This window comes from Amblyomma maculatum, chromosome 8, assembly GCF_055883805.1.
Source record: "Amblyomma maculatum isolate TAMU_Amacu chromosome 8, ASM5588380v1, whole genome shotgun sequence".
NCBI lineage: Eukaryota > Metazoa > Arthropoda > Arachnida > Ixodida > Ixodidae > Amblyomma > Amblyomma maculatum.
Genome location: NC_139351.1, coordinates 14,735,247 through 14,807,335, shown reverse-complemented (window position 1 = coordinate 14,807,335; position 72,089 = coordinate 14,735,247). Strand labels below are relative to the sequence as shown.

General features: G+C 45.5%; 2 protein-coding genes and 1 pseudogene across 2 annotated transcripts; 1 reads left to right on the top strand and 2 right to left on the bottom strand.

Moving 5' to 3' along the window:
- The first annotated feature begins 11,875 nt into the window (after positions 1-11,875).
- Positions 11,876-34,116, top strand: LOC146180582 (endothelin-converting enzyme 1-like). The gene is made up of 4 exons (XM_084577778.1): positions 11,876-11,959; positions 12,443-12,768; positions 20,212-20,608; positions 32,413-34,116. The coding sequence occupies exons 1-4, from the start codon at positions 11,876-11,878 to the stop codon at positions 34,114-34,116; spliced, it is 2,511 nt and encodes an 836-aa protein (XP_084433904.1).
- Positions 34,117-41,968: 7,852 nt separating this feature from the next.
- Positions 41,969-66,683, bottom strand: Rrp40 (exosome complex component Rrp40). The gene is made up of 4 exons (XM_084576083.1): positions 66,409-66,683; positions 63,672-63,821; positions 57,389-57,543; positions 41,969-42,827 (listed from the first exon to the last, which is right to left on the bottom strand). Exons 1-4 carry the CDS (start codon positions 66,586-66,588, stop codon positions 42,629-42,631), a joined length of 684 nt encoding a protein of 227 aa, XP_084432209.1. The 5' UTR covers positions 66,589-66,683; the 3' UTR covers positions 41,969-42,628.
- LOC146180581 (uncharacterized) lies at positions 47,937-49,530 on the bottom strand (annotated as a pseudogene).
- Positions 66,684-72,089: the final 5,406 nt, after the last annotated feature.

The window sequence follows — 72,089 nt, the reverse complement described above, 5'->3', positions numbered from 1 at the left end:
CATCCACACTGAGGCAGCTGCTTATAAGCCTCCTTGATAAGCCTCCAATTTTATTATTATTATTATTATTTCCATGTTGTGTTTTATTGATGACACAGGTCACGAACTTCGAGCGCCGTGACACTGTCCTGCAGGAACGTGTGCAAAATCAGCTAAAGCACCGTCCCCAAAACAACAAGCTGCCCCTAGTGGTTGTTGTTGTGGCTGTAGGAAGAAAAGCAAATGCACGGGCCTGCTATTGGCTCAGTAGCTGAGCCACCTCCGCTGCCTCATGCGGACAGAAGAGAAAATAGAGAAGGAAGGAAAGAGAAGAGGGAAAGAAAGACGCGCGCCGCAACAACAGCCGTTGTCCACCACCGAAGCAGTGGCGGGTGCAATGACGGCCTACAACAGATAAAAATTCGGTGGCTGGCTAGCCCCCGCCGCAAGTGGCGTTGACCTACCGTCCCAGCCCCGTAAGGCCACCCTTCAGCACCGTTCTGCCCCTACTGGTGCCCACTGGTAGACGCTATCACGGCGCAGAGCGGGCGCGCCGACGTAGCATTTTCCTTTCTACCGCCGTGGTCTTCAGCGCGACGGCCGGCATCCTTTGATCTCGGCGCCAATGACCGGGTAATATACGAGGATATGCCTTATGCATCTATAGGTGCCGACTCTGCACTGCCCAGGCAACGGCGCTGCAATTTTTCCGCTGCGCGCCCAATAACTGCTGCCGTCAACATCTTGAGCCGCGATAGATTCACGACCGCATTCTAAATTATCAGGTGCATTTGACTGACAACAATACTCGCCTAGCCTAGTTACAGCATTCCACCACGCGTTCTGGCTCATGCCTGCAAGCGACGCTTGTGCCGTGAAAACATACTACGGGAACGCCCATAACGTACTTGCTCATTTAGCTTTTGCGTTAAGGTTGCGTTGCAGGCTTCAGTGGAACGCCCATAACGTACTTGCTCCTTTCGCTTTTGCGTTAAGGTTGCGTTGCAGGCTTCATTACAAACTACCTGACAATTATTTCTCGTAGAAAATGACTTTCCTCGCTTAGAACGCACGTGCGTACTTGCGCCAAACTAACGCGATTGAATTGTTGTTGTTGTTGTCTTACAATGGTACATGCCCACGAGGGGGATTGGTCACACATGAATCCAGTAGAAAGGGAGTTATGCTGTTATATATGAGATTAAAAAACACTAATACATATAAATATGCAATATGATAGAAAAAGGCGCTGCTGATCAGAAAACAAAAAGGTATAATTTCAACTCTATACAGAGAATGAGAGAGAGAGAAAAAAAAACTTTTTGTCAGTGTGGTCTTAAATTGCACTCAGCTGTTCCAGGTGGCCAGCAGTTTAAGTCTGTCAGCGACCTCTTGCGCTCTTGCCGAGGCCCGGGACTGGATGTCCGGGTCCCGGCTGGCGAGAACGGCTTCCCATTGTTCCAGCGAGGGAGATGGTACTAGATCTGCCGCAGGCGAATCCTCCGCGCAGGCCAAGATTATATGGTCTGGCGGCAAGCTCGCCGCACAGTTGGCAGTACGAATATACCATGTCGGGAAAGATTTGGCATACGACCAGGGGTTTGGCTGCGACAGCGTTTGCAGCCTCCGCCATAAGAACCTTCGTTTGAAAACCAGTGCTTGCGACATATACAGAGGACGAGACGAAACAAACAAAGAACCTGAAGAGGAGAAACAGCGGAATCGGCACACTTAGCAGGGAATCCTATCAGAGGCGTTAACAAATTTGCGAACCGCTGAGCGAACTGTCCCGCTGCTGAAGCCCCGCTGAGTAGCGTCAAACGAAATTAAATTTGGAACAGTCAGGGATATAGATAAATGTTTGCAAGGAATTTCAAAGAAGGGTTTTCGGAGGGAGGAGAAACGGCGATAGGACAGGAAAAATGGCCCAACGTCTCAGGTTCATTGCAGTATGGACTCATGGCTGAAGGAGAACAGCCCGATCTATGAAAAAGTTAAGGAGAGGAATCCTACACCTGAAATTTGTCAGACACACTTCGCACTGACAAGAAAGACACTGACCAGGATCCCACTTATACCTCAAATTCCAGAAGTCGTCAAAAGATAAAAAGGCCGAATTATAGGATTTCATCGCAAGACATTGTTGTAATCGCTCCGCCGCCTATAAAGAGAAGTGTGGAATTACTAACAGGATAGGGCCATTCAAGGAAGCTGACGCAAGAAAGTGCGTGGATTCATTCATTGAAATTCCGCTCTGGCCGGGAACCCACACAAGTTTAATTTCACGGATATGAGACGGCGCAAAGAAGATACAGTCGAAGAAGTCAAGGCAGTACAAGCTGAAAAAGCGTCCGTCACTACAATAACGTTGCAGCAATCTAAACAAGTTCTCCGGATGGCCAAAACAATGGCTAAAGGTTTCGCTATAAATATGGGGGTATAATCAGGAAGGCAAAGTGAAAACGTCCAATCAAGTTGAGGAGGAGGAGGAGAAGGACAAAACACCTTTATTTATTAAGTCAGCCTTTATTTATTAAGAAGTTCGTTTGGTTTGGTTTGAGGGGTTTAACGTCCCAAAGCAACTAAGGCTATGAAAGGCGTCCTCCACTACGGAAGTTGAGGAGAAAAAATCCTAACCTCTATTTTTTCCTCACGCTGTGCAGCATCAGTGGTAATGACAGCATTTGAATGAAAATGTTGCAAGTGGTCATTCAAAATGAAAGCCAAGGTAGACACTTGCAAACAATTGGCATGATTAGGATAAATGTCATCATTGACCAAATTAACCTGAGATAGACGAGAAGTGACTTGTTAAAGAGAGCACACATCTATGACAACCCACTCCTCATCGTTGTCTTTGCCATATTTGCGCTCCCAGGGGCGTCACGCGCAGAGAACGAAGAAGCACAGGCGCGTGACTCGCAGCACAGGTCCCTGCGTCCGAAGCCCTTTGCTGCGACTACCAGGACTGCGCTGGAAACGTGTGCTCAACCGTTATTCCGTTCCCGACCGCCTCCTGTTCCCGCAGCCACCTGAGGCCCAAACACAGAACGGCAAGCTCTCCGGCATGGAGAAATCCACAGCGCCCACGACCAAAACCACCAAGCACCATCACTCCAAGGTAAGCCTCGATAGGCCCTGCTGAAGGCGACCGGCTAACGTATACGTCCTTTGTTAAAACAACAGCTCACAATGTTTGTCTGAAAACATTGCAGCGTGGCGCGTAATACATCATTAGGGTTCCAAATCTACGATGAGAGGAACTCGCCCTCACCTCTCCAAGGCTTGGAGCTTTCAGGGTGCAGTACACGAGCTCTTACGCTGGTTAGAAGCAAAACCCTGGGCTGTATGTTTTTTAAAAGACGTACTGCGTGTTACAGGTGTTAATACACTTTTTATTATCCTCAACTACATGGAGGTCAGCATGGCGGTTGTCCAACCAGCCCTAGCCCTAACCCAAGCACATGGAACACAGCACACCAGACACTGCATAAGACACCGCGTCCAATCCAGTCAACGCCCCCGTCCAGTCCTAAAGTCACTGACTTTATCCAGTCTGCCTTCTGGATGCCACCTGGATGTCCACTGCATGCCGCTGGTTACCGACACAACACCTCGGCGGCGCTAGTTACCCCCCCCCCCCAACACTACGTAGTATCCATACGCAAGAATATATGTATCTGATGAGCCAATTATAGAGGGTAGATAAACTATCCAATCTATGCTTCGTGCAGTGCTTATACGCGAAAAGATGACCCAAAGGTGGTTCCTCCGATGGTGAAGTGCACGCGTGACATAAGGCACTCTTACAGAGTACGTACTCTCGAAACGAGGCCTGCTCGTGCTTACTCTCGAACCCAGACATCAGATGTCATATCTGTCCGGGCTGCCGGAACTACACGAAAAGTATTTTATCTATTCACAAGAATTTGACTTCCTAGCCTCTATGTCCCCTCCGCGATAACTCAGTGGCTAGAGCTCTGGATTGACGAGCCCAAGGACGCATGGTTCAATCCTGGCTGCGCAGACCACTATTCGATAGAGTCGACAAGCATGACGCCGGTTTACTGTGCGTTGTCAGTGCACTTTAAAGAACGTCATGTGCTCGAAATTTCCGGATCCCTCCATTACGGCGTCTCTCATAGCTTGAGTCGCCATGGGATTTTAAACCAGATAAAGTAATCTAACCTACCTCTGTGAGAGATTAAACATACCCGCGTCATGCTCCTGCAAACACGAGTTGTCTGCGCATCGCAGCGCAGTCTATGTCTGCGCAAACAACCAGAGGAAACGCGGCTGCAGTGCTGCGCAAATGCAATGTGCGATTTGTACGACGAATGTCGACAGATCTGCCGCTACGTAGCGTTCAGCCTGCATCTCTTCACATCACCCGTTGAAAATAAGTACCTGCGTCAAAAGTCTATTTCTCTGGTGAAGAAAGAATCTCAAGCAAAGTACTAACGCACTAGCAAGTAATGTGCTGAAATGGCGTCAGCCCTGACCGCGTTGCCATCGTAGTATGTATCATTCAGCGAACGGGTTATGAGCAGCGCAGGCACGAATGAAGAATTTTTTCAACACCGACCTAGTGGCGCACTGTCAGCTTTGTTTCTCGGCTACACAAGATAGACCACTGCACGCTACAGCTGTAGTGCTGTTTTGGGGTGCTTATACGTTGGCGGCATTGATCTATGCTGTACGCGCAGGGGAGAGAAGTATACGATCGATAGATGCCAATGTATATGGTCGAATGGTGTGATGCAACATGGTCCTATTGTGCCCAATTGAACCGCATTGCTTGCACTCGTATACCTTCAGTGATTGTATTGTTGAGTATAACGCTTCTTCAAGTCTCCCAAAACAATTTCGCCCCCCGCACTTCCTCGATCTCAATTCATGACCCGCAACAGACGCCAACTGTCTCAGAGGTCTTGGGATAATACGTGACTAAACCACATAGAACACCTGCTGTCTGAACAGGTACTCCTACATTGTCGTACAGCGGCCAGACATGTAGATGAATGGTTTCCAACAATGCTGGCTCCATTGCTCGAGTGAGCATGTATCATTTCGCGAACTTCTACTGTCTTAAAATAAGCTATTTCACTGCGAACTGTCCAGTTTAAAATTGCTGACCGACCTTTCCTCCTTGGTGCACACTGTGTCGTGTCGCCTACCTTGGTCCGTGCTACCAATCAAGCTACGGGAACCAAACCAGTGGCCGTATTGCCAAGAAGGTCCCATTAGTGCAAAACAGGGGAGCTCGGTATAAGACAGACGCTTGCCGGCGTCGCCGTTGCCTATGCCGCATCTCTGTACTGAATATTCGGCAGCTATGCATCACTATGCACTAAATTCATTCCCTTCCGCCTTTGGGAGGCAGCTGCCTATATTTGCTCAGTATCCGAGCGCTTCCGACGATGTGTAAAATGTTCGAACTGGAGATATTATAAAGCTCTGTCGGCCTACGAAAGCCTAAGACGAACATTGTTTGATATCACTTGTAACACCTGCACATTACAGGACTTTTGGAGCACTATATCCCTCGTGACCGATTCAGAATCCAACAACCCCCCCCCCCCCCCCCCCACACACACGCACTCTAGCTCCCCATACTGTACAAACGGTCGCGCCAACCAGTTTTTCTCTAAGTTCGCAATATGGCAGCGCCGCAAGACACGGTTTTTATTTCCGTACCGCACAAGATAAGACAGCACAGCCTTTTTAAAAAGGGTGAGCGTTGAACAAAATCAACAGCTGCTCCTGGTAACCGCAGTCACAAGAACATGAACAGACGAACTAGGCGCTTCTACGCCCTCTTTCCAGTGCTTCTCTTATGTCGTTAAATGTTGTCCCAAGGTAGATATACAATGGTAGCGAAGGTTCCATAGACGCCCATTGGTCCAAAAAATGGCGGCTCATTGGCACCGCCATATTGGGGGGCAACTACGTATGAGTGACGTTGAATGACGTCACGCATACGTATGTTTTTAGCGCGAATTTTAAAGTGGTCTTTTTATAGAACCCGCCTTTTCAAGCCGGTATCTCATGAAGACTGCCTTTCAGTGCGCACCAACCTTTGCCAGTCAAATGTGCTCGAGTTCCTGCTAGTTATGGCCTTGGTAATGTGCAATTCGGAACCCAATGAAAGTTACTGGCAAAGAAGGCAGCATAGAAAGGCAGCAACACTTTCAGACGCTGGCTTACCTTGGCTGGCTAAGAATGCAATCATGCATGATTCGTAGTGGAAACCTTGGTGGAAATACTGGTGCTAGTACTTTTGAGTACAAGGTATGATGCACAAAGCACAGGCTCAAGTGCACAGTTTGCAATACAGTGTACGGCAAGTATGGTTTTCATATTCATGGTTTATTACAGCAACCAAACAAATACAGTGATAAAGCACACCAACAAAAAATACACGTCACAGGCAGCTCAAGCAGTAGTTTCTTTAAGCTGGCTATTCATCTTAATGATCACAGTGCGAATAGAAAAAAGCCCTGCAGTTCCACGAACGCTGCCAGGTAGGAAATTGAAAAGCATAGAAGACAGTGCTAAGACAGCTTCAATTGAGGCAAACATGACATGACATAAGTAGGCGCATCAACACGGGTCGCAGCCTTTTTGACGACAGATATGCAGACTGTTAGAAGTGCTTGGAACAAACCCGCAAGTCTCGCAGCTGCCATGGTGTCTTCTCCAGGCTGACGTTGTGGTAGAACTGCACCCACGCTCGGCACCTGGACGTGATGCAACGTGCACGTTATTCACAATTGCGCCGTAAGGAATACTGCATACTCCAAACGCCAATGCGTCATTATTCCTGTCAATGCTAACTGCAGTACATTATAGTTCCATTATATCTGAACTATGGTAGTAAATGCTCGCCCCAAGCTCTCAGCGCCTAAGAGTGCGGTTTACGTACGCTCGTCCTCATGGCATGCGGATAGCTATACTTTTCTATGGTTAAGATTGACGAGAATGAAGTGCGTTTAATGTTACCCTAACGGTCATGCATATGCAGAATAGCAATAAGAAGACAGGCAGTAACTCCTGCTGAGTGAATTCAGTGAAAGCACCCTCAAGGCCGCGCATATACGCGTGGCTGAATTTTGATACTACCAGTTACGAGGGTCAAATTGCCTTCGCGGTGTTGGAAAACTAAACAGTGTTGTGCTCAGACTTGTCAGGCAGCAAAATTGGTTTTAAATTGGCCTTCCGGTCAGTGGCATGCGCGTGGTTGCTCCTGAGAGCCCGGTATCAAGTTAACGCTGGTGATAGCCGGCTGCATGAAACTCACCATAAATCAGACAAATGGTGGGCCTCTTTCGCACAGCTCAGCACTTAAAGTGTGTGCCCTGTAGTGTAGTACATAAATATATCCGAAAAAATGAAGCCACGTGCGCACGAACTGGTTACAGAAACAGAAGCGAACAGCCCAACGAAAGCATTTGGAGCATACCTAGAGCAGATGCCTTGTAGCAGACGACACTGACAAGAGCTCACCTGTGAAAGTCCAGCCTTGAGTCCAGCGGGAAGCGGTGTAGCTTGACACCGACGGCACTGTCCATGCTGTCGCAATGTGCCACGGCGCATCGTTTCTTCGCACGCCGCAAGCTCATCTTGAAATAAAGCGCTAAGCGCTTCAAAAGAACAGCGCGAAGCGTGCAAAGACGGAAAAAGACTTCGCACTGGCCGCACGTCGAAGGAAACGACAAAAACCGAGAAAACTGCCGCAGCGGTGCGGCGGGGTGCAAATTTTACAAAACGGTGACAGAGACGCGACGCGCAAGGACGACGAAAACTTCGCAAAAGGGGCATTTCGAGACTGGCGATAAGAAACCGCTTCGTGAGCTCCCGCGGCCACTGTGGCTGGGTGCCGAAACAAGGCCTGCAAAGTCAAGCTGCAAATGCACCGCACACTCATCAACAGGGGGCGTAACAAGAATGTGCAAAAAATTTAAAATGCGGAGTAATGTTTTGCTAAAATAGTTTACCTATTTTATAAAACGTGGCATTAAAATATTTATTTCTTTATGTTGTTTTATAGCGTTTTTATTTGTGCTTTTGAATTTCATTATCTAAGTGTTTTGGCCCCCCCAAAGTGGCTGTGCTGCTGTAGCGCTAGACCGTTTTTGGGCCCAGCCTTCGCTACCATTGTATATATACCTTGGTTGTCCTCTTATCCCTCTCCCTGTCCCTTTTGTTCCACGCGCCGCCATGGCAAATCGGCTGCGGCGTTATGCTTCTTAGTGGCTAGGCCTAAACCAATGTGCAAAGGGATCCCATGGACCAAATTATCTTTTCTACGTCTGGTGTTTCTACGAACGAAGCGCGTTTTGACCGTAACTTTCTTCGCTCTTTTTCTTTCTTCTCTATTTTTTCTTCTGCCCGCACGAGGCAGCGGAGGTGACTCAGCTACAGAGCCAGTAGCAGGCCCGTGTATTTTCTTTTCTTTCTTGCTGCAGTCGCAACAACTTTCTCATTACATCTAAATGTATAGGTAACGTGTAAACGAAATGACAAGAAAGACTTTACAGGACTTTGTAACCTGCAGTCATGCGGTCTATGCAGTTGTGCTACGTCATACACAATTTCTTCGCACCTTGATACAAGCAAAATGGCCTGTCATTACCAACTATGCCCGTTATACTTAGTGGCACGGGCAGAGGCATATTATTTTTATTACTTTTGGGCAGCCTCACCATAGCATACGTCATTACCAACTATTTGGTAATTTTTTAGGCGTATGTACATGGCAGCACAACATATACATGGTCGTCCACATTTGGGTGAAAACTCGGAGAGGTGCTGGCTCTCTTCGAAGGACCATTTCGTCGTACACGACCGCACATTATCTAGTTTACTAGGAATAAATTTCGAAGCGTTAGACTACATCCGCCTAACGTCTGTTCCTCTTTTGAACTCCTTATTTCAAGGAGTTTTGGAAAGTGCTCGCTATAATGCCCTGTAAAAGCACTGCAGCTAATAGGTCTTAGTGTAAGAAATGATAGCCATGATCTTGTTTGCGAGAGTTACACTATAAATGACATTTTCTTCGCGGTTTCAAGAAAATTACGACCAGTTTACGTTTCCTTGTTACAGAAAAAGAAGCGGCAAGAAGTGGTAAGTGTTGGCACATATCGTATAAAGCGATGGTGCTGCGATGTTATTTGCGCCGCGCCACGCTTTCACTGTTTGCGAGGGTCCTACGGCCAGCCGAGCGGATATGAGACACGAAAAGAAGACCCTGCAATGATAACAAAAACAAAATATAATAATTAGCCTAGCATATGGGTATAGCAATCGCCCTGGCAGGAGACATACGTTCCATTTCTTTTTTTTTTTTTTTTTTTTCACTTGTTCACTGAATAAACCACTCCCGGCTCGTCTTACCAAATTAGATACGAGGCGATGATTAACGGCGAGAGTACTCGGGAACAGTAATGTGAACCACGTTCGCCGAATCGGGAGGCAGCTTGCGTGACTGGTGCGAGACAAGATGGCATTTGCTTTGCACAAGAACGGTCAGAGTAGCAGGATAAAGGCAGACTTCGTCGCTCTCGCCTACACCGTGACTAAAGTGAAAACCGCTTTCGTACCTCTCCTACGTCCCGTCCCCGGCCATCCGACTTTAATGCTGAAAAATTTCTTGCTCCATGTTTCGTGTGACCAGAAAGCGTGGCCATGAAGCGTAACCAAAAAATAAAAAAATAATAAAACGTCCTTTCCACTTGTCAAAGCAAAAAAAAAAAAAAAAAAAAATTGGAGGCACTTACAGCTCTCTTCAGTGCGATAAGGCGAAGGCTTTTTCTGCGATTCTGTGCACTCATTTTCTGATTTTTCACTCATCTGTTTCTTTCTGTCTCATTTTTCGCACTTTAATTTTTTCCTCTCTTTTTACTCCTTCTACTTTTTACAAGGCCTGAGATTGAAGCTTTCCAACGTTTTTGCACAATTTTGACTTATTTTGCGCAATTTCGACTTTCATGGCTGTTTTGACGTCTGCGCACTATATCGGCGTCCATGGCTATTTTGACGTCTAATTGAATTTTTTCGCTCTTAATTATTTAACTGTTCCATATCAACGCAATTTTGTACATAGAAACATGTTCTCACCCTCTACCTCAAGCAAACCTTTCTTTTACCCATAAGTCACGTCATTCTTCGACAGGGACGTTGTGACACCCCGCGGACGGACACTCTGCGCACACCCATCAGCATATAAAGGCTTTCGCTTTAAAATGTCACCGCCAGGTGTCGAACCCCCATCCCTCTGATCCTCAGCCAAACGCATTAACCAGGCCGGGCCTTTCTTTTTTTTTTTTTTCTTTTTTTTTGGGGGGGGGGGGAGAGGGGGGGGGCAGGCTCGTGTGAACGATTTCGTAATTCTCCTTCTCTATACATAAGGACGCCGGAGGGCACTGAGGCAAAGGCCAGGAGCGGTAGTAAGGGAAAAAAAATGATCAACGATATCAAAGAGCTGTCCGAGCATAGGGTTTGAACACCAAAATGAGTTTCGAAATCTGAGCATGCAAAAGTAAAAAAAAAAAGAAAAAGAACTCAAACAATGAATCTCCCGCTACAATGTTGCGTGACTATACAGGGTGTCCAAGCTAAGTTTAGCCAAGGGTTAAAAAATGAAACGTTGGATATAGGCCAGAGAAACCACCTGTATACAGCTACCAGCCATCTGGTGCACCACAGGCAATGTTTTTGTTTCGCAATTAACTAATTAGTAATTAAGATATTTTTCTAATTTTCGAACTATTTCCTTTACACAACAAATGTGATTTGTAGAGTTTATTTATTTCTGATAAAGAAATCCCACCGTGTATCAGTAAGATGTGTTGTCGGCCTAGTTGGTGCAGTACTTCAGACATCTTATAGTAGCGCGAACAAAAACACACACCTGTACCCTGTCCTGTGTGTGTTTTTGTTCGCGCTACTATAAGATGTCTGAACCACTGTGTATCGTTTTTCCAAGCTTTAAAGAAAGCCCGCGAAATAAAAAAAAATTTCACGTGACTGCGCATTCGTGCGCCACGATTGTGCTGCTCTCAACCTGGCTTTCAGAGAACGAAATCAGCTGCAGCACTGGCTCCACGAACCCGTTGAGCGGCAGGCCGATATGTCTGCGGTGGTTCTTCGTCCACTTCACGCAGTCGAAGTGCGTGACGATGCAAGTCGCAACAAGCTCACCGCGCCGGCTGCAACTAGCGCCAACATATCAGCCTGCCGCTGGGCTGGGCTGTCGAGTCACAGCCGCAGCCGATTTCGTTCACTCGAGTCACGATTGAAAGCACCACAATCCTGACGCACGAATGCGCCAGTCACGTGATATTTTTTGCATTTCGCGGGCTTTCTTTAGGGCTTGGATAAACGATACACGTGAGGCTTTCTTTATCGGAAATAGATGGAATTGGGGTTTTAGAAGATGCTCGCCAACTCTGCAAATCACATCTGTTGTCTAAGGGCAATAGTAAGTAAATTAGAAAAATTATCTTAATTACTAATTGGATAATTGCAAAACAAAAAAATTGCCTATGGTGCGTCAGTGACTGGCAGGTGTGCACAGACGGTTTCTCTGGCCTATCTCAAATGTTTCATTTTTTAACCCTTGGCTAAACAGTTAGCTTGGACACCCTGTATATAGCGAAGCTGACGCAATACAGTATAACAGTCACGTGCGACTGTCGCCCGAAAGAAGCAAAATGCGTTATAAACGGAGAAGTCGGAGAAACAACATGCAGCAATGTAATCGGCAGCAGTAAGACAAATGCCTTCGCATTACAGCAGCCACAGGGGTATTGAAGAACTCTGCTACAGCTAAGCAGACTGAAGTGCGCCCCTGAGGACGTTCAGTCGTCAGTGGTGAGGTCATCTAGGATTCGGAATGTCAGACGCCAGACCGGTCACTTGCACAGGTGCAGAAATGTTCCCTCTGGACGCGTCTGAGGTACAGCCGCTCGCGCAGATGGTAAGGAGCCACGGCTTGCCTTACAGCTGCATTTTATGCTGTGTACGCCCATGACATGCTCCGCCCGTCACAGACAAAAACTAGATTAAATATATTTTCCGCTCATTATACAGGTTCAAAATGCAGCGCTGACGACTGCGTAGCTGCCGCACTCTTCAAGGCGTACGAAAGCATTATACAAGCAAAGCACGTGTTTGCAGCAAGCAGTCCCCTTAATTCAGTGAAGTCAGAGTTTCACCAGCCTCGTCGTTCGGCATTCGGGGATAAAGCGCCGTGAGCGAGCATCCCAGAAAGTGCCAGCGAAAGATAGCACCTCAGGAATATATTCGTCATCTCTAAGGTGGCCTAGTGATTTCAGCATTCTCGTATTCGGAGCGTCCATTTAAACCTCACATATCGTACCGAAAGACTTCTAATATTTCGTGCTCACTTTGACTTTCAAATGTTGACAGACTAAAAACCTCGAGCTACCATTTCATTCAGCTCAAACGCAGGCGTTCCACCAAGATCTTCCCTCTACCACTACCCGTCACGGCTGGAAAGTCCGGAGGTGTAAGTGGCGGCGGTCATGGCGCCTTCGATGACGGCGCTGTCCCCAGCAGTGTCGCCGAAGAAATTGGCTCTCCCTACACGCCAGCATCACCCACGCCGGTGATGGGCACCCAGCCTACACAAGTGAAACCGCCACCACACCACTCCGGAAAGTACCGCTACAGGCAGTCCTTGATCACTGCGCTGGAACCCGATGCCGAATCGTATAAGGTCACCGACGCGCAAGCCACATACTCCAGGGCCAACACGCAGTCGAGGTACGCTCGAAGTACCGATGTTGTCGACAAACTTGCTAAGAGCCCTGAACCTTACCTTGCGCCCCTTACAACACGTCCAAGGCATCATCATGCACAATCTGTAACTCCGTATCAAGCCAAAGTCAATGCATTTAAGTATTCTTTTCTCCCTCGTACTGTTGAAGAATGGAACAAGCTGCCTTCCGATGTAATAATATCCATTGAATCTATTGATAAATCGCTGGCGTTTTAACCATAGTCGTGTTTTATATTGGTGTACACTTTCTTGTTAGTGTTGAACATGTCTCATTGTAATTTGCTTGTCACTTGTGTTTAGTATGTTACTTTTGATGAATTCATATTTCACTGCATTGTATTCTTTTCGCCCCTCCTGCTAGGGCCCAGTTAGGGCCTGCAGTATTTGGTAAATAAAAAATAATGTATTTTGCCGCAGTAGCGTCGATAACTGATTCGCAGGAAGGGAAATTGGCGCAGTATCTGTCACACTTCTTCCTGTGGACTCCTAAACCGTGCTGTAAGAGAAGGGAGAAAGTGGGAGTGAAAGTGGAAAGAGAGAAAGCGCAGAGAAAGTGGAATTTCGACCACCTGGGAATCTTTACCGTGCGCTGACATCGCCTGAACCGCGCTTTAAGACCACCTGGGGATCTTTAACGTGTGCTGACATCGCACAGATACTCACCACCGCTTCTGTGATGGACGACGGCTGTTGCGACGAGCGTCTTCTTCTCCATCTTATTTTAAGGAGAAAGTCTTTTTGCCTCATCGTAGTTGTTGTTGTGGCTGTAGGAAGAAGGAAAAAATGCACGGGCCTGCTACTGGCTCTGTAGCTGAGCCACCTCCGCTGCCTAGTGCGGACAGAAGAGAGAAAATAGAGAAGAAAGGAAAAAGAAGAGGGAGAGAAAGAGCGCGCCGCAACAACAGCCGTCTTCCCCCACCGAAACAGTGGCGGGTGCAATGACGGCCTAGAACAGAAAATTCAGTGGCTGGCTAGCCCCCGCCGCAAGCGGCGTTGACCAATTGACCCAGCCACACAGGGCCAGGAACTGGCGCCCTTCACCACCTCCTCCCAAGAGAGACCCCCAGGCTTCCGCCTTTCATTACATTAGTCGCCAAAGGGTCCTCGAATTTTTCTTTCTTCTCTATTTTCCTCTTTGTCCGTACGAGGCAGCGGAGGTGGCTCAGCTACAGAGCCAGTAGCAGCCCCTTGCATTTTATTTTCCTACAGTCGCAACAACATCGCACAGTACGCGTGGTCTTTCTCTCCATCTTCTTTTTTCTTCTCTATTTTCTCTTCTGCCTGCACGAGGCAGCGGAGGTGGCTCAGCTACAGAGCCAGTAGCAGGCTCGTGCACTTTATTTTCCTACAGTCGCAACAACATCGCACAGTACGCGTGGTCTTTCTCTCCATCTTCTTTTTTCTTTCTTCTCTATTTTCTCTTCTGCCTGCACGAGGCAGCGGAGGTGGCTCAGCTACAGAGCCAGTAGCAGGCTCGTGCACTTTATTTTCCTACAGTCGCAACAACATCGCACAGTACGCGTGGTCTTTCTCTCCATCTTCTTTTTTCTTTCTTCTCTATTTTCTCTTCTGCCTGCACGAGGCAGCGGAGGTGGCTCAGCTACAGAGCCAGTAGCAGCCCCTTGCATTTTATTTTCCTACAGTCGCAACAACATCGCACAGTACGCGTGGTCTTTCTCTCCATCTTCTTTTTTCTTTCTTCTCTATTTTCTCTTCTGCCTGCACGAGGCAGCGGAGGTGGCTCAGCTACAGAGCCAGTAGCAGGCTCGTGCACTTTATTTTCCTACAGTCGCAACAACATCGCACAGTACGCGTGGTCTTTCTCTCCATCTTCTTTTTTCTTTCTTCTCTATTTTCTCTTCTGCCTGCACGAGGCAGCGGAGGTGGCTCAGCTACAGAGCCAGTAGCAGGCTCGTGCACTTTATTTTCCTACAGTCGCAACAACATCGCACAGTACGCGTGGTCTTTCTCTCCATTTTCTTTTTTCTTTCTTCTCTATTTTCTCTTCTGCCTGCACGAGGCAGCGGAGGTGGCTCAGCTACAGAGCCAGTAGCAGGCTCGTGCACTTTATTTTCCTACAGTCGCAACAACATCGCACAGTACGCGTGGTCTTTCTCTCCATCTTCTTTTTTCTTTCTCTATTTTCTCTTCTGCCTGCACGAGGCAGCGGAGGTGGCTCAGCTACAGAGCCAGTAGCAGGCTCGTGCACTTTATTTTCCTACAGTCGCAACAACATCGCACAGTACGCGTGGTCTATCTCTCCATCTTCTTTTTTCTTTCTTCTCTATTTTCTCTTCTGCCTGCACGAGGCAGCGGAGGTGGCTCAGCTACAGAGCCAGTAGCAGCCCCTTGCATTTTATTTTCCTACAGTCGCAACAACATCGCACAGTACGCGTGGTCTTTCTCTCCATCTTCTTTTTTCTTTCTTCTCTATTTTCTCTTCTGCCTGCACGAGGCAGCGGAGGTGGCTCAGCTACAGAGCCAGTAGCAGGCTCGTGCACTTTATTTTCCTACAGTCGCAACAACATCGCACAGTACGCGTGGTCTTTCTCTCCATCTTCTTTTTTCTTTCTTCTCTATTTTCTCTTCTGCCTGCACGAGGCAGCGGAGGTGGCTCAGCTACAGAGCCAGTAGCAGGCTCGTGCACTTTATTTTCCTACAGTCGCAACAACATCGCACAGTACGCGTGGTCTTTCTCTCCATCTTCTTTTTTCTTTCTTCTCTATTTTCTCTTCTGCCTGCACGAGGCAGCGGAGGTGGCTCAGCTACAGAGCCAGTAGCAGCCCCTTGCATTTTATTTTCCTACAGTCGCAACAACATCGCACAGTACGCGTGGTCTTTCTCTCCATCTTCTTTTTTCTTTCTTCTCTATTTTCTCTTCTGCCTGCACGAGGCAGCGGAGGTGGCTCAGCTACAGAGCCAGTAGCAGGCTCGTGCACTTTATTTTCCTACAGTCGCAACAACATCGCACAGTACGCGTGGTCTTTCTCTCCATCTTCTTTTTTCTTTCTTCTCTATTTTCTCTTCTGCCTGCACGAGGCAGCGGAGGTGGCTCAGCTACAGAGCCAGTAGCAGCCCCTTGCATTTTATTTTCCTACAGTCGCAACAACTTCGCACAGTACGCGTGGTCTTTCTCTCCATCTTCTTTTTTCTTTCTTCTCTATTTTCTCTTCTGCCTGCACGAGGCAGCGGAGGTGGCTCAGCTACAGAGCCAGTAGCAGGCTCGTGCACTTTATTTTCCTACAGTCGCAACAACATCGCACAGTACGCGTGGTCTTTCTCTCCATCCTCTTTTTTCTTTCTTCTCTATTTTCTCTTCTGCCTGCACGAGGCAGCGGAGGTGGCTCAGCTACAGAGCCAGAAGCAGCCCCTTGCATTTTATTTTCCTACAGTCGCAACAACATCGCACAGTACGCGTGGTCTTTCTCTCCATCTTCTTTTTTCTTTCTTCTCTATCTTCTCTTCTGCCTGCACGAGGCAGCGGAGGTGGCTCAGCTACAGAGCCAGTAGCAGGCTCGTGCACTTTATTTTCCTACAGTCGCAACAACATCGCACAGTACGCGTGGTCTTTCTCTCCATCTTCTTTTTTCTTTCTTCTCTATTTTCTCTTCTGCCTGCACGAGGCAGCGGAGGTGGCTCAGCTACAGAGCCAGTAGCAGGCTCGTGCACTTTATTTTCCTACAGTCGCAACAACATCGCACAGTACGCGTGGTCTTTCTCTCCATCTTCTTTTTTCTTTCTTCTCTATCTTCTCTTCTGCCTGCACGAGGCAGCGGAGGTGGCTCAGCTACAGAGCCAGTAGCAGGCTCGTGCACTTTATTTTCCTACAGTCGCAACAACATCGCACAGTACGCGTGGTCTTTCTCTCCATCTTCTTTTTTCTTTCTTCTCTATTTTCTCTTCTGCCTGCACGAGGCAGCGGAGGTGGCTCAGCTACAGAGCCAGTAGCAGGCTCGTGCACTTTATTTTCCTACAGTCGCAACAACATCGCACAGTACGCGTGGTCTTTCTCTCCATCCTCTTTTTTCTTTCTTCTCTATTTTCTCTTCTGCCTGCACGAGGCAGCGGAGGTGGCTCAGCTACAGAGCCAGAAGCAGCCCCTTGCATTTTATTTTCCTACAGTCGCAACAACATCGCACAGTACGCGTGGTCTTTCTCTCCATCTTCTTTTTTCTTTCTTCTCTATCTTCTCTTCTGCCTGCACGAGGCAGCGGAGGTGGCTCAGCTACAGAGCCAGTAGCAGGCTCGTGCACTTTATTTTCCTACAGTCGCAACAACATCGCACAGTACGCGTGGTCTTTCTCTCCATCTTCTTTTTTCTTTCTTCTCTATTTTCTCTTCTGCCTGCACGAGGCAGCGGAGGTGGCTCAGCTACAGAGCCAGTAGCAGGCTCGTGCACTTTATTTTCCTACAGTCGCAACAACATCGCACAGTACGCGTGGTCTTTCTCTCCATCTTCTTTTTTCTTTCTTCTCTATCTTCTCTTCTGCCTGCACGAGGCAGCGGAGGTGGCTCAGCTACAGAGCCAGTAGCAGGCTCGTGCACTTTATTTTCCTACAGTCGCAACAACATCGCACAGTACGCGTGGTCTTTCTCTCCATCTTCTTTTTTCTTTCTTCTCTATTTTCTCTTCTGCCTGCACGAGGCAGCGGAGGTGGCTCAGCTACAGAGCCAGTAGCAGGCTCGTGCACTTTATTTTCCTACAGTCGCAACAACATCGCACAGTACGCGTGGTCTTTCTCTCCATCTTCTTTTTTCTTTCTTCTCTATTTTCTCTTCTGCCTGCACGAGGCAGCGGAGGTGGCTCAGCTACAGAGCCAGTAGCGGGCCTGTGCATTTTCTTTTCCTTCTTCCTACAGACACAACAACACGCGGACGCCTCTTCATTTCGCCTCCATCAAAACGCAACCGCTGCCGGTCGCGATCGAACCCGGGTACTCGGGGTACTCAGTAGTCGGGCGTATTGCCACTGCACCACCACGGCGGGGCGCGATAGCGTTGAAGTCACCGTTTTCCGGGAAATCCGGCGTCGTCGTTGTCAGTGCTAATAATGACAATTGGTTCACGGGAATGGTAAGGCGCAGCATCCGCCACACATTTCTGTGGGCACCTGAACCACGCCGTAAGGGAAAGAAGGAAGGTGGGAGTGAAGTGGGCGTTCTGAGCGGAAAACCACGAGCCTCAAGGTCTGCCTTCCAGTCGAAAAAAACAGTTGGTTCCAACTGGAAAATTTCCATTTGGTACCATTTGAGTTTTCCAATTGTGTTTTGCCCCCAGTTGGACCAGTTGACACCAACTAGAATTTGGACAAAATGGAATCAATAAGCCTTAGGCAAATGGACTAGATACAGGTTATAAAAAAATATGCCTCCTCTGCAAAAAAAAAAAAAAAAGCAACCGTTCGTGCCACCTTACATTTTCTGCATTGTTCAGTTGAAGTGGAAGCTGTGGTGTACATGGGAGGTGCTAGCTGATGTTTTACAACCGAAGTGATATGAAACTTCTGAAATACGTAAAGCACTAAAACAAACCAGCATAAGTCACAGATACACTGCGCCCGCCGGGGTGGCGCAGTGGTTACGGCGCTCGACTACTGTTCCCAAGGAAGCGGGATCGAATCCCGGCCTCGGCGGCTGCGTTTCGATGGAGGCGAAACGGAGTGGCGTCCGTGTGCTGTGCGATGTCAGTGCACGTTAAAGAACCCCAGGTGGTCGAAATTTCCGGAGTCCTCCACTACGGCGTCTCTCATAGCCTGAGTCGCTTTGGGACGTTCAACCCCACAAACCAACGAACAGATACACTGCATATACATGCAGGCACATGCGGAAACATGCTTCCTACACAAGTAGTATACTTTTGTTGTTGTTTTGCGCTGCCTCGTGCAGACAGAAGAGAAAATAGAGAAAAAAAAGAAAAAGAGGGAGAGAAAGACGCGCGCCGCAACAACGGCCGTCGTCCACCACCGAAGCGATGGCGGGTGCAATGACGGCCTACATAAAACTTCGGTGGCAGGCTAGCTCCCGCCGCAAGCGGCGGTGACCTACCTGCCCCAGCCCCATCAGTGGAGAACTTTCGCCTAGTAGTATACTTTTGATTTTGATTCTACATATATACTCGAGTTATTAGACCTTAATGGTGGGGTCAGTGGCACTTGCCCATTAAGCGTGGATATCTAATTTATTTCTATCGCGGCGGATGGCGTGAGTGCGAGTACAGTTCCTCGGGTCAGGCTATTGATATCTTCTATTACAAAATCAACTTGTTCTAGGCTGTCTTTATAATGAGCATATATGTTGCGCAGTAATGCACAGCCAGAAATGTCCAAATGCAATGTTTAAAAACTCAACTGGAACCAGTTGGAATCATATTCCATTTAAGTCCATTTGAAACCAGATGGAAAACCAATCGATAGAAAGGCCAGCTGGTCTGAGAAGTTGGAATGGCAATTCCAACTGGAATCAAATGGGAACCAGTTGCACACCATTTAAATCCAATTGGAACCTGTTGGAACAACAACTGTTTTTTTTTTTTTTCGACGGGGTTGCCTCTGCGAAAATGGTCATTAACTCGGCTTCATTCATTCACAGACGTAATATATATCGTTTTATCCACCGTGGATGCATATTCCAAATCGTTATCCGCGTCTGTGTCAGAGCCGAGACCAATAAGGTATTTATTAAGCTCTTCCGCTAAATTCTGCTTTGATATATTCACCCCATTCAATTCCACCGACCCGCTGCAGTGGTTGGGGCGCCTTTCTGCTGTACCGAAGGATGGGGTGGGGGATCTAACACCGGCCGCGGTGGCCGCTTTCGATAGGGGCGAAACGCAAAGCGCCCGTGTGCCGTGCGATGTCAGTGATGGTGAAATTTCCGGAGCCTTCCACTACGGCGTTTTGCATATTAAATCGCTTTGGGACGTTAAACCCCATATACCGAAACGATTCCACTTAATAAATTCGATGGTTATCATGTGTCATCAGGTTCCTTAGCTTCCTTTTTTTTTTTTTTCAGATAATATTCAAAGTATTTGGCCACTCCATCCCCCTCTGTTCCATTCGGAAAGAACTAAATTTTCTGTTGTCAAGATAGAATTTCTGAGCGGCTTTTCACAGTTAACCTGTCGTGACAGCAGAAATTTCTGTAGTATTATCAAACTTGTCTTGCAGTTACAACAGAAGATACTATAAAAGCACAGACTACAGAAAGGTGCTACAAAAAAAGTTGGAGCGCCACTGGCAAGTACTACGAAAATTCTACCGTTACGACAGTACTACAGAATATTTTGCATTTTTACACATTTCTGTACTTTTTTTCCGACTGGGATTAGGATTTACATCATGTCAGAAGCCAGAAGTGTGAAACATTGAACCTTTCTTTCGCTTGAGTCACCATGGTCTGTGCCGACGGCATACCCCTCTCCGACAGAGCTGAAGCGGGACCTCTCTCAACGGCATTTTCCATGCCGATGTCGGAGCCGACGACGCTGCCTCCCGGCGCCTGCAGCAGCGAGTCAGCTCGGGACGAGCGGCAGCGATCGTTCACGGCTATTGTAATACTGGCGGCCATGGCGGCAGCCTGCGTGGCCCTCAGCCTGCTCGCCTTGTGGTCACGCCTCACGGAACCGGCGAACAAACCGCACCGTACCATCTGTGTATCTCAAGCATGCGTGGCGCTCAACGACATGCTGCTGGCCACTGCAAACGCCAGCGTCGACCCATGCGAAAACTTCTACGGGTACGTGTGCGGCGGTTTGGCCGAACCTGCCTCCGTCTACGAACCTGCCTCCATCTACGAGAGGCACCTCAGCCTATTTGTCGACCAGGTAGGATACTGTCCCTTTCAGCAACACATTTGAAACCCTCCAAATACCTTCTCGCCTACCATGTTGGCAACCACCGGCGTGCACGCGTTCTATAGAAAAAGCTCCTATAGAAGTGAATTGGCAATAAAACTGTATTCTACAATGTAATCTACTGTATCAGTAGTAAGGCCTTCTTGCTCAACAGTCTGGCTTTTTGACCTTGTTGATGCGTGATCATAGCAAGACTAGCTAGCGTATCAGAGTACAAAGACACAAGCAGAAACAAAGAACACGAGCACCGACTTCCAAAAAACTTTATTTGATCCATATGTAGCATACGCCAAATACATGCTGTCACTTGTTTTAACAGTATCGCTGCCTCAGAAACGATAGTTCTTTACTACCGAAAACTACAGACGGAGTGCAACGCACATTTCTCCTGAAGCACTTCTTTTAGGCCTCAATTAAAAATCCCATGGTTATGACGTTAATTTTTTCTAAATAGCTGTTGTGATAGGAAGAAGTAACCGTGATCATGCGATTTATAATTGAGGCCGAAAAGTTGAACACATCAAGAAAAACATGTGTTAGCACTGCGTCTATATTTTTGTGTGACAAAGATGCCTCATTTCTGAAACAGCAGTACTGTTAGCACAAATCATAGCATGTATTTTGCGTATGCTGCATTTGTGGAATAAAATTTGTTGAAAGATAGCAGCTCGTGTTCTTTGCTGCTCCTTGTATCCTCATCATCTACTGTGCTAGTCTTGCTATTCATTATTACAGCGCAAGGACGGCACAGAAGAGGAGGACACAACAGCGCTGTTGTGTCCTCCTCTTCTGTGCCGTCCTTGCGCTGTAATAATGAATGTATGTATCCTTGCTCAGGTTCGCGCCGTCGTCTTTGCCGCTGCCTCAGCCTACCTAGCATGTGATTAACCCTTTTCACAATAGAAGAGCATGAGGGAAGGGAAAATACCGGGCAAGATAGATGTTGGGAGGCTACAGTGACAGCGAAAGAATGAGCAACCAGCATGTGTCTGCCAAGCTGACACCGATGGGTGGCCACCATGCGGGGTGGCAGAGCTACTTGACTAAACCAGTTATAGCAGTTTTCCCGCTGATTGACGAGCTAAACGTAACTCTACCATTTTGCAATACTTTGGTAATGCTGCTGTCTGCTCTGCACCACTATGATGCGTATTTTAAAGTATGATGAATAGTACATTGGTACACTTTCGAAATTCCTAAAGCCTGTTTACGTGCGTAGCAACAGCTTCTTTACTTGTGGCAAGGTCCATTCTTGTAACGCACGTTTGGTGGAGTTCTCGAGCCCTTATTTCAGACCTTGCCTGCAAGCACTGGGCGTGGAGTATCTTGGCGCAGCCACCCTTCTTCCTCGTCACGACTGCAATGCGTGAGGTTACCCTCTGGCTTCGATTACTAGATGCAGCACGGACGAGGAGTAAAAGGACGAACTATTACTTAGACTCAAAAAGGTTCCAAAGTGGCAGTCGCCATTTTTGCTCCCAAAACAAACTAGTACACTATGGTAAATGAATTTCCGCCGCAGAAAGAAAAGAGGACAAAACTTTAAAGCCCTGCTTGAGTGCTTGAGATACGCCTTCATTTCTATGCTCTAATCACTTCCAACCAGACAAATTTGCCTCTGCGCAATAGATACGACAGTTTCTCGCTTTCTCATGAGATGCGAAGATTTTCGCTTCGGAAAGTAAAGTTATTACGGGGGTGCACTTAAGTTTGCTGAAGTGCATAAATGCAAAATTATTGCGAGTTCCGTGCTTTAGTTCTGTTGTGAACTCAGCGTTTCCTTGCTCAGTACTATATATTGCTTAGTTGCCCTTTCTAATGATCAATTCGGACAAAAACCATTGAGGTTCAAGGAACCAAATTTTGAGGGTGGCCAAATCAAATTTGGAAGTCGCCATTGAGATGGCCCTTCTCAATTTAGATGAGACACCAATTCTGGTCAAATTAGGACCAAGTCAAATTTCGGCGGTTAGGGGAAACAAGTTTTGGAGGCAGCTCACTAAAATTTGCAGGTGCCCACTGAAATGGCAGACCTCAATTTAGTCGAGACACCAGTTCTGGTCGAATTCAGACGAAGTCAAATTTCGGGGGTCCAGGGGGGCCAAAATGTGTAGGTGGCCCACCTACATTTCAGTCACCAGAGTTGGCCATATTAGAATTAGGTTTCCATCCATTTAGTCACATTCTAACGAGGTCAAATTTTGATCATCCAGAGGACTAAATTTTGGGGTGAGTCATCCCTATTTGGAGGTCACCACTGATAGGCCATTACGGACATCAATTTTGGTCCAATTCTGACGAGGTTAAATTTTGAGGGTGCATGAGCCTAACTCCCTCCAAATTTTGAGGTCGACATCGAATTAGCCATACTCTAATTAGGTAGGATATCAAATTTGGTAGTATTATATTAATTACCCATGCAACAGACTACTGGCAGGTCATGCGGACAGGCTTTGCTGACAGGCTCTGTACCCATACTCTGCCGCCACACTTTGCCGACGCTCTCTGCTCATGTCACTCATGTGCCAAGAACGGCTTTCACCTTAATAAAGTGATCTGTGCTCCATCGTGCACATTCTTGCACTTAAAAGAGCAGAAAATTGGGCATGTTGGTTGGTATTCATGGCTGAAAAAAGCGCGATGCTGAAAAGTATGATGGCTGAAGAAAGCGCGCTTTTTTTCAGCCGTGAACGTTCTTGCAGCTAGATTGAAAAACATCCACAGGCGAGGTAGACAGGAACCACCTACACACACCTCAAACTATCGGTTTGTACCGGATTGCAGAGCGTTCGCTGCACAGCAAGGACTTGCAAGGTGAACTATATGCAAGTGTCAGATCACAGGAGTGGCAGAACGACCATGTGTGGCGCTATAGGGTTCAAGAACATGACGATAATGAGAGTACCAGGCCGTTCCTAACCTTCAATTTAAGGTTGTTTGGCAGGTAGCCATCGCCTGCGAAGAATTCTTTAAGAACACTAGCTCTAACGCTTCCACTGCGCCTTAAAGTCGTTGCCTGTCTGTCCGGCTGAATTTTAAAAAAGTAAAATAGATAGTATACGCACCTACATCACAGTGGCCGTCATTTAGTGGTGCACGTAACACGGCAAAAGGCTGCGGACACCTCTAATCGCCTTATCAGCACCCACTCCAAATTGCCCTGCTGAAACAAAATGCACCACAAAATGGCACCTATGACGGCACTTCAAGACCTTTTTAGTTTCGATGCCTGGGTGCAGCCATCTTAGTTTGATGGTGGCGCCCGTATGAGCCAAACTGCGGAACGCCCGCTCCGGCGCCTCTTGACGCCACCTTGGGCTGTGCTGTGCGTGTTGATGCTGCGGTGCGGCAGTGTAAAAGTGCTGTTTCGCGGTGCTCGTGAAAGCTATCCGACACCTTGGTGCTATTTGTGCTTTGTTTGAGCGCGCCAGGAAACCGTATACCATCCGTTTGACATAGCGGCTGCTGTTGGAAACAGCATAGCGGCCGGGGTGGTTGCGAAGGACTGCGCTCCACTTCCGCAGTGAGGATGTATCTGTTATATATCTTTCACGATACATGTATTTTCAATTATATTTTATTATCGCAATGGTAACTGCACACACACAAACACACAGCGAATGAACCGTATGGGCAGCTACCGAATTCGGAATGCAGATACTACTGCGAAAGATGCTTTCCAGTAATCGCCGCATTGATTTAACATGAAGGGCGACCCATTTCGATATACGATGGAGCTGTCCTGCTTAAACAATGTATCAGTATCAAGTTAAACTACGCAAGACTAGCACTTAAAAGAAGTAGGGTCTAAAGTACCATCCTTCGACGTTTTTATAAAGCCTTAGTGTTCGTCCTGTGGCGAGACAACATAGTGTACCCCAGTCCCGTACGTCGTAGCAGCATCGTTTGCACGACGTATTGTTGAGCGGCACCATGAAAGAAAACGACAAATTCACAGCACATACATCACCGCTTACCGAAGCGGCACCGCCCGCTGGCGCGGCGTACTACAGCACTCTCGTCGAGCGGTATACTCCCTAGTCGCCGCTAGGCCTAAATTGTTTCGCACCGAAGGCACATCCGACGACGCTTTGTAATTGCTCAGCGCTAGAGTAAATGGTCTCTCATGGAACTGCCTTACTGCCGATCCCATAGTATCAGTAAAAGAAAGATGTAAATTTCGGTGACGCCTTAGCAGCGGAACCAGCGTGCAGACGATGAGCCGCGCGCCGCACCAGCGGTAATGTGTTGCGTAACTTATTTGTATTGCAATTATCAATAACACGGTATGGGTCAGAAATCCGCAAGAAAGATTTTTTTGCTGTCAGCTTATTATTTAAGTGAAGAACAGATTTTAGCACGCTCTTGCGTTGGCGGAAAGGATCCACCGTATCGTTGGCGCGGAGGGCTAGGCACGGCCTGCCCGGCGTGCGTGGCTACTAAGGCGGAGGAAGTGGGCATCATATTTGTGAGTCCGTCATTGGTACTAAGTTTATCTGGCTTACATAAAACGTTCATAATCGCATTAAATAAGGTTAGACTGGAAAGCGGTGAAGCAGAAACATATCACAGCCGAACTCGGACTGTCGATGCATGCTTCCCGCATACGCTCTCGGTAATCATGTTGCGATTTCTTTGAGTCTTTGCGCAGTCCACGATCACGCATTGTTGTCCCGATGACATTAACACTAAAAGGGGCGCTAATAAAGGTATATAAGTATCTCAAACGACAATATACCGAGATGCAAGGCCGCTCTGCTATGCATGAAGCATGCGAATGCACAGCCAACTCGGTACTGGCAACAATGGGCCGGGGCAAGGAATCTGGTTAGAGAGTATTTGACTCCTCTCCTGCTCGCTCTCGGTAAAAATTCTAGTTTACTGTAGTAAAACGGTCTGTAGGCACTCTTCATCCACCAGGCACGGGTGGATGGATGGATGGATTGAATATAGGAGCGTCCCCTTTGAAACGGGGTGGTAGCAGTAGCTATCATGCTCATTTTTCTTAATTATTGATTTAGATTGGTTAACTAAATCGTTATTCTATTTTCTAAATTTTTTTTTCTACATTACTAACATTATATCACTTCTCTGCTTTTAAGCCACCAATCTTCCAGTCGTTTTTTGCTAGTTTCCACCGCCGGTTTATTCACCCGGCCACTGTTACCTCTAAATCCCAGAGCTTCAGGAACAGTGATTGTGCCTGCACCAACTTCCGGGTGGATACCATTACATTCGAGTATAATATGGTCAATAATTGTTTCACTGAAGTTTCCACATACAGCACATGTGTAATCTCCATTGTTAAATTTCTTTTTGTAGCTGCGTGTTCTAAGGCACCCTGATCTAGCTTCAAAAAGTAGGGCACTGCCTCTTGAGTTATCAAAGAAATCTTCCTTCCTGATCTGCATTTTCCACTTTCGGTATAATTCCTCACTCTGTTTCTTTTCCATAGAATTTATCCAATTTTTACCTTATGTGTTTTTCACCTGTTGCTTAATGCTCTTTATTTCTCCGTCCTTGTTACTAGCATACTTACTAGTTAGTTTCCTAGTTCTTTTCCTCCATTGTGAGTCCACGCTTTTTAAGTAAAGGTATTTAAATACTTTAGCTGCCCATCTGTTACTGTCTAATTTCCTCAGGCGTTCCTCATATAATATTTTACTCTGAGCTTCCCGTACTTCGAAAGATGCCCAGCCCATATCTCCCTGTACCGCCTCATTTGTAGTTTTTCCGTGGGCACCAAGTGCTAATCGTCCAACGGATCTCTGATTTATTTCTAATGTCGACTGTACCTCTGATTTTAGGCACAAAACCGCATTTCCGAAAGTAAGTCCGGGCACCATAATTCCTTTCCAAATACCCCTCAAACCCTCATACCTATTGTATCCCCACAATGCCTTATGCTTCATTATCCCGGCATTTCTTCGCCCTTTGGCCTTAAGTGATTGCTCATGCTTTCCAATGTATGCCAGTCCTTCGTTTACCCATACATCCAGATATTTATATTCTGCTACTCTAGGTATTTCATGGCCTTGTATTTTAAGACCCTGATCAGTTGAGCCGTTGAAAATCATAAGACCCGACTTAACTGCGCTCAAACTGAAGCCTAGAGCGTCCCCTTCGTCTCCGCAATACTTAACTAGAGTTTGCAATTCTTCCAGACTCTCAGCTAGCAGCACAATATCGTCTGCATACATCAAACCGGGGAGGCGCTGCTCTGCCGCCTTTCCACCTAATCTATATGTTCATATCGGTAACATCATTTCAGCATCAAACAAAACACTCGGTTTTCTAAAACGTCACCTTCGTCTTGCCCCACCACATGTTAAATTGCTCGCGTATAAATCACTTATAAGACCCAAATTAGAATATGCATCCCCCATCGGGAGCCCACATCAAGCATATCTAATCACCGCATTGGAACCTGTGCAGAATCGTGCTGCCCGATTCATTCATTCCTCATACTCATATGACGTCAGTGTTTCATCCTTGAAAGCTACATCCGGACTGCCACCCCTCTCTTTACGTCGTCGCATTGCTAGCCTCACCCTTTATCACAAATGCTTTTATTCTCCTCTCAATCAAGCACCGTATATCAACGCCGCATCACGCATATCTCACCGCACCAGTCATCCCCTTCAAGTTGCCCGCCCACTATCACGCACTGCTACGTTTTCAGCTTCGTTGTTTCTTCGAGCAGCCACGGACTGAACGGCCTACCCCATGACATCGTCGCCATCGCTTCAACATCTGCTTTTCAAGAACGCGTAACAGATCACCTTCAATGTTAAATTACCATCGCTGTTTGTTTTCCTCACTACAAATGTAATCCCACCCCTTATGTAACACCCCCTGAAATGGGGGCCTTTAAGGAATAAAACTGAACTGAACTGAACTGAACTATATGACAGGATAAAACCTAGGTTACTCTCTTGTATCCTCGTTCCAGGTTTATCATATAAAGCATGAACAGCACCGGTGATAGAGGACAGCCGTCTTAATCATTTGCATACTTTGACATCATCCGTACTTCTTATCCCTTCCCACGTAATTTCTACTTTGTTATCCCGGTATATTTCCCGTACGAACGCTATTATCTCATAACCGATACCTTCTTCTTTTAATATGTTCCACAGGAGTTCCTGCTGACGTTGTCGTACGCCCGGTTTATGTCCAGGAAGGCCAAATACAAAGGTCTATTTTCCATTCTAGATATTTCGATGCATTGGGTAAGCACGAACAGGCTATCCTCTAAGCGCCTACCATTTCTAAAGCCGTTCTGAAGTTCTCCGAGTATCTTGTTACTTTCTACCCATGCTTGCACCTTTAATTTCATCGCCTGCATGGCTAACCTGTACATAACAGATGTTATGGTAATCGGCCTGTAGGATTTTATGTGCATCCTGTCTCCTTTCCCTTTATAAATCAAATTCATTTTACTCTGCCGCCAGCTGTCCGGTATTTGCTTATTCGTTATGACTGTTTCCAGAGCTTTTAACAATGTTTCCTTACTTTTTGGACCGAGTTCATTAATCAGCTTGATCGGAATTCCATCGATTCCTGTAGATGTGTTTTTAGGAATATTTTTTTCATCCTTTCTCCAGTTTAGATTGGTCAGTTCTAAGCTGCTTTTTATTCTGCTACCTTGTGTTGCTTCCTGAATTGCGGAGATTACCCTATCGTCGCTCTTAAATGACTCGGCTATAACTGATGTAATGTAGTTCACTGCGTTGTCTCCCTTTAAACAATTTCCCTCGTTATCTTGAATCCGATCCTGCTTTCTTTGATTCTTCTTCCCTAGCCAGCTTAAATGGTTCCAGAATTTTCTTGCTCCGCCTCTAGAGGCATCGTGCATGTCAGCCATCCAGCAATCGGTGGACTGCCTTATTTTACTTTGGACGAAGGCCTGCACCTGAAGTTTCTTTTGTCGATATGATTCTGATTTTTGGTCGATTTCCTCCTGAGATACCTGTGCTTTCCTTGCCATTCGGTGTTCCCTTGAAGCAGCTCGTCGTTGTTCAATAGCTTCCCTGATTTCCTTATTCCACCAGCTCCGTGGCTTCCTCTTTCCATTCCAGCGGTTTGCTACTTTAACCTCCTGAATTTTCCTCCTTATGAGTAGTTCTACCTGTTCATAATCCCAGTCTTCCACGGGGCTTTTCTCTATTGCTTCCTCTATGTCTGCTGCTATCTGCGCTATTTGATCGTCGTTTAATTTTGCGTTTACGTTTTGTCTAAGTTCCATTTCTCTTTTCATCAAGGGCCCCATCTGCAGACTAATACGTTTATGACAACTTCCCAGACTACACTCCCCTTCTTCGTCTATTTCCATTTTTCTGACCTTGCTATAAGTTTCCTGCGACATTAGACAATAGTCAATGGTCGTCTGCCTGTTGCGGAATTCCCACGCGATTTGGCCTTCACATTTTGTTTCTGTATTTACTAAACTAGATCGTGTCGCTCACAGAAATCTAGCATCAGCTTCCCGTTACAATCCGTGTATCCATCCAGATCGTCGATGTGGCCGTTCATGTCCCCCAGTAGAATAATATTGGCCCCGTTTCCAAACTGGTTTATATCGTCACTGAGACATTCAACAAGATCCCTGTTTTCTTGCCTGCATTGATGTCCTGTTCCTAAATAAACTACCCCTAGCCATGTCCTTATGCCGGCTATTGTTCCTGAAACCCAGATATGTTCTTTACTAGATGATTTAATTCTTTGCCAATTTGTTCCCTGGTCTATCAACATACCTACCCGTCCACCCTTTTTTTTCCGTTCTCGTTCTGTTACAACCTTCCCAGACGTAGCCTTCTATAAACGGCGGATCTTCTAGATCCCTGAGATGAGTCTCGCAAAGAGCGTACACACCTATTTTGTCATCCTTCAACTGCTGTTCTATCTCTAGCCATTTCGCTCTTTTTCTACCTCCTTGCATGTTTATGTAGCTGATCCTAGTGTTAAATTTCTTTTTTGTACTTTTCTTTCTCGACCTACTCTTTGCCATTTTGGGGGGCTCAGCCTCCATTATTACGCTTTCTTCTGCTTCACTTCTAACTACCTCTGTGCACGGAGTCCTCACGGACCCCCTAAAAAAGCTACAGCCCTGCCTGCCAGGCGCCAGCCGATCTCTGCTCCCACCCTTCTATTAAAATGAATGCCATCTCGCTGAAAAGCCCTACCAAAACCTACTTTATGTACCTCCCTGTTTACCTCAACCACATCGAAATGCTTCTTCAGGCTTAACTTTCTTATGTCCTGATTAACTGTCACCACGTCCTTTTCCAGCTTTCCGTTTAATCCTAGCACCTCTGGTACTGTGCATGCAACTATCTACGTTTGCTGTGCTATCTCCCTGATCTCGTCAACTCCCTTAGCTAAACTTTCCACCACTCCTGCAGTGTCACCATTTAGGACATCGTTTAGGCCCGCTGCTACTATTACCGTACTGCGCTCTGCGGAATTCTTCAACAGCCTATTTTTACTCTCTTTTAGCACTGCCCTCATTATTCTCCCTAGGAAGGCTCCAACTAACACTCTTATCACCCTTTACACGTTCCAAGATATCTCGTTTGCACCTGTTCATGTTAGAACCTCCGGCGATAAGCACCTGGGCCTTCTCTCTTCCTCTCCCAACTGTTGGCTCCTGCTTTCGGTTATCTGTGTCCTTATCACTGGGATTTTTATTCTTCCTTACTTCCTTTTTTTTCCGGCTTCTTAGCTGCTTCTAAATAACTCTGGCGGTTCGGATCCGCCTGACCCACTTTGCCCATGCCTTCCATGTCAGTGCTGGCCCCAGCCACGTGGCCCGCACTGGAACGCTCGTCCTCGTCTGTTCCAAGGACAAAGTCGGCCCCTTCTTTTTCAATTTGAGGAAGCTGTCCAAGCAGTTTCTGATTTTCCGCTCTTAACAAACGTACTTCATTTTCCAAATCATCCACACGAGACACTAAACTGCCCCTTTCTTGATCAAATCTATCTAGACGCGCACTCAGTACGCAACACCGACACAAAAAGTCGCTGCCTTCCGCTTCCCCTACAGAGTCAAAACGCGTTTCCTTGAGATTAACCTGCGCCTCACACTTAGTACACTTTACCTTCTTTTGATTGCACATCTTAAGCGCACATCGACTGAACTATATCTATTAAGAATTCTCAGAATATACAGATTGACAAAAGAGAAGACACAAGAAACGACTAGCAAACACGCGTTAAAATCCAATTCTGCGAATTCCAATAGCCCAGAAAAAAAGCATTTATCTAAACAAGATAGTTAAAGAATGAACGCCAAGAAAACCTAGCTGCCGATACGAAAAAGCAGGCCGCTAGGACCAAGAGCTAAAATCTATTCTTTAGGCTGCACCTAACCTAACCAGCTGAAAACGAAATAAAGTTAATAAAGGAAAGAACTCATCTATTTGACGCTTCGGAAGCTCCCGCTGTCGCCAGTCCGTCCGTTTCCGGTAGCCACGTGCAATCGGAAGAGCGATGAAACACGCGTCCGCACCACACGGCTGTCAACTGTCAACGTCAGTTATCGTGAAGCGCCATCACGTAGGAACTTTTGAATTAACTGGGAGCTAAACTAGTAGATGGCGCGCCGCACGCTAGGCAGCGAGACGAAAATCGGCTGGCCCGCACGCACGATTGAAAATAAATATGAACCCTCTTTTATTTGATATCGTAGTGCTTGATCTGTACTACATGAGGCAAGATCTTTTCATTTTCACCATAACCTCATGACATATTTTGGTCAGTGTTCTGTCCCTTTAACAGCCGCAAGCATGGAACCCGCTGTCTTTGCGCAAAGTAAATCCAATAGTGCCAAAGAATCTAAATTGCAACAAAACCATTACTTCTGAGACTTCAACCGACCACAATAACCGTCCGACAACCGATGAACATCATCTAACATATGGCATTGAGCCAGGACCAGTACTACGCGACCAGCCCGCATGGCTGCCGTCTATCAAAAGCTCCGCGCTCTCATTTGCGCACACAGATCTTGGCTCGTTCCCGCCAAAACTTATTCCTCAGCCAATTGGATGATTCTCTCGCCTCATCTCAACCAATAGACAATTCTCCCACCATATTATTCACAATAAGACTAGAAGTAATAAAAAAATTTGCAGTGGCTTAGCTTAGCTAGGCATAGATCATCGCGATGATCACGCGTGAGGATCACGATGATGTTGATGATGATGAGCATTGCGAAGCGTGACTAGCCACTGTAGCGTGACCCCATACGCGTGCACCGCAAGGAGACCGCTGGGGCTGAGTGCAACCGGTCACCATGGCGACGGCGCATACATATAGCAACTGCCTTTTGGAGGCACCGGTGAAATGCGCAAACCTAACCCAGTGTAGCTCAGCTTCTGGCTTTGCCAAGTTTTTGCTGCAAAAGGAAATAACCGCAATAATGAACACCAGCAAAGCTGTTCGCCGCTCTAGCTAGCAGACAAAATAGACATGCACGACAAGCTTCTTTTTCAGGGTAACTACAAAAAATGAGACACTGCTCGGCCGCCTCGGCCGAGAAACACGAAACTCAAGCCTCGGCGCCCTTTGTAGGATAGAAACACATCGCATCTTCCCTGGTGCGCGCAGCTCTTCTAAGCGCGGTTTCTCGTTCACGATGAATGCCAACCAACCATAGCTCGGCATTTCATCATTTAGAGAAACAGCCGCTTTTAATAATAAATGTAATCGTCTCCTTGCACGAGTGCATAGACACGGAAAGGTACATCATTGATTTCTTGTTTCTGTACCAGGTCGTCACCACGCTGGTACAAGCAAGCAGCAATCGAGTGCGGGGCCCGACGAAGCAGGCCGCTGTGCTACTGCAGAGTTGTTTGGCTATCGTCGAGGACGACAGGGACGAACTCGGCGCCTTCCGGAACAAGCTTGCCCAAATGGGCGTCGTCTGGCCTCTGCCCGAGAACCAGACCTACAGCATCGCAGTCGTCGCGGCCAAAGTGTTTGAGGCGTTCCGGATCTCGCCACTTCTCACGGTTCGCAAGAGTCGAAACAAGGCGGGCGAAGAAATGCTAAACATCGAACCAGGCGACATCCTTCCCAGGTGGCTCAAGATGCGAGCATTGCTGGTGAAAGCAGGCGCCTACAGCAGATATTTCCAACATGCCGCACAGCTCTACACCAATGCTTCGACAACTCCAATAGATTTCGCGCTCTTCTCTCATTTCGAAGGCATGATTATCGCAGAGCTGATGACTGCAGTAAGGGACAGTACCGATATTATTGAGCTAGACTCCATGGAGAAACTCAGCCCCTACGTAAATGCGCCGGTGTTCGAGCAGCTCCAAATATTTCTAGAGCAAGACCTCAAGTTACCATCCACGACGAAGGTCAGGATACGCGCCGTGAAATACCTGAGGCAGCTCCTCAACGCATCGGAACAGTTGGGCGAGTGGGCTCTGCAAATGTACCTGAACTGGTGTGTGCTGCAAGCTATGTGGCGATTCATGAGTAAGCCTATGTCGGACCTCTGGTACCAGATTATCAACGCTACCTCGGACACTGTCGTCCAACATCCCAGTCACGCGGACTGCCTCGAGTTAACAGAGTCGCTCTTGGGCTGGGCCGTATTCGACGAGTTTGTGCGAACCCACGCACACCCCCTCGTTCGGGACGGCATGTACGCAATTACAAAGACGGTAGCGGAGGCCTTCGTCTCGCAGCTCACACACGGACGTTGGTCGTTCATAGTGGAGGGTATTTCGTTCGATGCGAGCGACTTTGCGGGATCTCTGTACGAAGCCAAGCGTCGCACCGGAGAGGGGCTGATAGATATATTCGACAAGGTCGCCCTGAACGTTTCTCTGCTTCAGAACTGGCTGAACATCTCCAATACCACAGCTTACATACCGGACGAAGAGTTGAACGAAGTGTCTTCGAGCTACATCCGACAACTCCGCGAGTCTAATGGATACGAGTTCTTTAATTCTCGAATATCGGCCATCCAGATTCCTCCCCTCTTTCCCATGCTCCCACTGTACCATCGGGAGTCGACGGTCGCGGCTAACTACGGGGCCATCGGGACCGTGCTGGGAGCAGCGGCCGTGCAACTGTTTATGAACCGGTTGCCTACCAACTCAACAGCGTTTAGCAAGGCTGAGGAGAAGCTTGGTTGCTTCACCTCTCCAGCGTCATCGGGAAGTTTGCCGCAGTCTCGCCAGCACACCTACTTGGCGGCCGTGGTCGATCTTGTGTGGGAAGCCTTCATGTCGGCGGATGCCTGGGCAGCTGGCGGGAACCACCTCCTCAACTACACCAGTGAGGCGACGTTCTTCGTGGTAATGTGCCACCTCCTGTGCAGCGTGCGAGTGTCACTCCTCGCACAGCTCAGCTGCAACGAGGCCGTCAAGAACAGCCGAAAGTTCGGAGAGGTCTTCAACTGCAATGTTGGCACACCCATGAACCCCCGAACAAAATGCCAATTCTTCTCCTATTCCTAAGGCAATTTTTCTGTTAATCATTGATTTGCTTGCGTCAGTTTATAATCGGTAAAAACAGATCTTCGAGAACATTCTTTGCTTACTGTGCAGATCTAGAATTTCACTTCCTATGCAAATAACTGTTTATGCTTTTTTTCTACCTTTCCTTTACAAACTATGCGATTTCGCTAGTAGTGCAGGACTTGCAATTTTGCGGACTGGCACCAACTTCCTTGTGTACATGTTTTATAATCTCTCGTGACCACTTGGGCGGCAGCAGATTGCATGAGGTCAGAGAATGTCTCCCTTTATCCGGGCTATGCGATTGCACAAGCAAAAGCAACCTGACTTGGCCATTAACAGTGCTTGTCGATGCCGGGTTATCAGTCGACAAATTAGCTTGTGACCTTGTGCATCTGTGCCGAAAAGCTGGTACTGGATAAAGCATTTACATAGCTATCAATGTGAGGCCAGTCGAAAGAGGTCAAAATATTTGATTCGACATTGGTACTGCTACAACAATGAACAGTGTTTATGGTAGTCTCTTATTCTGAGCACCAACTTCTGGTAGCAATTCTGTGTACTCCTGACATGCAATGTGCAGGTGACCCATGTGCAGAAGTTAGTGCCCTCGCATATCCAAATCTCGCTTCTTATCCCAAATTCAATGAACACTCTGTGAGCCACTGTTTCCAAGCAATGCAGAAGACACCAGACGAAAATGGACGCTCTGCATGCAGGACTACATAAACGAAAAAAAACAACAACTTATAGTTAGTAGCAATTTTGTATACTTGCGTCTCAATACGAAGTGTGGTGTATAAATAAGGCCCACAGGGTTTCAAACTGGATATTTTAATTTTCTCTGCTCCACAAACTGGAAAGCCATAACAGAGTGGAATGGCAGACCTTAGAGAGGACGCACTCACTGAAGTTAGATTCAGTTGCCTTCACGGCTTAATGCAGACTGCATTCACAGGAGCACAGTGTAGTTGTCTCATTACTAATCTGGGCAGTGACGTGTAAATGCATAAATGGGTTAGCACAATGAAGGAATGTCAATTATGTATTACCCCTACACAATAAATGGTGAACACACTAACAATTCGCACACTGGAAAGATCCATAAGTTGATGGTGACTGAATGCAGCATATCTTCCCAAGAAGATCAAAAGCCAAGCTGTCACCCCAAGATTTTTTTTTTTATGGTAAACGTCATTAGTAATAAATAATCCCACAAAAAGCTTGCATCATGTTACAAGCAGCTAATACTACTGCATGCTACTGGCAAGATAAAATTTCGAGCAATTTCGGGAGTAAAACATTTTCCAATTTGGAGCACTCCGAAGCATAGGAACACCAATTTAGGAGCAGTCTGAAGCACTTTGATTTCCAATGTTCTGAATTACCAAAAGTACACCCTAACATAATTCAAGATTGAAGAAATGTGCTTTGCAGTTATATCTATGGGTAGAAATAGTATTCTTTAGCCTTTTTGTATTGAAACACTGTATTAATAAGTGTAGGATATATGGGAAAACATTATTATGTTTACTAAAAACCAGCGTCCAACTTGAAGTATCGTTAAAAAGTAATCAATATCGTATACTGGAAGCTGATCAGACTAGAAAAAAAAAAAAAGGTTGAATCAATGAATGGCTACAAAATAGGTTGAGAAATAAAATGTTCAACACTGCAGCAAATTTATTTGATGAAAATATAGCCAATGGTTGTTTGCCTTTGATAACTGCGAAAATAACCATTTTTCAGAATTCCTGCAAGATGTACATGTCAACTGAAGGAAATATTAAGGCAGAACTGCTCCAAAACAGTAACAAAGCCTTATCTGCAGCCTTCTTTAGAAGTGATGCGGTAGCGGTATAGCCCTTACAAGCGACAGTGTCCATGCAGAAATCGATTTAGCACACAAATAATGAGCAGCTTGTGATGAGTGCAGATATTTTAATGCATAGGAGGAACCACACAGAATGAAACGAAAGGAATTCATATCTGTGCTGAATGGTGAGATGCAGTTTAAGAACAACAAAGATGACCAAAGCTCCAATTACAGCACGGAAGGGTTAATCCAGAGTTCAGAGGAATTCTCCAAGCTGGAGATTATTTTGTAACAAGGGAGCGATTACTCACCGACATCCACCCAAGCGCAGCCATACGGCTACAAAGGAAAGGTATACAGGTTTCTCAAACTTCATAGTAAACGAAAAGTTCCTCCTAATCTGGGGTTTGAACACAGGACCACGACCTATCCGGGCAGTCGCTCTACCAACTGAGCCAACCAGGAAGGCTAGCATGGTGTGAGAGCAAACCGATCAATAACTTGAAGTGGGAAATGTGTAAGTCCAATTTAGAGTAATTCCCCCAAGATGGAGATGTTTTTGTTGAAATGGAGTGATTACTCACTGGTATCCACCCATGCGTACCCTATGAATTGGATCCATACAACACAAGAAGGTATGCAGCTGGGCTTGAATCACCGATGCACTGCCAACAGTTGCTGCCAATAGCGAATATTGAGAAATGCGGAAATGGGTCACCAGCAATCGCTCTAAGTGTGCCGACCGGACCTAGACACGCTGTTCCCACCATTTTACTAAGTCTCCATCACATTAAAACTTCTGTTATTCATTTATGTAAGTGTGTTCTGTCACTTTGTTTACGTACACTTATGCTTTCATCACACAGCATGTGACTTGTCTCATGACCCTTGCGAGCCAAGCCAGTCTTATCAGGCCTTTGTGCTGGTTTAGCGATTCTGCCTATTGTGCGCAGAAAGCATGTGTTAATCAGTAACCGGCAATTAAAACGGATTGCAAAGTGCTAGCACAGTAGTTAGCAGCAGTTGCACATTTTGACAGCCAGATCGTGCTTAGCAGCAATGTTCACCATTGGCCATGCTACCCAACATTTTCATAAACAGCCTTTATGAAAGTGACTGTCACTTATTCAGACTAAGACTTTGACTGCATAATGTGGAACGCTGCCTAGACGTCGCCACGGGCTCACTCGTCAGTTGTTGCTCATCTCACCTATGCTCTAATAAGACGATAGCAGATGCAGTGTGATGTGCAAACAAGAATTGCAATATTTGTACATATGAATTACACTGCCAAATTTCTATCGAGTCGTAATTAAACATAACTTCCAATCAATTGACTCATGCTGGGCATGATCGGCAGACTAGTCGGAATCACACCGGCAAAAGTTAAGATTTCAAGGACACAAGTCCGAGGACATCAACCGGTCTCCATCTCTGTGCATGGGCTGCTATGTTGATGGCTTTTCTTAAATATGTACTTGTTAGAATATGCGGTCTGGAACTTAGGTTAGCACAACCATCACACTCTTCTCCTTTGGCTGCACTGTTGTATGCCTAGCCCAAAGTCGCACGCACAGAACAAATGCAACGTGACTAGACCCTATAGCATACTGCCTCAGCTGCCTGTATATACAGTACACAACCACGTTGATACATTCCCGGTTCACACAATTTCCCATCGCGTATGCTAAAAATGGAGTTGCACTATTTTTCTTCTGGTTAATACGTTCCCAGACAAGTGATTTCCCAGTTATTACATTCAAACTTTCAGCAAACTGTAGTTGTATAGTTGGTGATAATTAGAAATGTGCTAACACATGAGAAGGCCAAACCTAAGGGGCATGTGACATGAAAAACAGCAGCTAATCTACGTGCAAAAGGGCAAAGTATTAAAAAAAAGACACCGAACCAACTTATGATGTGCCCATCTCCTCGAAGACATTACTTTATGAGAAACGCAGTGGCTTCTTTGCACCGCCTTAGGAGGAACTATGCACTTACATACGAGCGGTGGAAGCAGCATGAATAGCAATAATGTGGTGACTGTCAGTCATTGCAAAGGCATTCACAGTATCTCATAGCTCGAGGTTATGCAAACCGAGGGAGGTCAGAGGTCAAAGAGACCGAGGCAGTGATCCATACCTACGCAAACATTTTGGTGCACTACCGGGGGACCAGAAGGCGGTATCCTCCGCCACACAAAGTGTTAAACAGGGAGCAGTCGGTGTCTTAGCGGCAGCTACAAACAAATTCTTATCCATGCCTGTCTTTATACAGCAAGATACATCCGACTGCATGCAGGCACACATGTCCCTGGTGTGAACAGAAACCGACACTTTATCATATTACATGGGCCTGCCAGAAAATCGATGTAGAGCCTATAATTTACAACGCCACGCCGGAGCAATGGGAGGCTACGCTGTCCAGTTCGGAATCGAAAGACCAGCTTTGGCTGGTTGAACGGGCCAGCCGGGCAGCAAAGGCCGCGGGAGTCCTGGAATGAGGACCCAACCACGGGAGCTCTACATTATTATTATTATTTTTGCACTATATAAAGTTTGCTCTCTCTCTCCACAGTGCATTGGTATTAGGGGGCAAAGTGTTCAAAAACAACAAAGAAAGCGATCTTGGCTTGACACTGCTGTCAATGGACTGGATTTCTTGCTAAAATTAAACTGCACTTAGAAAAAAAGGAAATGCGGACTGAATTCTTAAGAAATGAAAAAACAAGCTATTCACACCAGATTTCAATAAATGCTAATTCACATTTTTGTACAATTCACATTTTTGTACTATGAAAGTGTAAATACTAAATGCCTCTGTACCTCATTCAAACAATTAAAAATTTCAAAATCCAAAAATTTGGATCATACTTTTTCCCAGGTAGTTCATATTTTTAAAAATGCATCAAGGTTCTGCTGTACACTTGCAAAGACCTGTATGGCCACTTTGACAATTACTAACCTCCATGTCCCCTTTTCGAGACGTACGAGAGTCCTCATCTATAAAAGTTACTAGCAGAAGCTATTGTGGACAAAAATAGTCAGGGCCGCATGCATCGAACCTGGGTATTTTGAACTTTTGAGCTTTGTTGGTAATAACCAACAAAGTTCAGCAAAAAACGTAGCGTTAAAACAGAACTAGAGAGATGAGGACAGGACAGAGCTAGAATTTACAACTGAATGGTATCATACGACGAAAAAAACGTCCCTTCATTAAGCAGCAATGCGCCTGCACATACCTAGAAAAATTTGATAACACTGTTCGTTGGCAATCTAAAACACGTAAAAACCGAAAAAACCAAAAGTTATCGCTCATGATATCAGGTGTAACCTCAAGTACGTATGTAAAACTTTTTTCTTTTTCCATAAGATAAACAGATGGTGTAGTAATGCCCGTGTCAGTACTGCATTTCGCAGTCTCATGCGCTTCGAAGATTTCTCTTGCCAATCGGTCTTTACCGCTTCCCAAGATCTTGGTACAGTTCAGGAGGGGAAAGCAGTTTTTGCAGCTCTTGCAGTGCTTAGGCAAATGCTCATCAGTTTGTTGACGAAGTGAAGAGGCATGTTCACTCAGTCTCGCATTTAGGCATCTGCCCGTCTGCCCAATATATACGCTCCCACAGTGGAGAGGGATCCGATAAACAACACCAGTTGCGAATGAGACATGCAGATTTTTGTAATTAAAACCACATACTGATTTTTTATCCCTTTCATGGTCAACTAAAGCACATAGCCTTGCAAGCTTGAGTGGAGCTGAGAAGACGATATCGCTGCCACTGTTCAAGTTGTGCGAAAGCTTGTGTACGCAGGGCACAACTTTAAACTTCCTTTTATGTTCGCCTGGTACATTTCCCTGTGGCGACTGGACGCGTTCTTTTACTTGATGTAGTCTTTTTCCTGAGAGTCTCTGCAACTGCTACAAGAACATCGTCAGGAAAGCCTGCTTCCTTAAGTCTTCGCACCTGAGTCTCGAAACTAATACCCCCTTTGTGCGGACACGACTTGAGGAGAGAAGACCTAAGGCATATGGCTGCTATGCCTCGCTTAATAAGCTTCGAATGCTAGGAGTCGAAAGACAGTAGCGCTTTCTTAGACCGAGGCTCGTAAGCCCAGCAAATGTGATCAACAGGATTAAAATACAGGTGAATATCTAAAAACTGAATGGAATCAATGGAAAAGTTCAATGAATTCATGATACCTTTGAATCTAGTTAAGATCGAGTCTGCAGCAACACCCAGGTCATCGACAGGAGAAAGCTTAAGTACAGCAAAGAAATCGACATATATCTAAAAATATGCACAACATGCTCATCGCTCAAATCAGACTGAAGCAGCAGCCTAAACTTAGCGAGAAAAATTTCACACAACACAGGGGCAACACTTGAGCCAATGCAAATCCTACATTTCTGAACATAGCAATGCTCTCTGTAGCTAATAATCGTGGAATTCAGGTACACTACCAGGAGTTTAGAAAGGAATCAATATTGACAACGCACCAATTTTGAAACGAAACCAGTCCCGCCTCTTCAATACACTCCCTCACTGCTACGAACAGTTCATCGTGTGGCACTGAGTAAAAAAGTTCCTCAATGTCCACTGAAAATGCTGAGTTTGCACCTCACAAGTCATTTCTCATAACGTCAGCTAAGATGGCTGAGCTGGCGACTTTCAAGGGGTTCACAATAACAAGCTAGATCAAGTGACGCTGAAGGAACTTGCCAAGATGAGCTTGCCAGCTGTGTCTCTCTGTAATGATGGCGCTGAAGGAGCAGTCTTGCCAACAACACAGAGAGCACACATTATCCCCTTAAATATTCTGTGCATAAATAAACGAAAGTGACTCTGTATATGGAACTACAATTTCTCTGGTTGTTCGATATATTTAGCAGCCTACGGCCCTTGCAAGCTGCATTTCTTTTCAGGTGTATCTCGCTTTCTGCGTGTTGAAGACAGGTTGAATGCACGGACACGGGCATCAGCTACCACTGCCGGTGCTGAGAAATTATGATGCCAGCAGGTGAATGTGGGGTGGGCATAAGTGGCGGCCCTCCATCAATTGCGCTCGTTTTTCATACTACATTACTGTCATGTGATGAAGCCAAAGCAGCCCTTGAGTGGCGTGCTTCTCCCCAACACGCGTTGCAGTAACCAACTTCACCTTAAATTTCATGGCCCGATCACCGGCGGCTGCGTTTCGATGGAGGCGAAATGGAGAGGTGTCCGTGTGCTGTGTGATGTCAGCGCACGAAGATCCCCAGGTGGTTGAAATTACTCCCTAGCCCTCCACTACAGACTCCTCTTTCTCTCTATCCACCTTCACTCCCACCTTCCTTCCTTCCCTTATGGCGCGGTTCAGGTGTCCACAGAAACAAGTGCAACAGATACAGCGCCTTTCCCTTCCTGTTGTGGGGCCTCACAGCCCCTTTTAGCGTTTCAAACCGCGCGCACGTTTTTATGTTTGTGTTGCTGTCTGCCCGGGCAGCGCGAGTACGCATGAACGAGCTGCCTGGAGCGGAGGCGGCATGTTATCGGCGCGAGACCAAGGGTAGATAAGCGCGTCAGATGTATAGCTCGGGGCTTTTTCGCCGGGCGGCCGGCTAGCGAAGAGCGGCCAGGCAGCGTCCCAGGCCGGCAGGATGTACACGGACGACGGAGCGGGGTCCTGCCAGACGAAGACGGAAGCAGTGCCTACAAGAATGCCTTAGGAGTATTATCGTGAGTGCTGCCACGCGATAAGCAATGCTTTTGTACCGTCGTCAACACTTTGACCCTATTACTCGCCCTATTCACGTCGCAGCGTGTTTTGTGTTGCCGCAGTGAAGCCCTGACCCATGTTCCGTTTTATTCTTCATAGTCCATTGTCGCACACTTCGACGGCATGTTTTCAGCGCAGTTTTTTTTAATGCTGTTTCTTTTTTATTTAATACTTTTCTGTTGATCCGGAATAAACCGATGTTTCTAAGAAAGACTTGGTTTTTCACTCGTCGGGCGAGACCATCGCTCGCAGACTCGTATTCTAGGAGGCGGAGCATTCATTGTGAGCCAAATATTATTATTTTATTTAATGCGCAATTTTTCTAGTTCAAGTATAGTGGCAACACAACTGCATACCAGGTGACTGGTAGCGACTAGTTCCAAAGCACCACATGCAGTGGCTCCCACAACAATGCTCAGTGAGTGGTGTCATGTAAGCATGTTACTACAAGAAGTGCGTGCAGCGTGAGTGCAGTGCACTCTTGCTTTTAGGTTACACATAAATTTATCTATTGACAAGTTTTTTATATATGAAATTATTTATACAAATTTTTGATCTCTTTCGAGTGCAATTCATGCATGTTCAACTGCACCCAAATTTCTCCTGAAAGGGAGTTTGGCACATTTCTGAATCCCCTTTTAAGTTCTGTATTCGGAGATTTGACTGCACTAGAACTTTGTCTGATGGAGGTTTTGGGCATTGCCTGAAATGCTCATGCTAGCAGTGTGCAGCTTTGTTTTCTTCTCCTTTCAATCTCTCCGTTTCAAAGCAGACACGCATATTCTTCCCTTCTCTTAACCTGCCTTTACTCGTTTATTTGGCTTTTGTTGGTGTTTTACTGTTTTTTTTTCTTGTGTATGAGCTCTCTATAGAATAACTTGCTGTACAAATTCCAGTTGGCAACAAAACTAAAAAGAGACAGGACAAAAGCTATTAGCCTTTATGTGTCCAGACTGAGGCACCTTTTTTCGATCTCTTCAAGAGTCAGGTTTTCTGCTGACAAGATAGTGTTGCAGATGCTGAGCGTATTTTGCAGAGTGTCGGCGTTGACCCAAATCCTCCCGTTTTGGCCAAGGGCAATCTCAAATTGGACTCGTTTGCCAAGCGTCTGCAGCAAGGAGCAGTCCTTCGCCAGAAGCCTGAAAGTAGTAATAAAACGAGCGTTTTGCAAACAGCTGAAATTCCTAACACAAAGTCATAAAAAAATGGTGACTAGCCAATGAGATATGCAAGCTCAGTAGTGAGGGTAAAGAAAGTTAAGTGTAGAATTCACAGAAAGTCTAAACATTCCTAATATTTTTAACATTTCCTAAACAAATGAACTGAACATGGGATTAACACTTTTATTTTTACAAAAATATTCCACAAACTGAGAATAACGGTTGTGTGAAATCACTCAGGAGACAACGAAATTATCATTCAGACTTCCCCTCTCAACCTTCTTAAAGTATGTCGCCACCTTACAAAACAAGATTTACTTTATTTTTTTTTTCGCAACAGTCAAATTGCTTTTGACTTCTGAACCATTTTTTGACATTGAGAAATCTGTGGTAAACAAATGTATCTAGCATGCTCCTATCAAAAGTTTAATTTTTCTAAACCACCATCACTGCAGCTTAACTGCAAAAAATCGTACATAGGGTCCGTGCCTTTTTGGTCCCATAAGCCGGTGTGTATTCAACCAATTTGAAAAAAAAAAAAAAAAAAATATTAGCAACAAAATGAGCAAAAGACAAGTTCATCGAAGCTAATGAGGGACCCAGCTGTGAGCCAGGTGAGATCTGACCACATGTAAATTTGCATATAAGCCAGTTAGATGACTGCAAATCTTTATTTCTGTTTTCCTCTGGACTGTATTTTACTTTCCTTGTAACGGTAATCCTTGCACCGTTTTTTACATAGAAAAATATTGACATAAAATTCAGTATACTTCTTCCTTACACATTAAAGTGTGCAATGACCTATAATACTTGAGAACCTTGAGCAGGTCTTTTTTTCTTTTCATAACGCCTTAACTCCTGCCGGGGTGGCGCAGTGGTAAGGGCGCTTGACTACAGCGCCCAAGGACGCAGGGTCGAATCCCGGACTAAGCGGCTGCTTTTCAATGGAGGCGAAAAGCTGGGCGCCCGTGTGCTGTGCGATTTCAGTGCATGTTAAAGAACCCCAGGTGGTCGAAATTTCCGGAGTCCTCCACTAGAGCGTCTCTCATAGCCTGAGTCACTTTGGGACGTTAACCACTAAAACTAACTATAACGCCTTAACTAAAACAAATCCGCCTAAGTGGCACAATTCTCAGTTTCTTGGCTAAGACATGCTTTACACGCAAGACCACGCAACGATCCGAATTTGTTGCAGAGGCCATTCAAGTTGTTTCCCGACAGTATGCTGTAAAACAAAATTAAGATTGTTGACCTTACATACATATTTAGGGTCATTTCATTGTTTAACAAGTTTTTCTTTTTTTGCATTATTTCTTGCTCGCCTAACACATCTGAATGACCTCTGAAACTGCGCCTTACAAGAAAGACAGGAAGAAAAAATTTGATTAAAATTTATACCCCCTCCCCGCAGCTAAAAACATGCGGAGAAAACGAGTGCACTGGAATAGATAAGTGGAGCAGAGTAAACAAAGAAAGGGCATACAAACGGGAGCAGAAAATGGGGACATCCGCTGCTGCATACATTAATGTGTGGGAGGCTTCGTTTTACTGAAAGAGTGGTGTTTTTCTTTGCAAGGGCTTATGGAAGAGTTTGAGATTTAAAAACAATAGCAATGAGTTTTTTTGTTTTTTTTTAATTCTCCCCATTCTCAAACCCTTCCCCACACATCCTGCATTATGTTAGAAAGGCTAGCGCATAAAATATTCTCAATAACCAAGCAGAAATGCTGTTCTGCCATGCCTGGGAGGTGAAATTCCATGGTCACCTAATTGGCCCTCAAGGCATTCATCCGGCCCATTTCAAAGTATAAGCTGTAACAAAAGGCATGTTCACCAACTTATATAAGCACTCCAATCCTTTCTTGGACTCCCTACATTCTCAACTGATTCTCAAAACAGCATGCAAATGAGGCCTGTAGAATCTACAGACAACCCAAGGAACTAGTACCAGTAGCCAGACTGCCCGAAGTAATTTGGGTCCCTGGAATAGCTTCTTTTCTAGCAAGTGGTACCTGGACATTACGACGAGACCAAGCCATTGACCACAGCCTGCGACTACCAATATAGTCCATCTCAGTACAATGACTGCAGAGACATTCAGACACTACGGAATGTAGTGCCAGTATATAAAGTGGCCATAGGGGGCATAAGAAATAGCACAATTTCAAGCGTGCATTTGCAAAATGCTATTTCAAATCAAACCTAAAATGTAAGTTGGAGTTACATCCGCTATTTCCCTGAGTTTAGCATATGCGACTCTCACGTATACTGAAAGCATTTTGCCAACAAATCGGTGCGTTTCAAAGCCTACCGTCTCAGTTCACATTGTTACAGTGTTTTTCGGTATGTTCATTGACCATAAACGACATGCTAAGCATACATTCGGCCTCACCTAACATACATCAAGAAAGTTAAATTCCCTTTACCTTTTTTACTTTGGGTCATGAGTTTGCCTTTCTCAGGCCTAACGAATAAAGTCGGTGTGTTGATAAAAATGGTTTCTCTTCAAAAACCCAGACGAGCGCACTACTAGTGGAGTTGCCGCGGTGCCACTGCAGCTTCGTTTGATGAACTTAATATGCAGATGTAACCAACAGCATAACAGCACTGAAAACGCTATTATAAATGTTCCAAATGTCCTTTCATGGTTTAGCACATAGATCATCAGTTTATATTCTTTTTGAACCATATCTGCATATGTGTTCAGCAAATGACGTACAGATGATGTTGCGCGGAATAGCACGCTTAACGCCCCCTTATGACTGGCTGAAAAGACCTCCTAGCTTCCACACTGCTGCAAGAAAGTGATGAGATAGGAGTGTACATACATGCTGTTCTTTCACAAAGTGATAGATAAAGAAAAGAGACACTCATCATTGTTACATCACATGCTGTATCGGCAGCACAGTGCTACTACTCTCGATTCAGATGAGAAGGGCTTGCGGTGGTCTACACAAGTGAACACTTTTACAATACAATGCTAATCAAAAAGTAACATTCACAACACACCACAGGCTCACACTATACCCCGTTTCAAACATCAAGTGCAACGCTGTGAAGACTACGGAAGTAGTCCGCAAAAAAAAAATAAAGGTGTATCACTCCATGCTAACGTGTCGCTCTGGAGATTGGACAGGCAACGGGGGTGCGTGGGTACAAATCCCGCAAAGTGAAACTTTTTTTTTTTTTCACATTTTTTTTTTCAAGTTGCATTTTGCATCCCTTGAATGAGAAATCTCGTTTTGTTCAGAATCGTCTGAATATTATGACTCGTTCTGAAACGAACTGCATGCATCTGTTTATTTGATGTATACCGCATTAACGTGAGCTGTCCGAAATTCGTTGTCAATGAGCTTGCACCGGCTTTTGGCCAGCAATGGCAGCTTTCTTCCCGATTCTGCAGCACTGTGACTATGCTTCTTAGATGCGAGTGATATTAGTATGAAAAGATGACATTCATTCGTTGCGTTTAATTAATTAGCATAGCGGTGAGCGCTCCACCGTGGCCCGACCGTCTGGAACTTTCGATTTTGTCATTGCCGAAGAACTCACTCCTTTGTGGGCCTCTCTTAAGGTACCTGGCATGTCATGAATTGCTCCATGCAACCGGTTAGCGGCAGATCCAGTCTTCACCAAAAGAGTCTGGGACTGACTTTGCCACTGTGCTGTAGAGTAGCCCAAAGGACTTAGCGAGAGCAATTATTTTTTACTGATCGTTCAGAAGGAAGATGTTTGTTAATTTCGAAAGCTGGTTTATCATACAGGAATGCAGAAAACATATTCTACACTTCTTAATCGCCTATTTTCTGACTGTATATATGCAACATTCTAGTGCATATCTGCAATTCTTTTGTTTTTGATAAGATATTTTTCGTTTTAAGCAAAGCACGTTTTCCTTTGTCATTGAAAAGAGAGCTGCTCTATAACTGGGCTAGTATATGCGGCAAAATAGCAGATCGGTCAAAGTATTTTTCACACACACCACCCTGATATGGCCTGTTTGCCAGTGTTAAGTGTTAAATTTAGAATATAGTCTTGATTCACATAGTAACAGAAAATAGTACTGCCTCAAGAGTTACAGATTTGTTGTCGTGCACAAATGTACATGGAGGCAATACAGGGGCAAGTCAGCTTGTCTCGATTTCCCCCTCGAAGAGCAGAATCTGCTCAGGCAGGATTTTCATGCAGCCAGGCAAAAGGAGTTCCGAGCTGTGGGGACATCAAGGATGCACAAAAAGTTGTACAAAGCTATGAAGAAATATTTCAAAAGAGCAAACAATAAACGAGACAGGACAATAACAAATGTCGACCCCGCAGTGTTTGCGAGAAGTGGTTTATTCTGAAAACAGCCAGTGGCGTGGATCACAGTGCATACAAATTAATGGACACGTGCAATGGAGGTACACCAACACACAATCAGTCAAGTGCTCCAAAATTAGAAAAAAAATCTGCAGGCCACCAAACCGTTGTATTTCATACAACGACAGTCTGGACAAGGTTCAAAAGTTAGTGCATTTTCAGTCAACAAAATCAAATTCCTGGGACATGTACTGACAAAAACATCACTCGAAACAAATTCACACTGAACTGAGCAAGAGCCAGCTTAAAACCATTCACACCCTCCAAAAATTAAGGACAAAACATGCAGCACTGGCTACCTCAACACTAGCACTGCAGCATTTCATAACATGTAAAAACGACCAGAGATTGACAGTATTGCAAGACAACACCAAACCAGGACTCCCCTTTCAGGACATGAAGATCAGACACCCATATATACCATTCCCGACTCTCACACACAAAATGAGGCCCATTCCTAGGGATGTGTGAATGTTCGAGATTTTCGGACAGCAAATTGAATAAATTCCTGTTAAATTAGTCGAACAAATCAAATAACGCATGTTCAAAATTATTTTAATTGAATTTGCTCTCAAAATTTCAGATACTTTTCGAATAACTGACCCAACGCTTGATTAAGCTCCACTGTATTTTTCTGCAATAAATCTTCAAAATATTGCACGCATTGATTGCACACATCACCACCACTGCTACCACCTCCTCCTCCACCGCCACCGCCACGTCCTTTACATCCACCTCACCACCTACAGTACAAGTTGCTGCCTGCCACAATTTGATCTTAATGAGCATGTGCTTTTACACACATGCACACACAAGCGTGATCACAGCATACCAATGAGTCCTCTCTCTTCCCACGGTAGAATGATCAACACGCACACCCACACACACACATATTTTCACTTTTCCACCCACACACGCACAAAAGTGATCACAGCATGCCGATGAGTCACCTCTCTCTGCTCAGTAGCATGTGTTTTACACATCCATTCAAAGTCAAACAAGTTCCTCGATTCCACTTAAATCTTCATCCCTGAAATGAGTGCTCAACTTAGGAGAGGGGTTCCATGAGTCACAAATGCCGAAGACAATCGGTTCAATTTCAGCGTCAACAATCATATCGCGTTGCCATTCTTCAGCCTCAACTTGCTCCCCATGAACACAACAGTTTTGCCGGTTTTCCTAGCTTACAGACGCCAGTGCTTCCGGCAGGAGTCCCCTTCAATCAAAGTGAAACATTTGTTGCGACTTGTGATGTATCTCTTCACCTGGCTCCAAACAAGTTTAATGGTGTTGAACTCTCAGCGGTACGGTGATAAACGAAGCACTTCGTGGCCATGGGTAGCCGCCAGAGTGTCGATGCAGTACACAACACTGGGTGTGTTTACCTTTTGAGAAAGCTCCAGCAGTTCTACCCTCACCATGTCCTTTGATCACAGAACACCTTTCTTTGTGAGCCAAAGCTGAATATAAACTTTGCATGCAGACTTGGTAGGTGCTTTTCCAAAAGCCACGCTATGATATGGAGCATTGTCCATGATGACAATGCTATTGGCTGAAATGTTTGGCAAAAGCTTGCCGGTGAACCACTTCTCAAAGTAGTTGCCATTCATTTCAGAGTGGTAGACAGCGTGGTTGCCCCTTTTTTGCTCTGAAGAAGTCAGCAGCGTCTTGCACGAATCCTGTTGAACTGCTCCCAGCATGTACAAGGATCAAACGGGCCCCTTTGCCCGAAGGCGCAGCTAAACCCGTTGCTAAACCTTTCAGGAAGGTATCCTGAGATGACAGTCTTGTCCTGCCAGACGTGTTCTTTTGTGTGCCCTGCATTGAAACAGGAAACGACCGAGTGCATGAATTAATGCTTGTAAGTAAACAAACACACTGCAGCACGTAAGTAGGCAAATGCACTGCAACAAACACACTGCTGACCACTGTCTCATAAACAGCCGCTCAAAGTCAATAGAGAGAAAGAATTATCTCGGCTTTATTACTTCCTTGTTTGGGCTTATATTTTGCGCCTAGGCGGCATTTGGTAGCCAGTTTATATTCACTGTATGTTTGCACGGGGTGTTTGACTAATTCGGTGACATCTGAAATCTATAATGGCTGCATTTCGGTGAGTTGGTTAGGCATGTTAAACATGAAAAGCGCGTAAAAAACACATAGACAACAGCAAAAGACGGCCACACAAGCGCTTACTTCCAACTGATTTATTTCATGCGAGAAGCAGCATATTTATACGATTGAGGTCACATGCTCATGCAAAGGTAGAAACTGAACAGCAAAAACATTATCGGGCTGCACATGTCAAAGATGAAAGATATGCCATCTCTTTCTCAGACAGCAAAATCGACGCACCACTTACACAATCATCGCCAGTTCGTGCTTGCTTTTCTTGAACTGGTGATGACTGTGTAAGTGGTGCGTCGATTTTGCTGTCTGAGAAAGAGATGGCATATCTCTCATCTTTGACATGTGCAGCCCAATAATGTTTTTCCTGTTCAGTTTCTACCTTTGCATGAGCATGTGACCTCAATCGTATAAATATGCTGCTTCTCACATGAAATAAATCAGTTGGAAGTAAGCACTCATGTGTCTGTCTTTTGCTGTTGTCCGTGTGTTTTTATACGCTTCTCAAATTTAACAAAAAAAAAATTTGGAATCTCTTCACTTGCGGCGATTGCAAACAAAAATTGCCAACGTTTGCATCAGTAGCGCCAGTAACTCACACCATTGAAGCAACGGGCAGTGCACAGTGTGTGTTCATTTGTTCTTACAGTGACGACGAGACGGCACTACCCATTGCAGTGCGACAACATTTTTGGCAGTTTTGTTGGTTTTACTTGCAGCAGCAACTGGGAGTTAACGATTAAATCTGACCCACGCAAACACGCGCTCCACCCAAGCGTAACACAAAACTGGCTGTGAAATGTCACCTCTATGCGAGAGGTCGGCAGCAGCAACATGGTTAACACGATTTCTTTTAAATTTATTATTCTGAAGAAACACTCACTGTTACGACTACAAAGTTGCAACACTAACATCAAGCTCTATATGAAGGCAGTCTAAACGTACTGCATAAGAAAATAAGCAAGGAACACCTCATACCTGCCCTGTCCTCGGAATTCCTTGATTGCCTGCAGGTACCTGCGACACCAGGCAATGATGTTGCTTCGCTCGATCAGCGCAAGGTATCATTTTTTTCGTTTTTTTTTTAGATGTGAATCCAATGTCCTTCATCAGCTTCCACAAAGTCCTTTTCTTGAAAATCGGCAGGTTTATGTCTTCATTGACAACCTTTAGCACACTGTCCAGTGTTAGGATTTCCTTCTTCACGAACATACTGTGCACTTTCAGATGGATGGCTTGGACTGTGAAGCTATCATTCCTGACTGTTCGCGAGCTTGAAATCTTCATGTTGCGAGGCCTTTTCATTGGAAGATGCAAAGGCCCACGCAGACGCTCTGCCTTGATTTTGGCAACGGAATGGGGAGATACTTCAGTATCCTCGCTTGCAGCACTCAGTACTTCCCTAACAGATTTCTCCGGAAAATAGATCCTGGTACGGCAGTGCGCATTTGCAATTACTTGCTTGGCGTGCCTTGGCAGCTTGGATGTACAAACCTTCGAGAAAATGCGTACAGGAGAGGTGGCCGGGGCTGCGTAGCTGGACGCCATTTTCCCAAAAGTGAAAGGGAGCCGGAAAGAGTAAACACGACGACCAGGGTTGCGGGACAACGAAAACGTGAAATGGAAAAGGACGACAAAGGCAAAATACAAAATCACAGATCTCAATCGATTTGCTTACACAAGAGCGTACTATTTAGTGACGCTGATGACAAATGTATTATTCAAAAAGCCTGCTGGCAAAGCATTTGTTACTTTTCGCTCACCACAAGCAACACACTATTTTGTGTTGCGGATGCAGGTTGCGCAAAAAAAGAGTGCTAGCTTCGGCAGTGTTGCATCTGATGTATAAAATGGACTTTAGGCATCATGGGACTGCAGAAACCAATATTACAGGTGCTGTCAGTATGCATGACAAGCTAGTGGATCAAAATGTCTGGCTGTGGCTACAACCTTATGTACCAACTGGGGAAAAGCATCACAGCGCTGACGTGCCAAGTCACCTACTACTGTGCACGACACATGAACTGATGTTGCTGATGTCTGAAGTTCTGCCAAGGCTACCAGCAGAGGCTGCTGTCGCATTGATGCAACAGCATCATTAAAAAAGTGAACAGCCCCACTGGGGTAGTGCAGTAGTTACCGACGCTCAACTACTGTGCCCAGGGATGCGGGATCGAATCCCGGCCGCGGTGGGCGTATTTCAATGAAGGTTAAGAGCAAGGCACCCATGTGCTGTGCGATTTCAGTGCACGTTAAAGAACCCTAGGTGGTCGGAATTCCCAGAGGTCCCCACTATGGCATATCTTTAGCCTTGAGCCACCTGGCACATTAAACCCCCCAAACCAAACCAACCAGACAAAGTACAGGCCACTGAGTGTGCATGTTGAAGACAAGAACTCAATCGTAAATGGTACCATGCAGTGAACATGACTTGAACTACCAGCATCACAGGGAGAGCCCAGCAAGCCAACTGATGAGTTGCTTTCATTGTCTTCTGAGATGCCGCATGATGTTTACAAAACAACATGTCCTTGTGAGGCTTGAAGTTTACCTCGGCAAAATGTGCAAATGCCGCTGCACGAGCTCGGAGGCAATGACGCGACAAAAATCGTAAACACCACAGACAGAAAAACAGGTGCGGCAGATGTGTAAGTACAGAACACTGAGAAGCAAGGAAGCAAGCAAATACAAGCATTGCAACTGGAGGCATATACAGTTAGGCGGCACATTAGAGGACAGAACTGACCAAGCCAGCAATCTTTCTTTTTTTTTTTTTAACGGCTCTATCAGGGTGTCTAGCAAACCACTATTTTCAAAATCCCTGACATTTCCAGGTTTCCAGGATTTCAGGTCAAATTCCCTGACGAGTGAAGAGGCTAAAAAATGTAGCTGCTGATGATAATGAGCACAGACGAATAATTCCCAACAAAAACTTATTTATTAACCATATTCGGCAGTTTAGAATAGTGAAAGGCTGTTATTAGTGTTAATGGTGGGTTTTTTTTTTTTTTTTTTTTTTTTTTTTTGTACGCAAACTTGCCATAAGACATATTATATAAACTCATGTAAATGGTTTTCCGTGAGGAACCGGAGCAGGCTCCCGCTCTTAGCGTTGTCGGTGAGCCATTTAGAAAAGTCATCTTCCCTTGTTGTGGTTAGACCCACTTCGCGCAGAATCTTTGTCCTTGATTCCCTTGTCCCTGCACAAGTCCATAGCAGGTGACGAACATCCACTTCTGCAGCTGGTGTGGAACACTTTGGGCATGTTGTTGGTCCGATTTCAGCTTGCGATTCCCATCGGCATTTTACCGACGGGGTAAGGGCCGCCCCAGCTCTTATCCTTCTAAGGGAAACCTCCTCCAATCTCGTTAAGTTACGAGGGAGTGGGAATGTACACGGGGGAATGAGGGCACGTGTACTTTTCCTTAAAGAGGATGCTAAAATGGAAACAGCGGAGCGGGCATCGAAAGGGAGCCTGGTGGGGGGCGCATTAGTGTGTGGAACTTCGTGTGTGAGGTGGTCAACTTTTCTCTGCTCAGCGTTCTCAGCATTGTCTTGTGTCCAATGTATCTGGATGCTTATCTTTGTTTTTTTATTGAGTGCGTGGATTTCCTGGGTAACAAATAGCGTCTTCGTCACTTTCTTTAGTTGTTTTATGGCGGCTAAGGAGTCTGTATAGATGTGGGCTTCTGTTATCGAATCTATTTTATTTATGGCCTCCATAGCATCGCGGATTGCATAGAGTTCCATCACAAGCGGGTCCGGGTATTCTAAAAGATATTCTTTATGTACCTTTAGTTCGCTGTGTGTTGGACTAGTAGCTGCTGTTCTACCGCCATTTTCTATAATTGATGCGTCCGTATATGCAATTAAGGTACCTGGAAGTGCATCAACCAGAGGTCGAGATGCCAGCTTTTCTTTGCGACGAAGCCGAGTGGTCTTGTTTGTCGTGATAGTAGTGAATTCCCAAGGAGGGGGGTCAGCCATTGGTGGTGTTCGAACTGCCACTTCGTTGTACAAGGATGCTATGGGCGTAACGTACTTTCGCTTCATATCCCTTGTTGCCTCTCGTTGCTCAATTAATTCTGTCAACGTATTTATCTGTGCAAACTCTTGGAGAATAGGGATAGGGGTAAGTTTTGGTAAGGCCGTGATAGTGCGCATTGCGTTTCTATTTATTGTTTCCAATTTTGCCCATTGCCGCCTCGTGAGTCTTTGGAATTGGGCCTGGTATAGTATCCTCGGCTGTAACACTGATTGTACAAGACGTCTTGCCATGTCCGCTCGAGCTCCTCCTCCCCTAGACGAAATGCGTTTTATCAAGTTTAAGGAAGTCGCAGCTACTTTTTTCACTTTATGAAGCCATTGTGTTCCTTTGCCGGATTTGTGAATTTCTAGGCCAAGAACTCTCAACTCGTCCACCTCTTCCAGTGCCTGATTTCCAATCTTTAGGGAGACTCTTTGCGTTGCCAATTGTTTTCTTCCATTCTTGTTGGCAACATGAATGTAACTGGACTTTTGAGGTGATAATTCCAGGCCTGCACTTTGCACGTAGTTTTTCTCAAAATAGATTTTTGACCATTTTCAATCGTTTTAACACTCACGTCTCCCCTTAATTAACTCTACGGCTCCCATCTTTAAAAATTTTCGCTAAGAGTGCTAAGAGAAGCGCACTCTTCGTCGAGACCGGCCGTGACCTAGGGTGCCTCGCACTGAGGCACCCTGTATACACCCGAATGGTGGGTTTACTCGCAAATTTACTGAAAATACTATAAGGCGCACTGATGCCAGCCTTAGCAGAGCTCTTTGATACTACCAGTCGAAAAATTTTCTATGGGCCCCATGTACCAAAATAAGGCGGTTTTGATTAGTCAAAATTCGGGTGTATACAGGGTGCCTCAGTGCGAGGCACCCTAGGTCACGGCCGGTCTCGACGAAGAGTGCGCTTCTCTTAGCACTCTTAGCGAAAATTTTTAAAGATGGGAGCCGTAGAGTTAATTAAGGGGAGACGTGAGTGTTAAAACGATTGAAAATGGTCAAAAATCTATTTTGAGAAAAACTCATTTTCGGAACGTATATCCTTTTAAGCACCTGCACTCAAATTATTAACGCTGAATACGGTAAAAAAATGCGATAAAATTGGCTTTTAAAACGTCACAGCAGCCACGAAATGACCCCTGAAAAGAGAAGTTGTGTTCGAAATTTCCATGCGCGCTGCGTGGGTTGAATCGGTTGAATCCGGCAATCGTCGCCATCTTGGGCTTGGTTTAAAGCTGGTTTCCTTGTGCGCAATAGGCTCCCAAAGCAACACGCGGCGGCGCTGCTGCTCCTGACGAGAAGCGTCATCTATGGCAGAAAAATAGAAACTGGGAATGAGGGGGCCGCGCCAGCTACGCGTTCTCCTTGCACTGCCGCACTCCCGCTCCCATTCGAGCATGTGAAGAGCTCTCGTGCTGCATCTGCGGCGCATCGCAGAGTACCGTCAACGGCGCAGCTTGAGAAAAATTTGCTTGCTTGACTTTTAATTTCTGTAAATTGAACTTGAATAAAGTGGAGGAGTTCGTTGACAATGTGCACTCTCTGAAGCAGACAGTAAACAACTATTACCGGTTTCCATTGGGCGAACAGAAGAAACAATAAAAGTGCTCTTGCGGGTTTCGGCGCCTACCAGTGGTCGAACAGGAGCAGTAGCGTTGTGTTCTGCTGGCAGAGGAGGCGCGCTTTTGGGGTTCCGAGAGCAGCCGGGAGCAGTCCTCGGTGCTCCGTCGCCAGCAGCGGAGTACAGGGAGAACGGATGAAGTCACGTGACCTTTTTGTCGTCACTTCTGGTTATTTGCCCGGAGCCTGGGCAGGACGGACGAGAAAAATGGCGGACGACGGCAGCGGTGGCGTTCGGCCGGCAGATACGGGCAACGCAAGCGCGGGAAAAGTTTGATCACATGACGCCTGACGTCACGCGTCCCCAGTGCTCTTGTGCGCTGCTCTGGCTGCTCGTTGCTCTTGCTCCTGTTTGCCCAATGGAAACCGGTATATGATAAGTACTGGACAGGACGTGTGCTTCGGAAGTCAATGATCACATTGCAAACGCCGCATTATTTGTTTTAGAGGTTTTAAATGACAGCTTATAAAATAAATCTTGCAGTGGAAGAATAAGTATATAGTCCAAAGGAGGTGTTTCTTCAAAGGAACGAACGCTAGCAGTCTTAAAAGCACATGTGTGCTCCGTGCGCTGCACGCGACACAATCTGCTCGCTGGCTCGGAAGGCAGGTCAAATCCGAGCTTGTACTATGTTCAAGTTTTATTTCGGTTTTTATAATATTTGGTTTGCACTCACGAAACCTGTGATGCGAATGGGGTGCTCCGTGCGAGTATAGTGTCAATCAAGTCATAACTAGGATCGCTTTTGTATTGCACTTCCGACATATTTTCGCTAATAATAATAGTAATATAATAATAATAATAATTGGTTCGATTATTGGCCAATTTGTGGAAACCTGTAAAAGCGTCTCAGCAAGGCATGTTTTCCAACCCCCCACCCCCTTCCCTCCTCCCTCCCTAGAAAAAAAAAAAAAAAAAGACGTCATTCCTAGATATTTTCTTAGTCGGTTTAAAAATGAAAAGGCAGGTGTGGACACTTAAGGCACATTCACACATGAGTGTCGATCGCGGACGTCGCACGCTGGATATCTGTTGATTTGGTTGCTTTCAGAGCACTCGCAAAGCAGGGAGAGACAGAAAATAGGCAAAACAAGACACGCGGGGAGCGAAGAGCAGAATAATCCTCCACTCCATTCACTTTGTATGCATGGTGTTAAACCATTGTACTCTTTTGATGCCTCTCCAAGCAGTCTTTGTCAACTGTCAACATTTCTGAGTTTACTGAGAAGGGGGAAATTGGCTCTTTTCGTTTCCTCAAAGAACGCGAGACTTCTCAGCACGCTGTTGTGAGGTGGAAAACAAGTCTTGCGGAGAGGCTTCCAAAGGAGTCTGCAAAATTTCACAGGTGAGCCTAGTCTTTTGGCACTTCGCCTACTATTGTTGCTGCCCATGACACAATACTACTTAGTACCTCCGTTTCGCATCAGCGGAAGCGTTTTTGTATTGCCAAATAACCGTCAGGAGCAACTCAATCGCCGCACGTGCGCAGGAAGCTAGCGGAGCGTTGTGGTAGCTTAGCCATGCGCTGGCGTCAAAGTAATTAATCGCGCGTCGCCTTGCAGCGCGGCCGCAGTGGGATCCGCGCACTCAGTACAAAAAAAAACTGCATGAATAACATACTTGCTGTGTGCCAGCTTAAAATGAAAACACACTGCAGAATATATCGTGCCATTTTCCCTGACTTGGCGAAAGCTTTGATGGTTTCCCTGACATTTCCCTGATTTTTCCCGGTGCATGAAATTTCCCTGACAATTTCCGGTTTTCCCGGTTGCTAGACACCCTGTCTATCCAGTGTAGCAGGGTGGTTTTAAATCACCAATATCTCTGCTGCTGCACAAGCTAGGCCACAAAATTTATTTTTGCAGGAAAATGATAGTGGTCCAATATCTACATATCAGCATTATGGTGGTTCTTGCCCTGCTTACAGGCCTTCAGCGAGGCTCTTTAGGTCAATGCACATACACATGTGCTGCGCCTGACTGCCATCTAGCCCCTTCCTGAGGGGACAAACCACATATCCCTGCCCCCCCTTTGCCTGTCTCTGGCCGCCACTCCTGTCACGCAGAAGAGATGATTTCGGACCATGTTGAAATACACTGTCCCAAAGATGAGTTTTAAGTTCTACACTTTTAAATTCATTCAATTGACACTTTTTGCCCTTAAATTAAAGACACTACACATATGTCAAACTTCCACTCCCAATACTTCATTGAGAGTGTGCACACATACAAACGTACCTATGCCAACTTCAAAACTAAACAATTTTGAAACCATTGTTTCCTGAAGCTATACAACTATTTAGTCCAGGTAGCAACACTGCATACGCAGCTAGTCGCTTGTTCCGTGGTGTATCCCAGAACCCGGGGGATGCAAAGCTAGGGAAGGAAGGACTAACTTGTTGATGAGGTTGATGGGAACTTTGATGAGGAAGCCTGTGGGACTGCTAAGGACACCGAGGATGCCCTTCTTTCCGTAACTGTCGACACACACCAGCTCTGGCTCCATGCCCCGGTTGGCCATCAGCACTTGGGCCATAACAAGGTCGCCAACCTGGTTTGTGGAGCATATAAACATGATGAACACTTTTGCAGTTAGAGAAAAACGTGAAGCACTAGAAGAATGCTTGCACAACACACGCAAAACTTGAACAGTTTCAAGTCAGGTTCTACAAAACGAGTTCGTCAAGAGTTCTCAAACCAAGTAAAATAAAGTATAACTTCCCTATCGGCTCAACCACTGCTCATAACAAAGTGTACCACCATAGAGCTGGCCATTATGATCAGAATTCTGGCATCTTTTCAAGGAGCTATGCATTTTCATGTTGTTTTCTTTTTGCGCACATTTTAAGCAGAAAGGTGGAAGCCAATATGTGCAGTGTTTCTAAGTTAACCTTTTCAAAGCCACAGGGGTTGAGATTTGTATTCATGACCACTCAGAAGATAACCGGGATTTATTAATAATGACTAGCTGCACAGTGAAGCAGACTTTCTTTTTTTCTCAGAATTGTGTTAAGAGACAATTTCTCTTTTTGATGCCATTATGTTCACCGGCATAAGTAATAACAGCATAGAGTAAAAATAGCAATTTACCTTACCTGCAGAAATATAATGCGGCAGGTGAGGTTTTAAAAGTCACACAAATTCTAAACAAAATATCCTTAAGGATGCAATCTTAAGCCATTCCAGCCAACTTTCAAGGCTAATCACCTAAAAACAGAATAATGCAGGCAGTACGCAGATATGTCGACATCATTTCAGACACAATGCTTTATTTATATTATTTGCTTAAACTATTCTTTCAGCCTTAATCTTAAGACCCTGGGAGGGAGCAGGTAGTGCAATAAAACATTAAAACAAAATGAATTGCAAAAACAAAAATCATCCCAAAATCAAACAGCAATATATGCGTAGCAAGAAATAATCTTGCTCAAAGGGCTGCGCAGAAAAGTAGCCAATAAAGCAAACAATTAAACACAGCTTGGTCCACGATGCTTGGCCATTGCTTGGCGATAAACAAGAAACTGACAGCAAATGATTTAGTATTGCTTGAGGTCTTATAAAGGACTATAGACCCTTTTAGTTTTGATGCTTGGGCGCAGCCATTTTCATTTTATGGTGGTGCCCCATATGAGCCAAACAGGAAAAGTCCGCGCCGACTCCACCAGACGCCATCTTGAGCTGTGCATGCGCCGTTGGGGCTGTAGTAGCGGCAGTGTACAAAGACTACAGCACGCTGCTCGTGGAAGCTGTCCGGCATCGTGGTACTATTTTGTGTTCTGTTTGAGTTCCACAGCAAACCCTACCATTCGTTTTGCATGCCGGAAGCTGTTAATTGTCACCAACAGTAGCGGCCACGGGGACTGTGAAGGTCTGAGCTCCGCTTTCGTAGGCCAAACTTTCATTATGATGAAAGTCACAGTTAACTTTGACGATGTCACTGTTTTCGGTTATATTTCATAATTCTAACGGTAACGGTATACACAAACACACAGTGAATGAATCGTACCGACAGGCTTCGAACGCGGGATTTACTACAAAAGATGCTTTTCAATTATCGCCGCTCTGACTGCGACCAATTTCATGTCTTGTATTTTTTTTCAACAGTGCCTATTCGATATTACGCTGCCTTCGTATCCTATTAAAGGATTTGAGGCTTGTTATACATGGGCAGTGTGCACCGCGATCACGATGCTAACCACTGCTATTGCGAATCAAGCTTGGCGAGTGTTGGTGTTTCTGGCGCGTCTGAGCCGCAGTGCGAAGAGCGTATACGATGGAACTTACTCGCTTCAACAACTTACTTTTTAAGTTAAATTACTTTTCAAGAACAACACATAAAACAAGCTGTGTCTAGAGTACTGTCCAATGGCGTTCTTATTCAGCCTCCGAGTATGCACGACCGTACGGCAACAGCGCAGCCCCGTAGCGTCTTTGCAGCATTGAACTGAACGTCGAAAACCGTGCGGTCTCAGCTGCACCATCCAAGTAAATGACAAGTTCCAAACACAGCAGCGGCTTATTCAGCCTCCGAGCATGCACGACCGCACGGCAACAGTGCAGCCCCGTAGCATCTTTGCCGCATTGAACTGAACGTCGAAAACCGTGCGGTCTCAGCTGCACCATTCAAGTAAATGACAAGTTCCGAACACAGCAGCGGATGCCACTAGCTTACCAAAGTGCGCTGCTCGTTGCCGCGGCAGATGACGACACTCTCAGCGTGCGCTACTCCCTAGTTGTCGCTAGGCCTAAACTGATTCGCGTCGAAGACATCAGATGGCGCTTTGGATTTGCTCAGCACTAGAGTAAATGGTCTGTCATATAATCCCGTTGTCTCATGTAATAAAAAAAAAGATATGTTTAATTTCGGCGACGATTCAGTATAGCGTAGCCAAAGCGAAAGCAAACGATGAGCCATGTCATAGCGGTGGCAGCTGCCTGTGAGCAGAATTAAACTTGCTTGTATTGCAGTTAATTATCACTCCTTTCAACGACAGCGTATGGGTCAACGCTCATCAAGTAAGATTTGTTTTTGGCAGTCGTCTTATTATTTAAAGAAACAACAAATTTTAGCACGCTCTTCTGACGCTGGTGCACAGGGTGCCCCATATCGTTGATGCGTGGCTTGTGGGAGGCCCGGCCGGCGCGGCGTACATGTTTACGGCAGTGGGGGAAGTGAAATGGGTATCACATTCAAGAGTCCGTCGTTGGTACGAAGTCTGTCTGGTTTGCAGAAAACGTTCATAGTCGCGAGGATCTACTGGAAAGCAGAGGAGCAAAAACATGTAATACCCTTGTCACATGAGCAAATTTAATGTCATTAGGTTCCAATGACATTCTTCATCGAATGAGTTTGGGGAACTCATTCGCATTCGATCGCGAACCGAATGTGTACTCTTGACGCCAGATACGCAGCAGAAACAATTAACGCAACAACATAGTCTGTGCACATTGAAATTTAAAAATTATATTCCTAAAGTTTTGTTTTAAAACCTGTTAATTTTGGTGTAAAATTATTATCACTGCAGGCTCTCGTGGAATGGCATTACTCAGTCACAGCAGTAGTCCAGTCATGGCAATGACTCACGATCATTTTGGGCTCTGTGTTCCTTGGTAGCCGCATCTCCCCGAATGTTTATCTTGGAACTATTTAAAGCTTGACTGAGCGCCTCACAGTTTGGACGTCAATTACACGCTCTACGTGTCTCCGTGCGTCTCCGCACTGTGTATCCGCGCTCCGCTGTGTTCAGCCATATTGTTTGTTTACATTTTCGGACTTGTGGGTGACAATACTTGGCTTGGATTTCTATGTCTAAAGTGCCACAGCACAGCAAAAAGCAATGTTTTTCGCTTGAATTATCGTACAGAAATGTTTTGACTAGCTTTAAAATATTACACAGTGATTTCAAACGCCTTTTATGCGCACTGATGTTCCTTAAGTGCAGCATTTTTTTATAGCTGATCGTAATTGCCATCATTTGCGAATGACATTATATTTTACCGTGTAGCACCGAAAGAAACCGAATGACATTCAATGCATCGAATGACATTCGATTCGAATTACATTAAAGCTGCTCGTGTGACAGAGGTATAAGCCGCACTCGAACCGTCGTTCCATGCTTCCCGCATTCACTCTCGGCAATCAGCCTTCGATTTCTTTGAATATTTGTGCCGACCACTATCATGCATTGCTGTCTCTATGACGTTACCACCAAGAATGGCACTAATGAAGGTATTTAAGTCTTTTAAACGGTAAAATACTGAGCCGCAAGGCCCCCCTGCCATGCATGAAGCGTGCGATTGCACAGCCCTCTCGGTACTGGTAACAGTGGAGCGGCGCAATGAACCTGGTTGGAGAGTATTTTCCTTCTCTCCGGCTTGCTTTCTATAAAACGGTCTATAGACACCTCATTTTTTGGGTTCGTGTTTTATCATTTGCAATGATGCCTAGGACATTACTGTACACGGATCACGATGCCACATTTGCCTATGACTGCTGAACATGTTAGAATCGAATTTCGTTTCTCCCCTGTTTCGGTTTCAACAGCCAAGTGATGGCTGTGATGTCACAGTCAAGTCTAGGTCATGCAAGGGATGTAAATACAGCAATATAATCATTGCTGTGTCATCTGAATTCACTACAATGATAAAGCCAGCCTGTCTCAAGAATAGGAATCATTACAAGTGAGGAATGAGCGATTGTATCGCTGCTTTTTCATGCCGCGCACTAAGACATGATTGTGACATCACAGCCATCTCTTGGATACAAAATAGAAACTGGTGAGAAAAGAAAATTCAGTTATTCAGAAAATTCAGCGGTCGTAAGCGAAAACTGCGTGCGGATCGAGATATACAGTAATGACTTGAGCATCATTAAAAAGAAAATGCCACCAAAATTTGGTGTCTATAGACCTTTAAGAGTTGCTTAGCGTAAGACACATATTCTAATGCCTCTTCTAAATATATCAATTTGGCCCTGAATAAGTGAACCTTATGTTGCTGGAATCAATTATGTTGTCCTCTTCCAGAAAGATAAAAATATGCTTCAGTGTAATATGCTTAAAAATTTCAGCACATCTCGGAAACAATGGTATTGGTCTCCACAAAAATATAAGCGACCTGTCTTTGGTACTGGGGTAACCTTACTGTATCTCCAGTCATTCAGAACTGCTGCACAGAGCGACGATTGGTTAAATAGAATGCGCACATATGTCGAGCAACACTCAGTGTAGCTCACAAGGAAGCAGTTCGAACGCTGTCATTCCAGGCCATTTTATAATATTTAAATTTGACGAAAGCAATAGAATACCCTGTTCAGTTACTGAGGTACAGCAGATGGGCAGGCACTTAGCAGAAATTGTAAAGCTTTGTTTGCGTCTGCTACCTTCCACAAACATAAAAGGAAACTGATTGAACGACTTTGGAATCAAATATTTATCAGTCACGGTTTTCCCATCTAAACAGAAACTAGACAAGGGCTGCTTTCTTTAATGAAAAGTGTTGACAAAAATTTTGCTCATGAAGAAAGCAGATACAGATGCCACAATCGAGCGAAGCCAAGTCTCTCTATAATTCAAAGCACGCAGCTTTCTAAACAGCAGCGGCCACTGCCAGCAACACTACTCAGTGCAGTGCCTGTTCGACCTCCACTGCATTCCCTGCTCTGATCAGCTCTTTTGGTGCCTTGTATTCTTGAACAATCTGCACCATTTCTTTTCCATTTCCACTGCCACCTCCTCCTTTCCACTTTCATATTTCCCACTCTTCCCAACGCTACTAAAAAGCTAGCTTCTAACTGCTCTCAAGACTGGTGGCGCATGCTGATTCGGCTACCTTGAATGGCAAAAGCGAGGCGCGTGCTGAAGCAGTGGTTATGTTGACGCTATTCAAAAGACAATGGTTCAAATGCACATATCCCAAATAAGCAAAGCCAAACCTTCGGCACATTAATGCATGCGACCTCCTAAGCAGCAGCAGCTGCCGCAGCACTGCCATGTCACAAATCTGGCTTGTCCTGAACTCCTTCTCCCTTCTTTTGCTGCCCCGCCAGGGTGGCACAGTGGTTACGGCGCTCGACTACTGTTCGCAAAAGTGCGGGATCGAATCCCGACCTCGGCGGCCGCTTTTCGATGGAGGCGAAAAGCAAGGCGCCCGTGTGCTGTGCGATGTCAGTAAACGTTGAAGAACCCCAGGTGGTCGAAATTTCCGAAGTCCTCCACTACGGCGTCTCTCATAGCCTGAGTCGCTTTGGGACGTTAAACCCCACAAACCAACCAACCACCTTCTTTTGCTTTCCCTATTACACTGAGCTCTTTCCATAACATTCTCTCTCTCAATGACCTACGCTGCACCCTTTCCATATCCATAGTCAACTTCTTTGCACACCACACACTTTGTCCAAAGACTGGTAAAAAGCTGGCTTCTCCTCACAGCTCTTAAGCCTGGTGGTGTAGATTTAGCTATCTTGGAAAGCTCAGAAGATAAAAATCACGTTGTATTATATATAATGTTCCAAAACATCACTTGATGTCTCCACAAAATATCGCAGATTGTCCATTTTCGATTCACGAAATTTAAAATCTTCCATTGCAGAAAATTATGGGCCTTAATCACTAGATACAGGCCAACTCAGTTTGTCAAAGCAAGCTTGAACACATCACACAGTTATCTTCCTGCACCTACCTCTATGTGAGGTCTGTTTCTCTTTGTCGCATTCTCAAAGGCGAAGACAGACAATGTTGCAAGATCACTGGAGCCGATGTTCACCCGGACCACCTCGGTGCCCTTGTTTGTCACTACTCCGATAACGCAGTCCCCCTTTGCAGGAATATACTGTGAACAGAAGGCAAGAGGTTAACATACCTGTAAGCTACACATAGAATTGGTCTCATACAATGCTGCCAGGGTTCACAACACTATAATGACACTTATACAATAATTTAGGTTGACCCTTAGTGGCATGGATCTGTGGATGAGCAGTCCTCTGTAACCACTCGCGCGAGCACCAAGAATTTCTGGCTGGTCCATCGTCACCATTTGTAGTCTAACTCTGGGCTGTAAAATATTTTAGAAGCCAGGCAGCCTCTCTCCAAGCTGTCTAGTTTTCCCAAAGGAAATAAAAAACAAAATGAAATAGCATCAGGCAGCATTGCTCTATTCATTCTGTTTGTTCAATGCACCCTCCTCCAAGTTCCAAAAAACAAAAAACAAGAACAGGGGGGGGGGGGGGGGCTAAATGTGCAGACCCTTTCAGTTTTTGGCCAATGGGCACAATCATCTCAAAAACAAACCCCTGCTCAATGCAAATGCACTGCACAGAGCTGATATCCCAATAACACCAGTATAATCATAATAAATTCAATTATTTGTAAAGGAAATGATGTTGCAGAGGTAACATGCAGCATGATTACAAAAGCAACAATGATCTCAATCTCAATGCATTCCTAGTGCGACCCAAGACACAAAAAAGAACTCCACCCTCCCCTAAAAAAAAAAAAAAAAAAAGATCACAAACACACAGGCAGCACATCTAAGGAATCAGAGACTGGGAGAGTTGATGAAGGTTTTGCATTTCTGACGAACACAAGACAAAGACCTGGGAGTGTTTTGTTGATGTGCTTTTTGGTATACATCCTCAACTTGTTGCAGCACATTCTGAAGCATGCTTAATTGTTCGTACAAAAATGAAGGCAGATGCTCATGACCTCAGCTGAATAACACAGTACATGACACGCAAGTGCCATAGGTTCCATCGTCTTATGCTGCTGCTTTCGTCTATCCAACATTACAGCTAAACAATCTCCAAAAGAAACGTTTCTTCACAGTCACATAATAAAATGTATTAAAACTTCTTTGTTATCTGAGAATGATGCCTTGCTTGGACTGATGCTTGGAAGGGTTGGTATGCCATTTCAAAGAAGAAAAGTGCGACTTTTTCCATGTGTATCTTCCTTCCATCCTTGCAAAAGTCCAGCTGTTCTTCTTCAAGATGTCTTCCTTGTTTCTACAGTACAGAGACTTCTGTAATTATCTGCTAGACCACTGAAGAACTCCCATATACGTATAACTGGCCTGATCGAGAGCAGGCATCGTTCACAATGTACCATATTGCAGTCCACACAAGTTCTGGTACTTGGCTACTTTTTTCTAAAATTAATGTGAGACTACTGTTGGCTGCAAGTATGGTTTTTGAACATGAAAGCCAAGCAGCTCATACATAAGGCTGCTCAAAGCAACTAAAAGCCTAGCTTTGTGATGGGCGAGTTCCTGTTTTATTTTGAAAGTCCCTCTTCTGACATTGACTGACATTAACTTAACAAAAAGGCAAAATTGCATCTTGAAGGAATTACACAACTTAACTTGCCCACTTACAAAGCCAAGCAGACACTTGCATCTGCTTGCAGACAATACAAACGTTTAATTCATTACAGAAATCCTAGCAAGTGCCAATGTTAAAATGCTTACCAAGAAAGATAGACTATAATACTCTACTTTGCAAGTGGATTTTTTCGGCTACGAATAGCCCGGTAGTTAGAACTTTTCGGTTCGGCATCCAAATATGCAAGTCCTCATACATTCTAGGCCACTACTCTTTCATCTTTCTAAGCCTTCTCTGCAGCGTCTGTCTGTGCTGATCAGCCCTGTTCTTTTACTGCAGTGCTCTGGCAGACTGGTGCTCAAAAAGTCATGTAAGGCTACACATACGGGCCTTTCTGTGTATGTGGTTGAGCATACCTGTTGAGGTATGCTACCTCTCAACCAGAGCATATCTCTCAGGTTCTGGGTTTTTAGAAAATGCCGCCAGACGCCCGGAAGCAGCTCGCGAGGCAGCCAACTGCAAAAGGCCTTGAGGTACTCAACTTCCGTTCCGGCCTTTTTTTGCGAGTGAAGTTTGTTTTCTTAGCCCGGTTTGAGCGAAGAACCTGCAGGCACTCTCTTCGTCTGATCCACGGAGCATTCAGGCAGTTCCACAAAAGCTTGGTGGGGTAAAAAAGGAAAAGAAAGGCTAGTGTGGCTAGATATTGTTAATTTTCGAAAGGGGCGAGAGAAAGTCACTTCCTGCAATGCCAGTCTGCATCGCAGTGTATACTAACGCACCACTGCGCTGTGTCGCGATGCGTCACAAGAAAATTCATCGGTGTTTAATCGTACTTGATGCCGTTTAGTCTTAGAAACTGGAGCGACGAGGTGACGGTAATACAGCAACGCTGAAAACGCACCAGCGGCAAGGACAGGCATTTGAAGTCGTCACCGAGTGATACATCGCCAAGGATTGTCGCCTCGTGCGTGCGGTTACCGCCGTACCACTCGGCCACATATAGCTGAACGCATAGCCCGAGACAGGTCAATTGCAAGTAAAACCTTTCCTTACAATCGCAGCAATGCGCCAAGTTTATATGTTTCCAGACCAAACGATTACCCTCTTTTGGTGTCCTTCTACCCAATAAGTGTTGGGGCGTCGGTGATTCAATATTCCGGCACGGGTAGCCACGATGCGGTCTCCGTCCTTCCGTAGTCCAGGTCCCACAATACATTTCCGTTCGTCGGTTGCGACTACGTCCACGACGTCACCGGGAAGAACTAACTTCTTCACAGACATTTCGTGAAAGTAATTACTTCAGAAGGAATCGCATGCTTTAAAACCAACGCTCATACGGCTCACATAGTGCAAATCGACTATAAGCACGGATTGACTTGGCTGGCTACACAAAAATCCTAAAACTTAGCAAGTTGTTGCTTGATGAATTCTGCGAAGCCGCTGCACCAATTAGTGCGTCACGGCGCGGGCTGAAGAACAGTTTTCGTGGACGTTGTTTCGTTCAGCGCAAACCGCATTCTCATAACAGGCACAGATTTCGCAAACACGGCGCGAAATTCAAAAGGCGTTCGCTCTATCACTATTAAAGGGAATCCGAACCCTCAAATCGACTCCGACATAACGCGGAGGCGGAAATCTGACCAGCAATTCATAAAATCCGCACTCCCTCGACACCCGGCGCGGATGGAATCACAAATAGTATGCTGAGAAACTTAGATCAAAACTCCATCTCCCAACTACTTACCGAATTCGCCAACGAATTTTGGAATAAAGGATCATTACCGGAAACGTGGAAGCACGCCTAGGTAACTTTTATTCCGAAACCAGGAAAAAAAACTTTCAATAGAAAACCTGAGACTGATCTCCTCACCTCGTGCCTAGGTAAATTATTCGAACACGTAGACTTAGCAAGGCTTCAGTCATACATGAACGAGTGGGATCTGTACCTTCACACTATGTTGGGATTCAGACCCTTTTTGTCTACACAAGACACTGTGGCGTCGCTGATCACCTGCCCCCGGCGCGGAGGCGCAAGGCTCCAGTACTGTCTCCATTTCTCTTTAATATCACTTTAATTAAATTCGCACGTAAATTAGAACGAATTCGAGATCTAGAACACTCTTTCTACGCCGACGATATTACTCTATAGACAACCAAGGGTCACGCCGTCACAATTGAGGACACGCTGCAGCAAGCAGCAGCTGCGGTAGTGGAGGAGACGAACAAAATTGGCTTGGAATGCTCATCTCAAAAATCGGAACTCTTAATCATTAAATCAAAAATATATACAAACAACATCAACACAAACAATAATATATGTACATCGATGGTTTCACCATTCCGAGCGTAGAAAAGTTACGTATACTGGAGGGCAAAAACACCGATTTAATCCAAAAACTCCAAACGATAATTGTTATCAAACATCTCGCCTCATACGGAGAATATCAAACAAAGAGGAATGATTGAAAGAAAAGGAGACACTAAAACTTGTCCAAGCCTTCGTTCTCAGCCGCCATTATATACTCCACGCGCTACTTATCAGGGCAAGGAAAGAGAAGCGATCGACTCCATTATTCGGCAGTCCTTCAAAACGGCACTCGGTCTTCCTATTTGTACGGCTACCGAAAAACTCATGCAACTGGGAATATATAATACACTAGAAGAAATGACCAAAGCGTGCACGGCGCAGTACGAGCGGCTGACCGCATCACCGACTGGACAGGTACTGCAAAAGACCGACATACACAGGGTAGACACTCCTAGGTAACTAAAATACTGGAAGTCCCTCCCCTACCTAAAAACATGCACCCAGAGTTTCATCTGCAGCATCGGGTAGCAAGAGCCCAATCATTAGAGAAACACTGTTCTAATACGGAGATAAGAGAGCCTATGCCCTGGCACTATAGTCGACCACACGTATCGCTTACAAAATTCAGGAACGATAAACAAAGCACGAACCCCAGAGGAGGCAGAAGAGGCGGCTGTAGCTCTGGCGATTGTCACAACGGACTCCAAATTAATTTTTAGCGACTCGAAAGCAGCGATTCGAAATTTCGCAAAAGGTAGAATTCATCAATCAGCAGCTGAAATTTTAAAGGATTTGATCACTCTAAAAATGCACGTTCGATTAAAATTTTATGTGTCCCTAGCTGTTCACACGGGTCATCCTGGGAACGAGGCTGCTCGATCGTGTGCATCTAGCATTAGGCGCTTTATATACCATTGGCATAAACACAAATGACGTGCCCCTTAAGCCCAGGTGACCTATGTTCAAAGTGTGCGACACACAACTGACTGACGTGGAAAAAAAATTTCGAGAGCACTGTGGGGTTTACACTGCAGAAATGTGAAAGCGAGAGCGTTGCTGCTGCACAAGGTGTGTTACGTGCACTCTCATTATCAACTAAATGCACCATCATTATGATTAGTACTGCCATCATTCTCATTATCACTAATTGTATTGCAATGTTAGAGTCCCTAGCAATGTCATTGTCATCGCTACTATTATCCTCGCTGTAGACAAGGAGAATATGATGCGCGTTTCACGATCCCGGTCGTGGCGTAGTTGGTAATGCGTTCAGCGCGGTTCACATGCAAGCGATTGAGCGAACAGCGGCACGGCGCTGCGAAGCTTTTCGCGAGGCTTCGTTTCACACGCGTCGCGTCAGCGCGATTTTCATCGCTGCAAAAACCAACGTTGCTAGTAACCAACGCACGCTCGCAGTCCGTTTCGGTGGCTTGCAAGAACGAACAAGCTCAGTTTTAAATATGATTTCGTCCCTTATTCTAAACATTTGTATAAATAAATGCAAATCTTGCGTTTTAAGAATTAAATCATGATTACTTTTTATTGTTTATATACATTTTTTCCAGCACCACCAGCAGCACGCGAGGAAATAAACACAGCCTCATTTCCAGGGTTTCCCGCGCAAGTTTCGCACTGGTCACGTGGCAACGCGCGGCCGTCTCATTGGTTGACAAGCGGTGCTGCCGCTCGTTCGCGGCGATTGGATTCCAACTTTCCCGAACCTCGCCGCTCGCGCCGCAGAAGCTGCCCCCGCCGCTCCAAGTAAGGCTCCTCCTCCATAAGGCGCTGGTGAACACTCTCAATGTTCGTATACAGACAACATTAATACCCAAGAAAGTAGCAGGGGGGACAGCGGCCGATGTAGCTCAGTTGGAAGAGCACCGGACGCGTTATTCGGAGGTCGTGGGTTCGGATCCCACCATCGGCACGTTGTTTTTTCTTCTACTTTGTGTCTAATTATCTTTCCCCTAAACAGATTACATTACTAATTTATGTGATTATCCAAGTAAACATTAAAAAAAAAAAGACAAAGTACCATCCCCAATGCTTTCCTTGGCCTCGCCGACTGTTGACTTCTTTCCTTTATTGCTTGCAAGTTGAACTTTGTGGCGACATCGAAACGAATACTGGCCCGACTCAAAAGGAAGTTATTGAAAAAATTTTAGATGGCCAGTTGTCTCTTCAAGCCGAAATCAGTGAAATGAAAGCAGAGCTAGTTAAGACTAAATATGGTAAGTGATCTGCACAGCCTAATACAAAAAATGGAGAAAAAGCTGAACGAAACATCATCCTTCACCGAGCAGCCGCAGGAAATACACACAACTTTGAAATCAATAGAGAATGTAATGGGTTTTCAAGCAAAAAAAAACTGACCCATCTCGAAGATCGAAGCCGACGGTCCAACCTCATAATTCACGTTATTACTGAGGAACCTAACGAAACAGAAGCTACGCTGAAAGATAAAATAATCAAAGAAGGTTTCGAGGGCAGCTTCAAGTCAGTTGCCAATCTTTTGGGTGCATTCATAGGTTGGGGCGTCGGAACGACAAACGTCCTGTTATTCTTTCTCTATTTAAAGAATTTTGCAGAAAAAAAAGACAATAATGAAAAATGTTACAAAGCTAAAAGGCTCAGGAATATCAATTCAGAATGATTATTCCCCAGTCTACGCTACTGACACTAAAACTACTTTGGGATAGCGCGAAAGAAGAGAGGGATCAAAAAAAAAAAAAAAAAGGTCACCCTCATTCACGACAAGCTAAAAGTGGTTAAAGATATGTTTTTCTGGGATAAATCACAAAATAAACGCGTTAAGATAGTGTACCAGGATAAGAGAGTAGATCAGCAGGAGAAAGCATGACGAGAAGTGCAAGATCAGAACAAACGTTTGCGCATAATAAACATCAACGCGCGTAGTTTAGTTAATAAGACAGACTTGTTCGAATTAGCGCTATTACACAATGATCCGCACGTTGCAGTGATTACTGAGACATGGCTTCACAGTGATGTGAATGATGAGGACGTTTTCCCTCCCTCTTATACTGTATTTCGAAAAGACAGGGAATCTAGGGGTGGTGGAGTGGCTGTCCTAATTAGGAAACAAATTGAAGCTGTTTTGCAAGATGACGTACATGATATTGAATGCCTGTGTGTGAAACTCTCCTGTTGGGGAGAAAACTTTGTTTTATATGCTGTTTATAGACCCCCTAGTTCTGGAATTGACTACTTTAACTAAACTAGAAAATCATCTCTTACAGTACCAAAACAGTAAAATTTTATTGATTGGTGACTTCAACTTACCAGGTGTGGATTGGGAACTTCTTGAGTGTCGCGGTGCTTGCACAAAGCAAGCCAGCATATTGTTTAAAATAATGCTTACCCACAGCCTGACGCAAATAGTTCATGAACCAACCCGTATTGTCGGTCCCACGAATTCATTGTTAGATTTGCTGTCCGTCCCTCGCGACATCGTGAATTTTACGGTTTCTGTGGAACAAGGCCTGTCTGACCACCACTTGGTTAGTGCTTCTTTTCCTCTAGTACGGCAAATAAAAAATAAACACTTCACGTTACTTTAGAGATTATTCACGTGCCAATGACGCGTCTATCATTGAACATCTCGAAACTTCCCTTGTTGATTTCGATGACGCCGATGTCTGCGCACTCTGGGACAGTTTAAAAAAATCTGTTTGTATTGTATCAATACGTTTGTACCTAACAGGCACAAAAAAGAAAGCTTACAAGACAGCACTAGGACTATCGAGAAACACCTCAACCGATAGGCTCTTAGCTCTTGGAATGCACAATACACTTGATGAACTCAAGGAAGCGCATTTAATAGCGCAGTACTCCAGACTGGCGCGCACCAAAGCCGGGAGACTTGTCTTGCTGAGGCTAGGCATCAATGCCGAACCCATGGCGGACGATCCCAGGCAAATACCCACAGCAATCAGGAAGGAGCTTGTTATCAAGCCCCTCCCTAAGAATATGCACCCCATTCACCACGAAGGCAGACGGCTAGCACGCGCACGTGCATTACACACCAAATACAAAGGAAACCATTCGGTTGCTTACGTAGATGCGGCCGAATATGAAGAGACGGACCGCGGTTTCGCGATTTGTGCGGTGACTGGGGCCCGTGAGTCCACACCTACCAAAATCTTAGCTTCAGCTACTGTACGCACCAGAACCTCCGAGGCTGCAGAGGAAGCAGCCATCGCATTGGCTATCGCTTCTACCGAAGCAGATGTTATAGTCAGTGATTCCAAAACAGCCGTACGGAATTTCGGGAGGGGCCGTCTGTCGGCTGCCGCCAGGAATATCCTTAAAAGCTACCGTCCAGTCCCTGGTAGGACGATAGAACTGGTATGGGTTCCGGCTCACTCGGGCAATCCTGGGAACGAGAAGGCTCACGAATATGCCCGAGGTTTCGTCGGCCGGGCGGTGAGCACCTCGTTTCCCGCGGGCGCGAGGG

What these genes read in the sequence shown, in the direction of transcription:
- Rrp40 (XM_084576083.1), bottom strand. Translation starts at nt 66,588, where the DNA reads ATGTCTGTGAAGAAGTTAGTTCTTCCCGGTGACGTCGTGGACGTAGTC. An exon ending in TAGAAGGACACCAAAAGAGG is followed by an intron (nt 63,822 to 66,408) that starts GTAATCGTTTGG and finishes TTCTGTTCACAG; the next exon opens with TATATTCCTGCAAAGGGGGA. An exon ending in CCCATCAACCTCATCAACAA is followed by an intron (nt 42,828 to 57,388) that starts GTTAGTCCTTCC and finishes TACTACTTTCAG; the next exon opens with GCTTCTGGCGAAGGACTGCT.
- LOC146180582 (XM_084577778.1), top strand. Translation starts at nt 11,876, where the DNA reads ATGTCAGACGCCAGACCGGTCACTTGCACAGGTGCAGAAATGTTCCCT. An exon ending in AGGGCCAACACGCAGTCGAG is followed by an intron (nt 12,769 to 20,211) that starts GTACGCTCGAAG and finishes CCTCTCCGACAG; the next exon opens with AGCTGAAGCGGGACCTCTCT. An exon ending in TCAGCCTATTTGTCGACCAG is followed by an intron (nt 20,609 to 32,412) that starts GTAGGATACTGT and finishes TTTCTGTACCAG; the next exon opens with GTCGTCACCACGCTGGTACA.